This window comes from Cryptomeria japonica, chromosome 10, assembly GCF_030272615.1.
Source record: "Cryptomeria japonica chromosome 10, Sugi_1.0, whole genome shotgun sequence".
NCBI lineage: Eukaryota > Viridiplantae > Streptophyta > Pinopsida > Cupressales > Cupressaceae > Cryptomeria > Cryptomeria japonica.
The window spans coordinates 366,066,376-366,138,464 of record NC_081414.1 but is presented as its reverse complement, the minus strand read 5'-3'; the positions used below and the strand labels follow the sequence as shown (position 1 = coordinate 366,138,464).

Sequence of the window (72,089 nt, the reverse complement as noted above, 5' to 3'; positions counted from 1 at the left end):
TTGGTATTAGAGCTTTGTGCCTTGGAGGAAGCCTAACAACTTGAGGGAGATCCTGAATCCAAAATCCATGGAGATGTGTTTAAGGCAGCAACTTGAAGTTTCTCTTGAAGATTTTGAAGCTGAAAAAGTTAAGAACATAAAGCTCGAAGATGAACTTAGATCTACAAAATAATTCATTATCACTCTGCAAGAAAAGATATCTAATGCTCAAGCCAAAAGAAAGGAACTATGGGAATAATTACAAGATGATGAAGAAAAGGATACTCTGAAGAACCTATGCCAGAAGTTGAGTCAAGAAAATAAAGTTATGAAGAATGAAACACAAGCCCTAACTATGAGGATGGAAAAAGAAATTGAAGACATAAAGAAAAAGGAGGAAGAACTTGCTAGATTATTGAAGGATAGATGTGTTGAGAACAAAATTAGTGCAATTCCAAAATAATGAACAAGAATTTGAAAGACAGATGACAATCCTAAGAGATGATCTGACTATTGCAAATGAGTATAAGGACAAATTCAAGGCTAATTCAGCACAGCTTAATGAATTATTGGAGAGCCAAAGGTAGAATAAAGACTCTAGAGGACTTGGATTTGAACAAGGTCAAGCTCTAGTACTGCAAATCAAGATCAGACATCCGGTATGCATAATGATCAAAACAACTGGAACCAAATGACACCGATAAGACAATTCAATGCTCACAAATTTAATGGTAGATGTTTTGTTTGTAATAAATTTGGTCATATAGCTAGACAATGTAGAAGTAGAGAAAACCAAAATTACAACTCTGTCCCCGGTCAATGTTCCAAATGCAATAAGTATGGTCATAAGACAAAATATTGCAGAATGAATGTAAAATGTCATGCATGTGGAAAGTTTGGACATGTGGCTAATCAATGCAAGTCAAGCAATTATTCTGAATATAGCAAAGCAATTCAAATGAACAATGTTAAATGCTATGCATGCAACAAGATTGGACACATAGCCAAGTTTTATAGAAGCAAAAATCCACTGGTTAGCAATGATGGATCAAATGATAAAGGAAAGAAAATGATCAATGAGATTAGACATTGATCATACCAAGAGATGGGTCAGGAAGTCAGATGGTCAATCGGGAGATGAAACTGCTTCGGTTACTCAACTGATAGAGCAGAATGTTCCTACACCAGCAGGAAGCTCGTCCAGCAACTGAGGCAGATGCCTTAAGGGTAGGCAAATTTCTTGAAAATCCTACATATTCCCTGAGAAAGAGATCTGGAAGGAAGTTTCAATCATCTGAGAAGTTTATCCGGCATATATATGTTGAATCGAGATCCGGTATGTCTCACCAGAAGGCATTTATGTCGATGGTGGATTAGGGTTTTTCGAAGGACAAAAGGAAGAATTCACTTTAGTATGTTCACCTTGCATTCAGAGCGATATAGAGAAAGTCAAAGGCGATTCAGAGCAATCAGAAGCAACCATCAGCGATTTCAACTGCATTCAAAGGAGATATCTAGGGTTTGTCATTAACAACTATTTCTAGGTATTTTTCGCAATTCAATCATTCAAAATGGAGGTTGGTTCTTCTTATGTCCCTAATTTCATTGCAAATCCCACTATAGTAGAGGTTAAGGACTGTCTGAGACCAATATTCAAAAGATGCCCTCATATTGCAACTCTGGATGATTCGGTCGACGCTTTTTCGAGGGTTCCCGAAGGCATTGTTTATGTTGAGGATGTTAAAGCTTACATCCACTACAATCTAGAGGACTTGAGAATGGCTGAGAACAAATAAATATACATATTTGAACTGTTGAACGACTTTGGAATCATCAAGCCCGAATTCAAACATATTGCAAACCTAGGGTTAACCAGAATCTTGGATACTCCTGAGTTTGAGGATGAAATAATCTGATACATGCTGAGCAGAGTTCATGGTGAATTTATTTGGTTGGATAGATCCCACAAGATCACCAAGGAAGCAATCAAGGCCATCACTTGCTTACCTCAGATAGGTCAAAAACTAGAGAAGAAGATGTCAAATGATCAAATCAACAAGCTCACAGGTGCAACCTCTGATAATCAGTCAATGAGATTCAATACCATTATTGACAAGGATGTCAAATTCGTCAGCATGATTATAGATTACAAGGTAACCCAATCTAACTGACTTAACTTAGTTTCTAGCTCTTGCATTTTTGTTGCTTATCAAATGTTGAAGAAGGATGAAAAGTATGATCTATGTGAATGGATGAAAGAGGAGTTGATTATGAACTTAGGCAAGATCAAGGGAGAAAAGAAAGGAGTTTTTTGGTATGGAAATCTGATAGTGTGCCTAATTCTTTTCTTCTTGAATGAGATACTGGGTTGGGCAAAAGGCAATGGGCCTTTGATATACCAGTAGGCAGGCAGATTAAGGGTGGTATCACCAGTTTGGGGAGCCAAAGAGATGACAATGTTTGGGGATACTTAAAATCATTTTAGAAAGCCATGAAGTCATGAGAAGGAACTCCAAAGCACATAGTTGAGAAATACTCAACTGAAATCTGTTTCATGGTGAAAAAGGATGAAACTCTTATGGAAGTTGTGATACCCTAAAAGATATGGATTGAGGAAATGGGTTATGAGGTATATGAAAGAATTTTGGATGCATATGCTAAGATGATTATAGATGCACCAACAAATGAATCTGAAAAATCATTTGGAATTGCAAAGCAAAAAGAACTTGAAGTTAAAACAGAATTTAATCAGAAGAAGAGAGAGAGGGACAGTAGAGAAAAGTAAGTCAATTTGTTGAAAAGTTCTCAAAAGATATTCAGACTATAATTGAAGCCTCATCAACCAAAGAAGTCAAGAAGAGGAAACAACCTGAAGCTCTCATTGCACCAATTACTTCATATAATCAGACTGAGGATGAAATTCCTCTATCTTTCAAGAGGGTGCAGAGAAAGAAGGTAGAAGATCCAAAGGAGAAAGCTAAGAAGGCAAGGAAGCAACTAGCAAGGAAGGTAACCTTTAAGATACCGGCAAGTCAGCCAGCTAAAAGGAAACCTACTCAGAAGAAAAGGCCAATGAAAGAAACTCCTACATCATCCAGCAAGAATAAAGAGAAGGAAGACATAGATGAAGCTATTGAAACCGGTAATGTAACTATCATTCCACCTATGTCTTGTGCTGAGTTAATAGATGAGATAACAAAGGTTGGTATGTTAAATAACATTCAACATTATTATGAACATTTGGATGATGATGAGCAAAAAGAAATTGAGGAAGCAGTTTTGTTACACTTAGAAATATATAAGAAGGCTTTATTAGAGATTGCAAAGCAAATACCGACACATTTATATAATAATATAAATGCTAGAAGATTATTTGCTTTAGAGGAAGACCGACACATAAAGATTCAAGCATTATTAACTAATTGTGGTTCAATTACCCTGGAGGAGATGGATAGGTGTCTTGAAACTAATAATAGATCAATTTTCAAAAACGGGCACAAGACAGTTAGCCTTATGGCAGGTAGAGTCAAAGAAATAATCAGTGAAACCAACGAGGCCTGGGTTAAATTCTTTATTGACAACCCCGATTTCTTTACATCACCAAAAGCTAATCCTAAGTCTGACACTTCAAACATCCCGGTCGATGGCAAAGGAAAAGGTGTAATGGATAGCCCATCCACAATTTTGAAAGATGCCAAGGAATTAAATGCAGAATCTCCAACAGAAGAAAATGTACAAGATAAAGAGGAGTTACAGACAGAAAAAGCTAGTGTACACAATGAACAGATTATAGATGTTGAGGGCAATAGCTATTTGGATCAAAATAAACAAGTTGTGGATACAACAAATTTGGAACCGATAGTAACAGATGTTGCACCAAGTGGCAAAGACACTGGTGCAAAAGAAGATGATATTGGAGAAAATAAACCGAAGGAGAAGGATAAAGAGAAAAATGTGGAAGGAGAAAAGGAAAATGTACTTCAAACTAAGATAAGTGTTTTTGCACAATCATCAGAGAAAAAGGGAGAGGAATCTAGTAGAGAACCGATAGCCAGAACTACATTGTTGGCAATTACCACTGCAAATGCTAAGCAGAAGAGCATAATAGAGATGAGTTCAACCGAACTCATGATGATTGCAGCTCAAAAATTGATCAAGGAAGGGACTGAGGAAAAGAAAACAATTGATCATTCCATTCCAATTTTGCACCAGTTAGTCCCAGAATGCCAAATTGATAAGGGATCAAGCCCATCTGACAAGCTCAAAATGTTGACAAAGCATATTTCAAAGGAATTTCAATCACTGTAGTAGATTTTTAACTGGCATGCTCTAGACCGATTATCTCAGGCCAAGAGGGCCACTTTTGATCAATTGATTGAATCGGATAAAGTATAGATAGAAAACATATTAAAAATGATATATGATGCTTTGAGGCAATGTACAAATATTTACCGGGTATGTTGCAACTCAAGTTTACTCACAACAGGTATAGACAAAAGCATTAAAGATGTTCAAAATACAATTGCAGGCATTGTAAATAACTTTGATGGAGTAAATTCTTTAACCACATCTGTAGATGGTCAAATTTTGTTATTTGAAGTCCAAATTTCAGCTCTTGCAAGAGATAAGGATAAAATCATACGGAGAGCTAAGGAGCTCAGAGGGTTAGTGACTCCCTGGTTCGACACACTATATGTACATAAGGAGTGTATAGATATGATGGGAAAGCCCACATCGACAAAACTCAAGGAACAAGAATCTCATGCATATGCCCTATGGACTTGTGTCAATTTCATGAACATTCAAATCTAGTTGGGACACATACTTGGAGTTTTTGAAGAATGCTTACCCGAAAATCTTCAAGCTCATTGAACTCCGGTAAGTATTTTGGGAGACATTGCCCTGTACAGAATTTTATTAATTTATTCATTCTTTGTACCAATTTTCGGTATTGATGCCATAGGGGGAGTGATGTATGTGAAAAATAGAAGGAGAAATATGTATGGATCAGATTTTAGATGGTATATATAGCTTAGGGGGAGCAAAATCACATTCCAGGATCGACAGGGCAGATAGAAAATATTTTTCACATGAGTGTTGCCATCAATGCCAAAGGGGGAGATTGTTAGCAATTGACACTCATTTTGTTTCTTATGTTGTCATTGATAGAAACATTTACAACATATTTTGGTTCACTGACATCTGGCTGACACTTCACCGACATCAAGGATTTCAAATTTAATTGGCAAACTAGGTACCAGTATGGGCAGCCGACATCACTTGAAGACTCGACAAAGGGTAGTATCCAGCAAATCATTTTATAATTCATATATATTTGTAATGAGCCAACATGTATTATCATTTGTATGTAAGCCAACATATGGCATAAATGTTTGTAAGGGTATATAAGTTAGTCTACTAGGTCATTTAAGATATAACATTGGTGATAAGATCTGAAATGCGAAGTTTATGTATGTGAGATCATTTGTATGTGAAAGCAATATTCTGTAATGATTTATAGACGATTTTTAAGGTACTCATAGGGTGTATGTTATTCTAGCAAGGGTTTAGGGTTTAAGAACATGAATAGTCATATCCTTCACCGAAACTCAATCAAGCATAGCAAATGCATTATATGAGTTTAGTTTTGCAGCTTTTGTATAAAAAATTGATTGTAGTCAGTGAGACTCTTGGTGATGAGCAATGTGCTCTAGGCAGTGTGCCTTCCTGCATGTGCAGGCCCCCATTATATATAATATCTCTTCATATGACCAGTGAATTGATATTGTGGGTCACAAATCCCACTATGTTTTTCCTCATTGAGGTTTTCCACATATAAATTCTTTGTGTTATGGTGTTCATTTATGTGGCTGCATTATTTGTTTCAGTTATATGTATTTATATTTACCGGTTGTTGAATGAATGCTTTGATAAGGCTAAAATCTTATATTCTAATAGAACACGGATTCACCCCCCCTCTCAGTGTTCTTGGATTCCAACAACCCTTTCAAGGGTAAAACCAATGGAGCAACGCCAGGCCTTTGAATAGTGTGAACCCCATAGCTACAAGCAACTCAAAAATGATACTTCCAATGCAAAATAACCTCGCCCAAGAGCAGGATTGGTGTCAACCATGTAATCAGCCACACAACCAAGGCACATACCAAAATGGAGGGTTTGTACAAACCTTAGTGGTGTAGGATAAGTTGACCACTTCTGGCCAACAATATGACTTGAATCAGCCTAGTGTTGGCACTCAAGCTTACTTACAAGGGGATTCTACCTTTGTCAATTGGCAGGAGGCAGAATTTTGTGGTTTGAACCGAATAAATGGTGAGTCTATGCTGCAATATACAAGGTCAAAGAAGAGAGCCATGAAGGCTACCTCGGCTTCAACATCAGCCCAAGCTCCAACGCCCAATGTAGTTGCCCATGATACAAGCCAGAATACCTTGCAAGGGAGAAAGAGGCGAGAAGAGGCCCAAGTCGTCCAAAGAGAAAAATTAGACCTTGTAGCCTTAAAGGGGCCTCTGAAATCAGCTGGTGTTCTTTTCAACATAGTTGATCAGATGAAGAAGGCCAACCTCAACATCACTATGTGGGAGGCCCTTTCCATTCCATCTCAAAGGGATTTGCTTAAAGAGGCACTGAAGGACGTCGACTAGTCAAGTGATGAGGCAACAATCAGTAGAAAGGCAGTCTCCACTAGTTTGGTGCAACCCAAGGAGGAAGAAGATTCAAGCAATATTACCAACCCTCCCCCTTTCTATCTCTCCTTAATCATAGGAGATAACTTAGTTCACAAGTGCATGATAGATTCAGGAGCTAGTATCTCAATCATTCCTAAGAAGGTATCTCATCTTCTTGGCATAGAATATGAACCTATGACTAAAGGGGTGGTCCAATTGGATGGCACTTCTATTAAGACAGTTGGGGTTGTCAAAAAATTGAAGTTAACCTTGCATGCATGCCCTGGTTGCACTATCTTGCAAGACGTATCAATCATCGACCTCCCTGCCTTCTTTGCCATCTGTTTGTCTAGAGACTTCACCTCCAAGATAGGTGGGTACCTGTCCTTTTATTGGTCCCACATGATATTTCAAACAAGGCATGGTACCAAGGTTACCATAAGGGAAGATCCCATTTCCCAAAACCACATTGAGCCCTATAGCCCCAGCCCTATAAACATGAATTGCACTTTTCATGAAGAGGGGGAGGAGTGTATTGTCCATGAACTTGCTACTCTTTTGCAAGAGGTCTCTTATTGTTTGTTGGATGAATGGGTCAATGCTTTTCAATTCGATCCATTAGCTGAGACTGAAGAGACTAGGCTTGGCACCTATTGTATCCATGAAGAGGATACTCCTATCCCCAACCTCATCAAGACACAAGGAGACTCAGAGGGGTTATGGAACATGTTTTTTGATGGTTCAAGAAATAATAACGGTGATGGTGTTGGTGTGATGCTTGTTTCTCCTAAGAAAGAGAAATATTTCTTCTCTTTTACGCTTCAATTTGGTTGCACCAACAATGTCAATAAGTATGAAGCTTTAATCCAAGGTCTCCAAATTTCACAAAGAAGAAAGATCAAATATTTGCAAGTATTTGAAGATAGTGAGTTGGTTGTTAATCACATCCAAGCTCAAAGTATAACAAAAAACAACCTACTCAAATCATACAAACACGGGGTTTGGGATTTGATTGAAGGATTTGAGGCCTTCAATATCTAGAGCATTCTTAGAAGTCAGAACAAGCATGTTGATAGGCTTGCAATGGTTGGTGCTCAATTTGACATACCAACGCATGTTGCAAGTGAGAAGGAGAAAAATATTTGGCTTGTTGTGAGGCCTACTGTCCTACACAATCAGGTGAATTGGCAAGTGTTCGAAAGCGATCAATAGATCATCAACTTCTTGCAAAATGAAGTAGAATTTTCTACTAAAAATTAGTCTAAGTTGCAAGACCAGTATGGAGATCAAATCATGTAGCTCAGCTCCAACAAGTTGCCTAAAGGTCTAGTTACCTTGGAAGGCATTTTTCAACTCAGATGATCAGTTGAAGAAAAAGATGAACCTGGCTGCAAAGAGGGGGGATTACAAGCCAATTGTTGTCAGACAAGGTAGGTCCCTAAACTTGGGCAAGGTGTGTTCCTCAATTGAACAAGAGGCCTTTGTTAAGCTTTTCCAAAAATATGATGACATAGTTGCTTGGACCTATGAGAACTTGAAGGGTTTTGACCCTAGCTTAGCCCAGCATACCACATAGCTAAACCTGGATGCAAAGCCAGTTAGATAAAATCAAAGGCCAATAAACCCCAAGATTGAGCCACTAATGAGGAAGGAGTTGACCAAGCTCATAGAAGCTAATATCATCTTCCCTATCAAGCACTCCTCCTAGGTGGCCAACCTCATCCCTATAAGGAAGAAGAATGGGGAAATCAGACTATGTGTTGACTTTGGGGATCTCAATAGAGCCTCCCTCAAGGATCACTATCCCCTTCCCTCTATGGAGAAGATTCTCCAAAAGGTTAGTGGTGTTGGCATTATGTGAACCGGCATGAAGACATAATGATATTGTATGTTGTCATTGATGTCAATATGAGACATAATGTGAACCGGCACATGTGATAAGTAAAGAGAGAGGAACCGACATATGCGTGAACCGGTTTATATGCCAAAGTGAAGCGGCATATTTGTTCAAAGATGAACCGGCATGTAGTTATGGGAATTGGCACATGGAAGCATTGTATGACTACCGGTTGGTAGGCAGCTTCCACTTCGGGGTTTCTGGTTGGAGTACCTCAAGTTTGTGTGACTCAATCGATGATCCTTGTGTGATGACTTAGCAGTATGATGGAGGACAGATCATGTTGCCACGTAAGCTCTGTGCACGTGAAGGATCTTGCATGAAGATGACTATTCCTATCTACCTCGGGAGTGTGCGAAGTCTGTCAAACGATGATAACACGTGATGGGTTATCATCCGCCATGAAAATGGTGGATAATGGATGATGGAGAATGTCTTGAGATCGATTCAAGACTGGTGCATTTAATGCAATATGATTCAACGGTCAGGATCGAACCGTTTTGAATTGCTCAACATGACAGGTTTAGGGTTTAGGGTTTTTGCTACCGACCTGTATGTTTCCTATAAGGTCGATGTTGGGTTTCTGTCTGAGGTTGTTGGCAAAAGTTGTGAATGTGTATCCAAGGAGAGTGATAAGTGATTCTTGCCAGACCAAAGGAGAGAAGAGATACCTGCAAAGTGAATGTGCAGAAGGAAAAGAGGAGCCTAAATGGATCTGCATTAGCATTAAGTGTTGTTAACAAACCATTGTAATACCTGTTGATCTCTAACCACTTCAATAGTTGTAAAATCCCCTAACAGGGTAGCATTAACTGGCTTTATTCAAAATCCCTTAAATTGAGTGGTCTTAACCGACTTATTTCAAATCCCTTAACTGGGTAACTCGAGGCTAATGAGTTCTGAGAAGCTAGAGAAGCTTAGGAGATCCTTTCAGCTATTGAGTTCTTAAAATCCTCTAACAAGGTGACCCTACCGAGTTTAACCCTTAACCGGGTGATCCTTAACAGGATTGGTTCCTACCATAACCTATTGTAATGTCCTTAACCAGATAAGGCTCCTAACAGAGAGGACTTCTAAAGAGTTCAAAAAGCAGCTTGTGGGTATTCATCCCCACCGTGGTTTTTCCCAGTTGGGTTTCCACATGAAAAAAATTGTGTGTCATGTGAAATGCTTTTGTCTTGTGATGCTTTGTTTTATCTGTTAAGCACATGAAGGTTCTATGTTTTATGCATGTCTATAAAACATATTGAACTCACCATTGTGAAGATCTAATGGTTAATTTTTCTTGTTTATGCATGAGAATATAATGATATTGTGGTATTGAGCTAAGAGGAAAGCTTATTGAGTGACTGGTTCATGATTGATTGAGCTATACTGGATGTTACCGGTTGCACTCTGTTTTACCGGTATCCCTGTTTATCAGTCATTTGGAGTATTTGCTGTCAAACCGGTTTTGGACTAATATTTGTGTTTGTACTGATTCACCCCCCCCTCTCAGTACTGGTTTGGTACTAGTGGTTCATCATTGAGTTATCAGTTGGTATCAGAGCTCTCCAGGTCCTCTGTGTTGTAAGCTTAACTGCTTGAGGAAAAGATCCTAGTCAAATGATGAAGAGGGAAGGTCCAAAGTTTAATAGGGAAATTTTTGGTATATGGAAAGACAAGATGAAGATATTCATCAAAAGCATGGGTGTTCAACACTGGAGTTATATTGAAAATGTATATGTTGTTCCTACTGGTACTCTCACCGATGACCAAAAGAGAGAGATACAAGAAAATGGGCAAGTCATGGAAGCCCTCATCAGTAGCCTATCTGACATTGAATTCATTGATGTCCAGGACAAGGCAAATCCCAAAGAGGTATGGGATGCTCTTGAAAATATCTATGGTGGTGATGAGCACGTAAAATAGGCCAAGGAAGAGAACTTGAGAGGAAAGTTTGAAGACATGCAGATGGTTGAAGGAGAGACCATTCAACAGTATGGAATAAGAATCAAAACAGTTGTTGGAGAAATAAAGAGTGCAGGTGGCAAAATAGAAGATTCCACTGTGGTAAGTAAAGTCTTGAGATCCCTGTTGCTGATCTATGCAATAAGGGTTACTGCTATTCAAGAGCTAAGATCAATAGACAAGTCTAAGGCGTCCTTGGACTCCATCATAGCCAAGTTGACAGCCTATGAGCTGAACAGTTTTGATGGTAGTGTTCAAAAGAAAGAATCAACTTTTAAAGCTTCTGCTATACCATCCAGAAAAGGAAAAGAGACTAGCACTAGTGGGGAACCTAATCAGAATAGAGAAATGAAGGATGAAGAGTTTCTGATGGAATTTGAAGCTCTTCTTGCCAGGAGATTTCCAAAAGGAACCGATAAATATAAAGGTAAGCTTCCTTTGAAATGTTTCTCCTATAACCAGATAGGACATATTGCTATGAACTGTCCTAATAGTGATAACAAGGATAAACCGAAAAGGTTCAAGAAATTCAAAGGAGGAAACCGGAGAAATTGTTTTATGGCAGTTGATGAAGGTGTCACAGATGAGGAATCATAAGATGAAGAGAATGAAGACGTTGTGTTTGTTGCTATAAAGGAAGATGTGGCAGACAAGAAGGCTCTTGTCTCTCGGTTTGATGATTCCAATGAGTGGATCATTGACAGTGGTTGTTCTCACCATATGACTGGTGACCGGAGCAAGTTTCTATCCTTAGAGGAGTATGATGGTGGTGTGGTTTGCTTTGGCAATGATGCACCTTGCATGGTCAAAGGCAGAGGGTCCATCTCTTTGAATGGAAAGAGTAGTGCTGACAATGTGTACTAGGTTGATGGTCTCAGACACAACCTTCTAAGTGTTGCCCAGCTAAATGACAGTGGTCTCACTCTGCAATTCAAGAATGGAATCTACAGAATCAAAGGTAAAGATGGTAAATTGGTAGCCACTGACATGCAGACTAAAGTTAACCTATTTCATCTGAATGCAAATATAAGTACATGTCTTATGGCTAAGAATGATGATAGCTGGATATGGCATAGGAGATTCTGCCATGTGAACTTTGACAATATTGTGAAGGCTAGTAAGATCAAGGCAGTTAGAGGGTTGTCGGTGTTGAGCAAACTGAATAATACCCTGTGTAGAGAATTCCAATTGGGGAAAATGTCTTCCTCAACCTTTAAAGGTAAATCTTTCACTGCTGACAACTTGCTTGATCTTGTGCATACTGATTTATGTGGTCCTATGAAAACTAGAAGTGTGCAGGGTGATAGGTGTAGACACCTAAAATTGTCATGTCTAATTAAATAAATATTTTATTTATTTAATTATCTAAGCTTAATTCTTCTATTAATTAAATAAATCTTTATTTATTTAATTAATTCATTTATCCTCTTCTAGCCTTATTTCTCATTTAAATAAATACATTTATTTATTTAAATTATCCTTTTCCTAAATTAAATAAATATTTTATTTATTTAATTATCCCACTTCTTCTATTAATTAAATAAATCTTTATTTATTTAATTAATTCATTAACCTTTTCTACCCATGACACATGTCATTCATCTCTTAATTCATACACTAACTACCCCTTTCATTATTTTATTATTTCTTTTACCTACCCTCTAATCATAACCGACCTCCTTTTACACCTCTCAATCTTATCCCTCCATTTCATATAGTGTCTTCTATATAAGGAGATGCTTACTTCATTATCAAACCCTAATGAGACATTCGAATGAATCTTATACACTTGACTACACTACGATCCTACTTGCAACCACATTTTCGTTCTTTGTTGAGCTCTTGTGCACATAAAATCTAAGAGCAAATATATCAAGCAAGATCAATGGAGATAGGAAGAATGGAGATCCAAACCCTATTGGACATGTGATGGTATAATCTTTGTGATTTCGTTTGATTTGCATTGTCTTAGGTAATCTTCATATGTTATGGTGGATCTTTGTTGTTGTTAGGCTAGGGTTTTGTGGTTGAATTCATTTAGCCTTTCAATATTGTTATTATTGTTATCCATTTTCACCATATACAATAGGTACTTCATGATTCTCACTGATGACTACTCAAGAATGATGTGGGTCACATTCTTGAAAGACGAGTCTGAAGCTTTTGGGAAATTCAAAGCTTTCAGAGCATTAGTGGAGAAGGAAAGCGGTGTAAGGATCAAATGTCTCAGAACTGATCAAGGAGGGGAATTCACTTCAAGTGAATTCAACAAGTATTGTGAAGAATTTGGCATCAAGAGATAGTTGTCTGCCCCCCAGACTCCACAACAGAATGGCCTAGCAGAGAGGAATAACTAGATCGTGGTTGAAGCAACTAGAACCATGTTGATCCAAGGAAAGGTTGCTCACACCTTTTGGAGAGAAGCGGTGAGCACATCAGTCTACACTATGAACCGGGTACTCATCAAAAAGGGTAAGGACAAAACTCTTTATGAGTATTGGACCGGTAAGACACCTGTGGTTAACTACTTTAAGGTATTTGGTAGCAAATGTTACATCAAGAGGAGTGAACATCAAGGCAAATTTGAAGCTAAATGTGATGAAGGAATATTTCTAGGATATTCCACCAAGAGTAAAGCTTTCAAGTGCTACAACAATAGGACTCAAAAAATTATGGAAAGCATCAATGAAAGAGTTGATGAATCCTCTGAGAAGACTGAGAAAACTGGCAGTGAGCAAGTTGTAAATGAACCGGTTGCAACCTTCTAGGAACCGGTTGTCAGTCAATCTAGTACCAGTAACAGTGTTCCTAAACCGGTGAATGTTGATACTGATGAAGATGAGGATGAAGAAGAAAAGCAAGAAGAACCAGTTAAGACCATTCCTCGGTATGTCAAGTTGAATCATGATCCCAAGCAGATCATAGGTGATAAGGATGCAGGAATCCTTACTAGAAGAAAGATTAGAGAAAACTCATGTATGATCTCTGAATTTGAGCCTAAGTCATTCAAAGAGGCTCATAAAGATGAAGACTAGATCAAGGCAATGGAAGAAGAACTTGACCAAATAGAGAAAAATGGTACATGGTCCTTGGTACCTAGACCAAAGCATAAAAATGTCATTGGCACCAAATGGGTGTTCAGAAATAAGTTGAATGAGGATGGCACAGTGATTAGGAATAAAGCCAGACTAGTATGCAAAGGATATGCTCAAGAAGAAGGTGAAGACTATGGGGAAACCTTTGCTTCTGTGGCCAGATTGGAAGGAGTTCATATGCTTCTTGCATATGCAACTTTTAAGAGGTTCAAGGTATATCAAATGGATGTAAAATCTGCATTCCTAAATGGTGTACTTGAAGAGGAGGTGTATATTGAGCAACCAGATGGGTTTACCCTATCTGAAGACAGTGACATGGTATGTAGGCTACATAAAGCATTATATGGTCTAAAGCAAGCACCTAGGGCATGGTATGAGCACCTACATTCCCATCTTGTGAAGATTGGATTTGAGAGAACAAGTGAAGATAACAATATCTACTTGAAGTCTGAAGGAGATCAGATTCTGATCTATGAAGTTTTTGTTGATGACATCATCTTTGGTGGAGATGACAAAATGAGTCATGAGTTTGTTGATGAGATGAAGAAAGAGTCTGAGATGTCACTCATAGGGGAGATTAAGTTCTTCATTGGACTGCAGATTCAGTAGATGAAAGATGGAATCTTCATCACTCAGTCCAAATATGTCAAAGAGGTGTTGAAGACTTTTGGCATGGAAGATAGCAAATCGGTTGGTACACCAATGGTGACCGGTTGCAAATTGACAAAGGAGGATGATTCTGCACTAGTTGATGAGAAGGAATACCAGTCAATGATTGGTAAGTTGCATTATGTAGTGCATAGTAGACCGGATATTGCACATGCAGTTGGCATCACTGCAAGGTTCCAGAAGAGTCCAAGAGAATCTCACTTGAGTGCAGTCAAGCGGATTCTTAGGTATCTGAAGGGAACAATTGACTATGGATTGTGGTACCCATATAGCAATAATTTCAATCTGAAAGTATTCACAGATGTTGATTGGGCTGGTAATGTGGATGACCGAAAGAGCACAATCGGTGGTGCATTCTTTCTCAGTGGTAGACTAGTCTCATGGATGAGTAAAAAGTAGAGTTGTATCTCTCAGTCTACAACGGAAGCAGAGTATGTTGCAGCTTTCATGAACTGCACTTAGACAATCTGGATGAAGCATGTACTGGAAGGCTTCAAGATCCCTATATCTGAACTGGTAAGTATATTTTGTGATAACACAAGTGCTATCAATATATAAAAGAATCCGGTTTTACATTCTAGAACCAAGCATTTTGAGCTTAAGTATCATTTCTTGAGGGAAAAGGTTCAGAATAAAGAGATTGCACTGGAGCATGTATCCAGTAAGGAGCAGTTAGCAGACATATTCACCAAGCCTCTCCCAAAGACAACATTTGTGCATTTGAGAGGTAAATTAGGGGTATTGCCCCTTCAGGAGGTGAACTAAAAGTGATTGTTCCACATCAGTCAGGTACTGAAAAGACAAATCTTTTGTTGATTGGTGTGTTTATGGATGCTACTCCTCAGGGGGAGCAGCATGATGAAATAGTAATGTTTGTACCTCCACTTTGGCATTGTTGTCAAAGGGGGAGAAGGAGTGAAATGAAAAGATATCTGCAGCAAATGGGGAGAATATGTGAATCAGAGAAGATATCTTTTGTATATTGCCATCAATGCCAAAGGGGGAGATTGTTGGCATTATGTGAACCGACATGAAGACATAATGATATTGTATGTTGTCATTGATGTCAATATGAGACATAGTGTGAACCGGCACATGTGATAAGTAAAGAGAGAGGAACCGACATATGTGTGAACCGGTTTATATGCCAAAGTGAAGCAGCATATTTGTCCAAAGATGAACCGGCATGTAGTTATGGGAATTGACACATGGAAGCACTGTATGACTACCGGTTGGTAGGAAGCTTCCACTTCGGGGTTTCCGATTGGAGTACCTCAAGTCTATGTGACTCAATCAGTGATCCTTGTGTGATGAGTTAGCAGTATGATGGAGGACATATCATGTTGCCACGTAAGCTCTGTGCATGTGAAGGATCTTGCATGAAGATGACTATTCCTATCTACCTCGGGAATGTGCAAAGTCTGTCAAATGGTGATAACGCGTGTTGGGTTATCAGCCGCCATGAAAATGGTGGATAATGGATGATGGAGAATGTCTTGAGATCGATTCAAGACTGGTGTATTTAATGTAGTATGATTCAATGATCAGGATCGAACCGTTTTGAATTGCTCAACATGACAGGTTTAGGGTTTAAGGTTTTTACTACCGACCTGTATGTTTCCTATAAGGTCGATGTTGGGTTTCTGTCTGAGGTTGTTGGCAAAAGTTGTGAATATGTATCCAAGGAGAGTGATACGTGATTCTTGCCAGACCAAAGGAGAGAAGAGATACCTGCAAAGTGAATGTGCAGAAGGAAAAGAGGAGCCTAAATGGATCTGCATTAGCATTAACTGTTGTTAACAGATCATTGTAATACCTGTTGATCTCTAACCACTTCAATAGTTGTAAAATCCCCTAACAAGGTAGCCTTAACTGGCTTGATTCAAAATCCCTTAAATCGGGTGGTCTTAACCGACTTGTTTCAAATCCTTTAACCGGGTAACTCGAGGCTAATGAGTTCTGAGAAGCTAGAGAAGCTTAGGAGATCCTTTTAGCTATTGAGTTCTTAAAACCCTCTAACAAGGTGACCCTACCGGGTTTAACCCTTAACCGGGTATCCCTTAACCGGGTGATCCTTAACAGGATCGGTTCCTACCAGAACCTATTGTAATGTCCTTAACTGGATAAGGCTCGTAATAGAGCGAACTTCTAAAGAGTTCAAAAAGAAGCTTGTGGGTATTCATCCCCATCGTGGTTTTTCCCAGTTGGGTTTCCATGTGAAAAAAATTGTGTGTCATGTGAAATGCTTTTGTCTTGTGATGCTTTGTTTTATCTGTTAAGCACATGAAGGTTCTATGTTTTATGCCTGTCTATAAAACATATTGAACTCATTGTTGTGAAGATCTGATGGTTAAGTTTTCTTGTTTATGCATGAGAATATAATGATATTGTGGTATTGAGCTAAGAGGAAAGCTTATTGAGTGATCAGTTCATGACTGATTGAGCTATACTGGATGTTACCAATTGCACTCTGTTTTACCGGTATCCCTGTTTATCAGTCATTTGGAGTATTTGTTGTCAAATCGGTTTTGGACTAATATTTGTGTTTGTACTGATTCACCCCCCCCCCTCTCAGTACCGGTTTGGTACTAGTGGTTCATCATTGAGTTATCAAGTGGCTCGAAAATATTTTCATTCTTGGATGGGTATTCAGGCTACAATCAGATCTTGGTCCAAGAATTAGACCAATACAAGATTGCATTTACTACTAAGTGGGGTACCTATGCTTATTGAAAAATGCCCTTTGGGCTAACCAATTCAGATGTCACATTTCAAAGAGAAATGGAAATGGCTTTCAAAAGGGTATTAGAAAAGTTTGTGCTTGTATACCTTGATGACATAACTATTTATTCAAAGCATGCAGCTGACCATCTTAGTTATCTTGAGCAGGTGTTCATGAAATGCAAGGAGTGTGGTGTGTCCTTGAACACTAGCAAGTGTGTATTTGCTACAGATCAAGGAAGATTGCAAAGAAACATCGTATCCAAGGAGGGCTTGACCATTGATCCAGAGCGAGTGGAGGATATTCTTTCTCTTCCACTCCCTAGTCACAAGAAATGATTGCAAAGTTTCCTTGATAGGATCAAATTTGTGAGGAGGTTCATCCCCAACCTTGCCACCATGGTAAAACCCCTCACTTCCATGTTGAAAAAAAAATTGGTTTTCAGTTGGACCAAGGAGGGAAGGGCTGGTTTCAAATAATTCAAACAAGCAATTGATCGGACCCCTACCCTTGTCAATCCTAATTATGAAAGGGATTTTATCCTCTATACCTTCAGAGGAGAATCCAACATCTGAGTTGTCCTAACATAGTTGAACGATGATAATTTGGAGCAACCTATTGCTTTCTTTAGTGAGGGGCTAACGGACTATGAGCTTAAGTATAGATATGTTGAGAAGCAAGTCCTCGCTATTGTAAGGGCATTACAAAAGTTTAGACACGTTTTGTCTAACAATAGGAACCAACTCTTAGTGCCACATGCAAGTGTCAAAGATTTCCTTCTAAACAAGGATATCAGTGAGAAGAGGACTGGGTGGATAACCAAGGTCATGGAGTATGACATCAACATCAAGATCACCAAGCTTGTAAGTGGCAAGGGCCTATGTGAACACCTTGTCTAATCTTCTGAGACTACTTCAGAGGTCTCCCTTGTGTTACAAGAGGATCAACCAACTGGCAACAACAACCAATTCAGCTGGGTAAGTGACATGACCACCTTCTTAATGGAAGGTAGATAACCCCAAGGTTTGGACATGACCAAAAGAAGGCATTTCAGGTTGGAGTCCATTCCCTATGTCTTAGTGAATGACACTGTTTTTCGAAGAGACTCTAATGGAGTCTTACTAAGATGTATCAAGCAAAACCAAGTCAGCAGATTGTTAGAGGAATTTCATGATGGCTCTTCAGGGGGCAACTTCTCTGCAAGGACTATGGCTATCAAAATAATGAGGGCTGGTTATTACTGGCCATCCTTATTCAGTGACTCACATAGATGGGTGAATAATTGCAAGAAATGTGCTCTCTTATCTAGAAACCAAAGACTAGTTTCTCTACCTCTTCACCCCATCCAAGCAGATCAACCATTCGCACAATGGGGTTTAGAATTCACTGGCATGATAAATCCAACTTCTAGTGTTGGCCACAAGTGAATCTTGATCGTAACAGATTACTTCACTAGGTGGATTGAGGCAGTCACATTGAGGGATGCCATAGAGGACTTAGTGTTGGAATTGCTTGATGGAATTGTGACAAGATTCGGTGTCCCCTCCATCATCATATCAGACAATGTCAAGGCATTTGTTGGAACCCAAATCAGTTCTTGGGCAGTTAAGCATGTTTTATACTTGAAGACTTCATCCAACTATTACCCTCAGGATAATGGCTTAGTTGAATCTTCCAACAAGAACCTCATCATGATAATTAAAAGGATGATTGAAGACAATCAAAGGGCATGGAATACTAAGTTGAGGACAACCTTATGGGTTGACAGGATCACACCCAAGAGGGCGGTCGGTAACTCCCTTTTCATGCTAATATATGGAAGGAAGAAAGACTCCCAACTTCCCTAGAGTTACCCTCTCTTGAACTAGCACATCAGTTGGAATTAATAGAGAATGATGCCATGACAGTAAGGCTGGCTGAGCTGATGGAGCTAGAGGAGTTTAGAAGTTAGGTTATCCATACACTTGAGACTCAAGAAGAGCAGATCAATAATTTTTTTGACAAAAAGGTGACTAATAGGGTCTTTAAAGAGGGAGATCTAGTTCTCAAGTGGGATGTAGAAAAAGCCAAAGCTGGTCGACACTCCAAATTTGATGCTATCTGGAGTGGTCCATATGTCATCACTAGTTGCAAGGAGGCCAATGCATTTCATCTCTCCAAACTTGATGGAAAATTTCTTCCAATCCCAGTGAATGGGATTCATCTCAAGCCCTACTGTAAATATTAGACTAGAAGTTGTTTTGCTTTCTTAAGTGCTTCTGCACCTACCGCATTCTCCTTAAGAGGGTGTGCGTTCTAGTTTCTAGTTTTCCTCCAAGTGATGGTGCACACATGTTTTGGGTCTTTCAATGACTAAGTGCCCAATGGATGCTCAACGCTTCTAGACTTAATGTTGAGCATGCAAACATCCCATAGAAATCGCCAAAAATGTTGTCATTTTATGACACCCTTGGTCCATCAGTAAGAATTGATCAGAGATATGATCCATGGACCAACATTGCCCCAGTTGACCAAGGAGAAAGGTAGAAGAATTATGAAGTGTGAGGTGTTGTCTTTCCCGGCGGAAGTTCCACCCTTAGCCTTTTCTTCCTTCCCCGGAACTCCAGAACCCCAAGGTTCCGAAGTTCCCTCTTCATTTTATTCCCTTCCTCGAAACTCTAAAACCCCGAGGTTCTGAAGTTCCTTCCCTTTGTTGCCTCTCCTTTCTTTTCTTGGAACTCCAGAATCCAGAGGTTCTGAAGTTCCTCCCTTTCTTTCCCCTCATCTTCTATTCCCCGGAACCCCAAGGTTTCAAAGTTCCTTTCTCTTCCTCTTCCCTTCCCCAGAACTCTGGAACCTCAAGGTTCCAAAGTACCATTGCTAAGTCTCACCTTTTCCTTACCTCCTTCTCAGTTCCTCAAAACTCTGGAACCCCGAGGTTCCAAAGTTCCCTCCTAGCCTTTCTTCAATTCTTTCTCCAAAACTCTAGAACCCTAAGGTTTTGAAGTTCTCTTCCTTTGCTTCCCTTCTTCTTTCCCAAAAATCCTAAACCCCATGGTTCTGAAGTTCCTTCCTTATCCCCTTTTTCAGTTCCCCAAAACTCTAGAACCCCGAGGTTCTGAAGTTCTCTGCTGCTCTGATTTCTCCTTCTTAGAACCCCGAGGTTCCGAAGTTATTTCCTTGTCTTCCCCACTTCGAGAACCCGATTTTTTTAAGTCCTCAGACTTCTTTCTGACTGGAAACACTTCCAGATGGCATGATCAACACTCAAAGATTTAAATTATCTGATGAATTTTGTGACTTGTGCACCTTCTTTTCTGGAGCCACGGGGGTGCATTTAATGTTTTTGGTAGGATTTCCATCAAGAGAGGTACATGGCCATGCTTGTTGTAGTGACTTGTGTCATGTCTGCATGCTCTGACTTTGGAAGTTCAATCAATCCACCCTTCTCAGGGTTGCCTTTTTGAGGGTATGGATAGGTTCCTTGCATGTACAAAAGTCAAGTGCATGCACTTCCCTGCACTCTAGACTGACATTTCCCTACACACAGGGGTCATGATCACTCTTGTAACCAATTTTCTATATAAAGGCTATTAAGCCTCATTGTAAAGGGTTCTTTCCCTGATAGCTTGAGATATGTTATGCTCTTTCACTTCTCTTATATTTATCTTGCATTTATGCATATATAAGTTTGGCCATTGGCCTTATAATGAATTGATATAACCATTATGGCCTTCCTTAAACTTATGTATGTTGTGTATGTTTCCTTACCTTCATCATAGGTGTATGTTTTGTGGCTCTTCTCTCATATATGTTGTGTTAATTTATTTATGAGTGTGACTTGTGGAAAACCTTCTCCCCTCTTGACATTCAGCGAATTCTAACCTCCATACATGCATTGGGGTCACTCATACAACTGAAGTTTGTGCATCTCCTGGGTATTTTAGTTTATTATTTGTTTCATTTCGGGTAGGGAAAGAAACAATCTCTTATTGGTGCATCACCTCTTTTTATTTTAAGCATTTCTCTCTTCTCTTTTCCTCTGCAAGTTGTCAGGATAGGCTTAGGAGTAAGTTTTGAAGTGTTGAGGTTGTTCAACACCTGCACCTAGATTGAGAAGGAAGTCGGCCTTCTCTAGAGATTCAACCCTCTTGCACAAGGTCCCACACTTCAAGGTTGTTTCCATGTTTCACAAGGTTACTGAGTTGATAGCTCAGCAAGGGTGCAAGCTTTTGTGAGAATAGTTACCATGGGTGGTTAGGTTAAGGTTAGGTTAATGGATAAATATTTTATCCAAGGGGTAACAAAATAAGCAAAGGTTAAAGGGTTAGATTGGTCAAAGCCTTTAAGGCTTGAGGGGATTTGAGGGTTACAAAGGATGGTTAGGCTAAGGGATAAGCCTTTAACCAAGGAGTGGGGGAATTTGCAAGGGTTAAATATAGGTTAGGTTGTTCAAAGACCCATGTGGGTTAGCTTGTGGATGGGAGAAGGCTTTTAATGCTTTGTAAGAGCCTTACATATTTTTGGGAAGCGACTTTTCCCTAATCCCTTGGTTTAGCAATGTGCAAACACTTAGAGGGTTATTAAGGTAATAATAGGGGTTTAGACATGATTAGGAGAAGGGTTAGTGTGCAACTTGCATTTTCTAGAAAGTGTAAGTGGGTGAGGGATTTAGGATTTTAAAAAAATATTTATTTGTTTAAATGTGAAAGATTAGCTTTAAATAAATGTTAATTTATTTGAATGCAAGAGGTTGGTTAATTAAACAAATATGTTTTGTTTATTTAATTAATTGTCAGAATATGGTTTAAGTGAATTGAATCAAATAAATTGAACAATTTATTTATTTAATAGGAGAAGAGGGTTAAGATGAATTAATTAAATATAAATTTAATTAATAATTTAAAAAGGAGAAAGGATTACTTAAATGTGAATTTAATATATAGTTGGATTAATGATGATATAACAAATATAAAATTTATTTAACTAGGTGGATAGAAATAGGTGTCTACAATTTGTAATTTTTATCTTCTTCAAGAATGCTACCTTTGAAGTAAAACTTTATTGATTTTTTTCCTTCTACTGGAGAAAACCATGACTTTCATTTTGTTGATGTTAACTTGCATTCCCACCATGCTACAAAAATGCTCAAGAGAAAATATATGCTCTTGCAAACCAAGGGCAGATTTAGCAATCAAAATGAGATCATCGACATAAAGGAGCAACCTTATTGTAAATTCACCCAGCTGAGTACCCTCACCATTTTGTATGTTTAACCACTATTCAAGCTTATCAATATATAAGACAAAAAAGGTAGGAGATAGAGGACACCCTTGTTTGACTCCAATATTGCTCCTAAAGCTATTTGAAATTCTTGATGAATTTTTTATTTTGACTTTAACATCCTCATATAGTCTCTGCCCTGAGATGCTTGGGAATCCCAAGTTCTTCCATTATGTGCCAAATCTTATCTCTAGGGACCATGTCAAAAGTGTTTTTGAAATCAACAAAGCAAAAAAATACTTCTTCCTTTTTCTCCCAAACTTTTTCAATGATGTGTCTCAAAGTAATACTATAGTCAATTGTGGAACATTTAGGTTTGAAACCAACTTGACCTTTTGCATGTTTAGGATTTGATTCAGCATGTTTGTTGATTCTATTTTCTATCATGTTGCCAAATAATTTTGAAAACAAGGGATTAATCATTATCATTCTATAATTGGAAGGGTTATTTACATCACCACTTTCAAAAAGAGGTATAGCTAGACTAATTGTCCAATCTTTAGGGAACCCTTAAAGGATGATGTCATTGAAGATTTTCATAATGTGAGGTGCAAAGGTTTTCATGCCCCACTTGAGATACTCTTCTTGAAGCTCAACCAAGTCCTTAGCTTTACTGTAGACACTTATATTAATTATTTTAATTAATTAATTTAATTTCCTCGCATAATTAATTTATTAATTATGCCATTCCTATTCCTTCTTAATATTAATTAAATATAATTAATGTTGTCACTATAGTCTATTTATTGATTTATTTAATAAATCAATCTCCCTTTATTCTTCTAAAATCAATTCTCTCCAAATTCCTACAAATCACCTTTTTGCTAAACCCATCATTAACCTAATGAATTCTTCTAGAAGCCCCCTAATCTCACTTATCATTATTCTTCTAATTTTTAATTCCCTCCACTCATTCTCTCTCCTAGTCAAATCCTCCTACAAATCTCATTTGTCCTAATCCCACCTAATCATTCTTCTAATCCCTCCCCTAATGAGTTGCTAGTGGCTAATCCTCGTGATTATCTACAGTCAACTCCTTGTCTCTTCCATCCAACCACCTTCCTTAAATGCCCTTTTCCTAGGTGAATGTGAGATTTTCAAAATATCACATTCCTCTAGACATCTCTTCCTCCAAGGAATTTTTAATTCCTCATCCCCATCTCTCAAGGAATATTTTATTCCTTTCTCTTCACTAGGTACATTGGGAAGTCTTCCCAATGAGCCTCGAGGAGTGTGGAGACAAGAAAGGCCTTTATGGCATATCTCTTGGTCTCTACACTTGTCTTGTCATCTCCTCTTGGGCCATGTGTGGAATCACATGAAATTTTGAGCCTTCTTCTTAGATCAATCGTAGCCCTCCATTTCTTCTCCTCTTCTCCTATAAATTGAGGACTCCATTCCCTTATTTCACATCTTCAAGTTAGCTAAGTTTATGATATCCAATTGAGTCTAAGAAATCATCCATAGCATCCAAACTCTACTCAAATTTCCATTTATCCATCACTTAGTCAAAATTCCTCATCCATTCCATTTCATCATCTTGTGCACATTCTTGGAGAGCCATCCACATTCAACAAGGGAGTCAATCCAATCAAGTTGAGGGGCACATCTGTGGCTTTATCAAAGGCTCAATCTGAAGGAGAAGGTATAGATTTTCAAGGTATAATATTTCCATACTAAGCATCTAATCCTGCCTTGCACATTTTTCCCTTCATTTTGGCATGCCCGGTGGGACCTAGGTTCCTAAAATTTAACCTTTTTTGGAGATTTTGTGAGCTTTTTTGTCGCAGGTATCAGAATAGTGCAAGTAGTTGCAAATCAGCGTGAGCACTACGGGTTCAGTGCAAGCGGCAAGAGTTTTAGTGCGTGCACACATGCTTTAGCGTGAGTGTTCAGAATTTCAAATTTTAACCTGCCTTTTCTGCAGGATCCTAGAACAACGTGACCGCCACTAAAATAAAGTGTCCGACAACAACATTTTCATACTTGCTTTCAGATTAATATTTTTGGTGTATTTTTTGTTTTATTACTTAATTAGTAGCAAAAACACTAAAAAAGAGAAAAAATCCAAGAAAAAGAATTTTTTTTTTTTAGTTAAGCGTAATTTCACAATATTTTTGTTCTAAATTTCCGGTTCAGCGTGGGCACTTTAGTGGTTTGGCGCTCATTTTCAAATTTTGAAATTTCTGGGTTTCTGTCTATTTTTTTTTTTTTTTGCTAACCTATTTCAGCACGTACACTTGCATTTTAGCACCTCCGACTTTACATCAGCGCGACTGCAGGTATATTTTGTTATTTTTACTTTTTCCTACAGTTCCTGTTGTTTTTAATTTTTTGCCCCTTTAGCACATACACAAGCGCTTCAACGCGGGTGTCTGCAGAACAATGCGAGCATTGTTTCTGCAAACCTTTGTCTAATAATCAAAATTTTGAAGTTTTTGCAGGTTTTTCGATCAGTCCAAGACCTCGCCCTAGACTACTAGCAGTTGTTTTGCAGCTCCCTTGCAAAAGAATGTATTGATTAAACTACTAATCATTTTGTTTTTGTTGGCATTATAGTAAGAAAGATTGTTGATACTCAATAAGGATATTGAGAAGGTTGTTGAAGATTATTCATATAACTGAAGAAGGATGATAACTATCTTTATAACATTATTTTATCATTGATGTCAAGAAATTGATTATCTGATTCAGTATGATGTTGCCATATCTTGAGAAGATTGACTAGAAGAGAATTAAGATGTCGGTAAAAGACACAGAAAGAATGTGATGAATAAAGGGAGGAATAAGTTATTCAATGGGCAACTATTACCGAGTTAGACAATGATGAGATCATTATGTTGAGATTGTTTTGATATCCTACATATGTTGTTGATTGTAAGGTTAATACTATACTATGCAACTGAGCAAGGAACCTAGTCGGTAAACCCTAAGGAACCTAGTCAGTAAACCCTAAGATTATCGATATTGGTTAATGAAGGAGAAATGTCTACCGAGCAAAGTTTAGTATTTACCGAGTTACAACCGAGTTATGATAGTGCGCATGGGATGGATAAAAGCATTATTTAATGAAGGCGAAATGTCTACTGAGCAAAGTTTAGTATTTACCGAGTTACAACCGAGTTATGATAGTGCGCATGGGATGGATAAAAGCATTATTTAATGAAGGACAATGATTAGCTGGAAATGTATAAATGATTGGTATGTTGTGTATGAAGTTTTTTAAAGATCTATGGCAAAGGAATATCGGCAGAAAGATCTACAACGCAGATTGAACCACAATAACCTTATGCAAGTTCCAAGATGGGAATGCAAGTCCCAAGGTAAGGTAAAACATTTTCAAATCGAAAGGATACATTGAACCTAGTCAAGTTTGAAGATTTGATGGCTAAGATTGATCATGGGAAATGTGATCAAGGAGATTTAGTGGTTAGCAATTGTTTATAAACAATTAATTGTTGATAAACAATGTATGCGGGCAAGTGTATGCACAGGGGATGCTACATAGTGATTACCGAGCATAGAAGCTTGAAGACCTGTTTGAATAATAGAGTAGAAAGCCCAGCAGAGGGACAAGATAAGTCCTATGACTAGATTGTTTTGAGCAAATAAGAATCTGCTTTAGCATTTCAGATGTGAAGTTGTAGATAGATTTTATTATTGTTATTTTGTAAGTGACAGAAAATCTCTTAACCGAGTGGACTCAACAGTCTTATATGTAAACCCTCTAGCAAGGTAACATTCTAAGTGAGTGTTTGAAATCCTTTAACAAGGTCACTTCTAACAAAGTGAAGATCCTAACAGATATGAGGGAAATCCCTTAACCGGGTCACATCTAGCAATGTGTTTGTAATCTTTAACAGGATTTGCTTTAACCGAACATACTCTAGAAGAGTATATTTATTAGTGGGTCTGAAATCCCACAGTGGTTTTTCCCTATTTGGGTTTCCACGTTAAATCTAGTGTTATGAGTTTTGTTATGATTATGTGTTCTTAAGTTTGCATGTTTAATAGTTTTTGGTTAAGTTGCTGAAGTATAAGTTACCGAGGTTGAATCTGTTAATTTTATGGAAGTTTAAGTTTGTATGATTCACCCCCCCCCCCTCTCATCTTGTTAGCTATTGGCATCTGTAGTTTACATTAAGTATCAGTACTAACAATTTTGTAGGTTGCCAAGGAGATACAAACAAATCTCATGTCTTTATTTTTTATCTTAGACACCTAGATTTAATTAGGAGGGTAAAAGAATTAAAGTGCTTGATTTTGTTTGGGTAAAGTGTGAAAGTAGGAGAGTATGCTCTTGTCTATCTAGACAATCAGAAATCTTGACTTTTGACACTTTTCTAGTTTGTTGAGTGCTTTCCTTTAGTGGGCCTACCCTCCCAATTTGCTTAGGAATTGGTGAGAGGGGAATGACCCAAGTGAGTACAATCAGACCTGGGCATTTTGACTCACTATAATAAATAGGCCTCTTGAGATGAAAGTTTTGGAGGACAGAGCTATTTGAGAGTTCACTCTCATATTAGGCATTTTGTAGGGCCTTTAGGTCTCAATCACATTTGTGTGACTACATCTTTCTTGGTACTTTGTAGGGCTATAGGCCTTAATCGCGCTTGCGCGACTACAAGGAGTAGTCTTTGAACGAAAATCCTTATTAATAACTCTAGGATTAGAGGCCACCTGATTCACCTCCGAAAGGTGGATAATTTTGGTGCAAGGGAGATAATAACTCCCCAAGAGACTTGTCATATCATGCCCCCATTAGCGTTTGGAGTTGGCTAATATGGCGTTGGGAGTCCATTGTGTGAGACCCAACGACTGTATTCTGATTAGCTATCGGTTGTGTACCAGAGTCAGCAAGCAAAATTTTTCCTCCTCAACAAATTCCTTAGGGTAGCTTGATATGCTTGATATGCTTTTTTTAATTAATGCCCAATGTGTTTGCTTTGTCTTCTTTCCAAGAGTACAATTAGTTAACATACTAGTCATTATTATCAAATTCAAGTATAGTCCACATCATATTCAAAGTCGTGTCCTAGTCACACAAAAATTTTGAACCAACATCAATCGAGTCCAAGTCATAACAAACTCAAGTCTTCCAAACAAGTCCCTAACTACGTCAGAACTCTGTCCATCTCATGTTTCATAAGCCCAAGTCGTATAAGCATCCCAAGAAGTGAATCCACCAACCAATCAAGAAGAAGAATCTCACACAAGCACAACTTATTAGATGTCAGAAGTTTTGGTACACCAATCATAAACTCTTGCTTAAACATAGGACCTTTTTGTACCATTACCATGATTACATGCATGGTCATAGCAATGATTTTGATGCTAGTGATGAATTAAGAGTCTGTGCCCTTCATCAAGGTTTTGGTTTGTCTTTTAACACTAACTATCATCAGAATCAGGGTGGTCACATCCCTTCATACAACTTGACATCCGAACCAATCATCTATTGAGTCAATGTTCATGCCAAGGATGGCCTAGTCATCAAATTTCTTCTAATCACCACTATCACCTCTCTTTGATCAATCATCCTCAATCTTTTCTAAGGACTTAACACATCAATTGATCACACAATCAATCATCTTTAATTAAATCAATCCTCAATCATCAATTCAATCCTCAATCAACCATCTTCAATCAATCATCCTTTAATCCAATTAACCTTATGTTAAGGTTTTATGTCTTGTGAAGTTTTATTTAGACCTCATCCTTAATCAATCATTTGGCTTTGTGCTTGAAGAAGAATCCTCTCCGAGGAACTTTTCCCCATCCCTTGAGTTGATCAAGACTCTTATCTCATGTCTTTACTTTGCTTAGGATGATTAGTCAATCCTTAGTAGAAGAAAGACTTTGAGCATTATCCTAAGGTCTAAATTTTACCCAACTTGGTCATTACCTTGCTTGTGGTTTCATCAATGTCTCCCACCTAAAATCCTCATCCAAGGACTAAGGTGCAATCTCAATGAAACCCATGTCCTAATCCAAGGACTTTACCAATCAATCAAATCCAATTTCATCAAAATCCAAATTAAATCCAAAATCCAAGATCCTTGCTAAGTCCATTCATCAAATTTCTTCTTCCTCTAATCAATCCTTCTAAGGCTACTCTTGTATGGTCACAACTCAATCTCAAAAGAAAAAGATGGTTGAACAACAATATGGCATGTCAGACATTAGTGTCCTATATCAAGATCCTACACAGGATCTCACACAAAGTGTGCAAGCCAACATCCAAAATAAACCACAAGAAGACCCTAATATGGTTGATCAAGATGAACTCTCTCCGGAAGTGCGAACATTATTAGAAGACTTATTATCAAGAAATGTTGGAGAAATTTATTTGACATAATTCTAGTGCTCTTCTAAAGACTCTTCCAGAAAATGGAGCTCAACTCCCCCCCGATTTTGATAGATCCATTCTCGGTTAACAACCATAAGGAGACCTTTCTCCTACTCATATCATCACACCTGTTCTTCAACCTCAATCAATTGCACCCCCACCCATCATTCAACCCCAATAAATGGCACCCGTGGCATCTGTCCCCGTGGTCTTTGTTTCGCCTTCTTCCTTCTTAGCATCTATGCCAATATCAAATCCAATCTTGTCTATTATCCAATATGCTTCTATGCCATCTTCTTCTACCTGACCATACGTTTCTATACCACAATCCTCCATTCCTCTCAACAATGTCACTAACTTCATTTGAGCTTCACTTCCTCCCGTCACAACAATTTGCGGGTCGCAACCAACTATCACTCAAGTCCCCGTGACATCGGTCATCACATATCACATCCCCGTTTCCTCATAATATCAATACATTAGTGATGGTGGTCCACCTTCAATGACTCATCCAATTCTAAGGGCAAACACAATTCATCATGTCCAAAATCCACAACAAACCTCATTAAAGAAATCTAGGACATGAAAAACATTATCAAAGACATGAAGGAAGGGACTAATAAGAGGAAACCTTACTTGTTTGAGTAATTTTGGCCTTGTCCTTATGATCCGTCTATATCAGTTGCACCATAGCCACCAGGGTTTTAGATGCCTAAGTTCACGAAGTATGAGGGCAAAGGGGACCCCCGAGACCATGTTCGTGAGTTTCACATCTTATGTCAAGAAGTCTCCTATAGTGGCTTGTACCTCTGAAAGCTCTTCCCTAAGAGTCTCACGGGAGATACTCTTGCATGGTTCTCGTCCTTACCTCGAGGCTATATCACCTCCTTCTCAGACTTAGCAAAAAAGTTTGTGGCTCACTATGCCTACAACATTTCCAATGATGTTTCCATGATGGACCTTTGTAACACGAAACAAAGGCCTGGAGAGACTTTCGCTAACTTCTTGCAAAGATGGCGACATCTTATCAAGAAATTCTAGTGGGACATGCCAGAACAACACCAAATTAAATTATTTCAAAAGAATCCAGTGCCCAAACTATCAAGACCTTTGACATCTCAATGTATCAAATCTTTCCAAAAATTGACTAACAAGGGCCTAGCTCTTGAACGGGTCTCGTTAGAGGAAGGAACCTTAAAGCATTACCAAAAATCAAGTTAAAATTATTCCTCTTACCATAATGATAAACCAAAATTTTGGTCCAAAAACAAGAACGTAGTCAATGATGGTGTGACTAATGCAAAACAAGTCCAGACCGTGGCCATCCCTCCAAATCCCACCACCACCAATCGCCAATTCAATAATAAAAACAATCAAAATCAATCTCAAAAACCCCCTAACAATGTCTCAGTCCAAGGGCGACCACCCTGATCCAATAACAAGACTCCAAGAGATTTTATTCCTCTTGTCGAGCCCATTGAAGTTAAGTTTCAAATGCTTGTCCAAGCAAGCGCAGTTGTCTTCCCGATAACTCACCCGTTCGACCCCAATCAACCCACACCTAGGTGGTATAATCAAAATGAGTATTGTGAGTATCATTGTATCAAGGGGCATGATACATGAAAGTGTATGAAGCTTAAAATCTACATACAAGATCTCATTGATAGAGGTGATAGTGAGGTAGCAACTTCAAAACTTGGTAACAACAATGACAAACTCAAAATGTACCGGGAACCCTTCCCAAAACATGATAAAGGTAAATGCTCATCATCTAATGCTGTGAACTATGATTGAACCAATCATATAACGGGAGTTGACTTTTTAGTGGGTCGCATTGATCCTACAGACAACCATGTCAATGTCATAACTATCCAAGGAGCTAACCCTCCACCTTCCCAAAGAAAATCTAACCCTGCTAAGATAGTCATTCAAGGTGATACACCTTCCACTTCCCACTCTCAAAATAACTGCAACATAGCCACCTGTCGAGGCAGAGTCACTATCCAAGGATCCCCTCCCCCACCAAACCCTCCCCCCATGTCTTCCACCCATTGATATGACCTCCTTGACCATCTTGGGAAGACCCCTGCATAGATCTCCATCCTAGAACTTCTCAAGACTTCCCCTTTCCATAAGGAGATTTTGGAACAAGCCCTCCTTGAGTCCTGCATTCCCAATAATATCAATGCTTCCCAATTTCAAGCTCTCATTGGAAACCTTGTCGCCCAGCAACACCTTGTGTTCACTTCCAATAAAGCTCCTACAGATGAAGACCATAATAAAACTTTGCACATTGAAGCCCTTATCCCAAAGCACAAGGTCAAACGTATCTTGATAGACGGTGGATCCAGACTCAATCTATGTACATATAAGCTAATAAAATAATTGGGGCTTTCTGAGGACCTGGTAGATACATCAGGAAGAATCACAATAAAAGCATATGATGATGCAGAAAGAGTTTCTATAGGCATGATCACCTTGCCTCTTCAAGTGGGCCCTATTACAATTAAGACTCCTTGCCAAGTCCTAGATCTTGATCTCCCTTACAATATTCTCCTCGGTTGCCCATGAAATAATTCCTTGCAAGTCATCCCTTCCACTTATCATCAATGCATAAAATTCCCCTTCAATGGAAGAGAGATCACTATCAAAGGTGATCCACAACCCTTTCAATATTGAAATCTCTTATAGGGAAAGCATCCATATCAATTCCCATTAAATAGACCCTCTCCAACTCCTCCATCTGACACATCAAACGTCGCCTCCACCTCATCCAAAGCATAGCCCGAAATCAAGATCCTAGATAATGGTTGCAGAGAATACAAACTTGAGGATGTCATATTAATAAGCAATCTCCCCGTGTCTCCTAAGTCATTCGGCAAACAAAAAGAAATACAAAAAGATCAAAAACTTGTTATACAATGCAAAGATACCACCTTTCGGCAATGGGGTCCACTTGATGAGGAGAACCTTGAGATAGATGTGTCTTCATGGTTGTACCGGGAAGAAGATGAAGACCCAACAAAAATACCTAAAAAAATATATTCAAAAGCATCAGCTATAGTAGAAAAGATGGGTTACAAAGGACATGGCATGAGACTAGAGGAGAAAGGAATAAAAGCACCAATAAATCCTATCTCATACAAGTATAATAGGGGCTTGGGGTAAACCCCAGTGCCTAAGATCACTATAACTGGTGTCCCTTAAAGTCCTTCTTTGGATGTCGAAGACTCTGATGAAGAGGATTTCCATGAAATGTCTTTTGAACATGAAGATGACATCTTCTTTGACACTCACATCAACACCATCACTCCCATAACCCCTCCCATTCCGCATGAGCTACATCTTGTCCATCCCAAACTTATAGACCGGGACCAACGAGACAAACCCATCTTAGACGTCTGCGTCAATGATAACAATCTCATAACTCTCCTTACTATGCGTAATTTGGAAGACTGCAATAGAGTGCACGAGATTCAACTGCATGAAAAAGGATACTTTGGTAGTCAGGTCAATGCCTTAGTCACAAAAAAGATAATAAAAAGAAAAACCATGATTCCCTTAGTGAAAACCTCTCTAAGGCACCTTTGGATGTGAAAAAAGGAAAAACAAAGGGTGTATCTGAAAGTGAAAACCTGGATTAGGCACTTGAGGATGAGGGACTTGACCTCCCTACCATTGTTCCTCCTCAACAAGACATGTCAAATTTGCTAATAGAGGAAACATACAGTATCAATATGGGCACCGAAGACACTCCAAAGGACATGCTCATTGCCAAGTCCCTCACAGATCAAGAAAGATAGGACTTCATCAATTTCCTCACATAAATAAAGATCAGTTTCTCCTGGTCATATGCTAACATGCTAGGTCTAGATCCTGACTTGGTGGTCCATAATCTTGTTGTTCATCCAGATGCAAAACCCGTAAAGTGGAAGTTACACAAGATGGATCCACATATTGCACTCTTGGTCAAAGCAGAACTTCAAAAGATGTTGGATGCAGAATTCATCAAACCAATAGACTACTCTGAATGGGTATCCAACATTGTACCTATCGGCAAACCTATTGGGGGCATCCGCATCTATACTGATTTCTGAGATCTAAACAAGGCTTGCCCTAAGGATGATTTCCCGCTCCCCAACATAGACATGATTGTAGACCTCACAACGGGACATGAGATGCTATCACTTATGGACATATTTTTTAGATATAATCAAATCAGGATCGCGGAGGAAGATCAACACAACATTGCATTCACAACACCATGGAGGACTTTCTATTACCGGGTCATGCCTTTTGGTCTCAAAAATATTGGAGCTACATATCAACGTGCAATGACAATAAATTTTCATGACCTCTTGCACAAAATCATGGAGGACTATGTGGACGATCTTCTAGGAAAATAAAAGACAAGACATGAGCACATCTCTATCTTAAGGTGGATCTTTGAAAGATTGGAAAAATACAAACTGTGCCTCAATCCTAAGAAGTGTGTCTTTGGTGTCACATCGGGAAAATCGCTAGGTTTAATAATTTCCCGCAGAGGCATCAAGGTTGATCTTGCAAAGGTGAAAGCTATCATGGAAATGCCTCCCCCAAAGACCCTTAGATAGTTGTGCAGCCTCCAAGGGAAACTCCAATCTATTAGGCACTTCATCTCACAGCTTGTAGATAAATGTCATCCATTTGCACACCTATTGCACAAAGACACAAAATTCAAATGGGATTGCCTATGTTAAAAGGCTTTTGAAAAACTCAAAGAATATCTGGCATCACCTCCAGTTCTTATGCCTCCTTCTCCTGGAAAGCCTCTCCCTTTGTACATATCTGCTACTACAGTGGCATTGGGGGCATTATTGGCACAGATAGATGACTAGGGAAAGGATCATGCTATATACTACATCAGTCGAACACTCATAGGGTATGAGCTCAATTATACCCCCATTGAGAGAGCATGCTTAGCACTCATCTTTAGTACACAAAAACTCTGGAACTACATGCTCAACAACAGAACAAAACTGATTGCTAAGATTGACCATCTTAAATATCTCTTGTCAAAAGATGCCCTCACTAACAGAACTGCTAAATGGGTCATGTTGTTAAGAAAGTTTGACATCGACTATGTGGACAGAAAAGCAATCAAAGTATAGGTAATCATAGACCAACTAGTTGACTCTCCGCTTCCAGGCGACCATCCGATCCTTACAAAATTGCCAGATGAATTCATAATGACTGTCACCGCATCCTCCACATGGCAGTTGTACTTTGATGGCTCTTGCACCCAAAATGGATTGGGGGCAGGAATATTGTTGATCACACCTCAAGGAGATTGCATCCCAAAATCATATAAGATAGCCTTTGCATGTACCAACAACATCGCAGAATATGAGGCACTGATTACTGGACTATGCTTGGCTATCCAATGGAAGATATTGGAATTACATGTCTATGGTGATTCTCAACTTGTCATAAAACAAGTCAATGATGAATATCAAACAAAATATAACAATCTTCTTCCCTATCATAGTATAGTTGAAGATCTTAAGCAACATTTCACAATAATCAAGTTTGATCAAATTCCATGAACAGACAACAGAGTTGCAGATGCAATGGCCACCATTGGCTCCCTCCTTCAGATGCCGACACATAGTCAAAAGTGTGAGTTCTTGGTCGAGCAATTATTCATACCGGCATACGATTTACCAAAATTTGAAGTAGTGTGCGTACTTGTTGGTCCCGAATCCCCCTGGTATCAAGAGACCTTCACGTAATTAAGAGCAACACCATTCCCCCACACCTTACAAAAACCGAACAACAAACCTTCATTCGCCGATGTGCTCATTACACTATCCTTGGAGACACCTTGTTCAAAAGGCATTTTGATGGTTCCCTCCTAAGGTGTTTAGACAAACAAGAGGCTAAATGGGCACTACATGAAGTGCACAAAGGCATCTGTGGGGCACACTCAAGTGGGCTCACTTTGGCTAAAAAGCTCTTGTGGATGGGATATTACTAGCCTAAAATAGAAGTAGATGCATATAATTATATGAAGAAATGTATCCCTTGCCAGAAACATGACGACAAGATCCATGCGCCATCACAAGAATTGCAGTCGTTCATTACACCCTGGCCCTTCTCACAGTGGGGGCTTGATCTCATTGGGAAAATCCACCCTACATCCTCCAATGGTCATAAATTCATTATCACCACCATTGAATATTTCACCAAGTGGGTGGAGGTCATTCCTCTTACCTTCACCACTGGTAAGAAGATCTCCAAATTCATTCTGAACTACTTGATCTATTGATATGGAATCCCCAGAGTTATCATTACAAATAACGACAAACAATTCAAAAATCAGGATGTTAAAGAGCTTTGCCGAAAATTCGACATCCAACACCACTTGTCCACTCCATATTACCCACAAGGTAACGGTCAAGCTGAGGCTTCTGACAAAACCTTAATCAAAATCCTCAAAAAGACAGTCAATGAAGCTAGCCGGGATTGGCACCTCCAAGTCCACCCTACTCTGTGGGTTTACCACACCTCCATCCGCACACCCACAGGCATCACTCCATATTTCCTTGTCTTTGGCTCTAAAGTCATCCTCCCTCTTGAGATCGAGATCCCCTCCTTAAGGGTGTCACTGCAGGATATCCTCCCAGACGAGGAATACAGGGTTGCTAGACTACAAGAGCTAGAATTCATGGATGGAAGGCGTCTCAAGGCCTTAAACCATCTCTAGGTATATCAGAATCGCCTACGCTTGAGTTACCACAAGAAGGTCAGAACCCAGGATTTTGAAATCGGTGACCTCATCCTCATGGAAAATCAGAGAAACCTTCAAGAAAGAGAGAAGAAAGGAAAGTTTGAGCCTAATTTGCTTGGACCATATGTGATCACAACAAAGTATGGATCGGGGACATATAAGTTGGCTACTCCTAAAGGAAATCCTTTGGATGATCTAATGAACATCAACACCTAAAGAGATTCTATGCCTAGTCCTCAAAAGGTCATCAATTGTCAAAAAATAATATAAAATTAGAAAAATCAAGAAAAATACAACAAAAAAAAAAGAGAAAATGATCCTGAAAAAAGATAGTCACTCTGGTGAAAACCTGGTAAATAGGTGCCTTGTGACACAAAAAAAGAGAGTAAAAAAGTAAAGAAAAATCAATCCGTTCATTAGTGAAAACCACTTTGTGGCGCTATGGGCAAGTACCTTGGTGAAAACCTGCATGCAAGCACTGAGGTAATTAATCTAGATCCACCGTCTATTAGGTCAGCGCTCCATCGCATCATATCCATCATTCTCACTATCCAATTCACCCACCATGACGTTCCTCCACTTTCGCTAGAATAATCACTCGTATGATGATGAGTCTTCGCCTAAATCATGAATACAGATTGTCCCATCAAACTAAGCTTTTGTCTCCCGTTTCCTGAGCTTATGCCTCTATGTGAGCTTCATCAAGTCTTGAGGTCAGTCCTGAGTCCACAAGTTAGCCTTTAGGGTCATCTGGTCAATTGCCTAGTCCAAATCCACCCACCCTATCCTTTTCCCTAGGGATGAACCCTTCCCTCACCTGCCAAATTAATCCTTCATCCCAATCCTATTCTTGGCAAGAGACATCAGTCGGTCATGTATGGGTGACTTGTTTGATTTTTTGGATTTTCATTTTGACTTGCATCTTTTGTCTTACGACCGCATCTATCTATAACTGCCCAAATCTTCCATATCCGGGTATGTTTACAATAGGTGCATACTGGGGCATATTTTCATGGCATAGTGTGTTTTGGATCTCTCTTGTATGAACCGATGACTTGGTACTAGTGTTTATCAACACTTACCTTCTTGTGTACAAGAGGTATCATTGTGTTTGAGGGTTTCCTTGCACGTACCCACAATTTTGTATCAGTGTTCCTCAACACTTGCATAGTTGTGTGTAAGGAATTCCCATTTGATTGTGAGTCAATCCACACCTTGGGTTTCTCATGGCATTTGGGTTCCTATAATATGTGTTGTGGGTTACCTAGGGCAATATTAAACTAGGTTGGCTCTCCACATCTTTTGTGCACAACTCTCCCTATCATTCCATAAATTCCTAATTCTATCCATCTAATAGCCCCATGGAGTCTTCAATTCCCCCCCTCCCCTATTCTTCTATTTCTATCTAATATCATTGTATTATTACAGGCATATCCACAAAAACATTATGCATTTAGAATGCATCACTCATTGCATTATCCACTTAGGTGGCATCATTCATTTCATTATTCATCAAGATTATATTACCTATTCATTTAGGTTACATTATCCATTCATTTCACAACACTATTCACTTATATTATCATTTTCACAAGCATTAACCACCTAGATTGCATTTAGATTGCATTGCATCCTACACCCATATTGTATATGCCATTTACGTTACATTATCCATTCATATTAGATGGCATTATTCATTTATATTACAATCATTTGCTTAGATTACATTCATCATCCATCTTGCATTGCATCACATTTATCATTCATTCCTCATTTAGATTGCATTTATTACTCATTTAGACTAATTTATCATTAATCATTTGCATCCACATCTATTATTACATTGCATATTCATCATACATTAAACATCCTCATATACAACATATATGCGCATCAAAACATCTCAGAAACATGTGCACCCACATTATCACTTTTCCTACATCCATAAACATGGCAGTAACGCATCATAAGTATAAATATATAGGCACCCATCCTGCATCACAAATAGGTCAGCACAATACATCCATATATATATATATATATATATATATATATGAGCTCAAAAAGATGAATATGGCTGTCATAATACAATGATCACCCTGAAGGGTCAAAATATAACACATAAGCTAAAATGGAGGTATCTCTCTCCACCTATCTCCCTAACCCCCTCCTCAACACCTCCTCCCTCGAATCCTCCTGCTCCCCCTGCTCTAGGTGGCCTAAAACCCACTGATCCAACCATCTACTGACTCTGTGTGGGCCGCTATCTCTATGTCCTATGAGATCATACACTCTCAGTGTACGAGGCTTCTCGCTACTCTACATGTACCACTTTGATGTATAACCCCCTATAGTAGGCCACCTCCCGACCTACCCTCTTCAGCCTCTCTCTCTACTGTATCATATCAGAATACAACTGTCCAAACCCTGCAGGGACCAACATATGACGTGCCACATCCCTCTCCCCTCACATGCATGTAGCATTTGCCTCTTCCCTTTGTACTCGGCCCTGCAACTCCTCTAGTTCATCAACCTGTTGGCGGAGAACGTCTTATAAGGCGCAAATAGCGGCCCTTGACCGTGCCTCCTCTAACATTCGCTCAGAATCCTCCGTGTCCCCTCTCAAAGCATCTACCTCTGTCCTCATTGTATGGAGGCTCTTTGTCAAGTCTAATATCTCCCACCAAAACCGCTCCACCTCTGCCTCCAGACTCTGCCTCATAGCTCTCTATTTGTAGCTCATCCTTGAGTGAGTGTAGTCTTTCTCGAGTTCATCTCTTTGTTGTTAGAGTCTGTCAAAATAAGACCGTGACACTATACCCTGTACCTGTGTCTTTGACCCTGCACCCTGTACCTGTGCCTCTGGAATGTCCATAGGTACAACCTCGTCCCCCACCATCTGCTCCCTCAGTTGCCTCCCCTGCTGATGGTTCTCTTGTCTATCCCTATCCTGCCTCAGGCTCTCTCCTCCATACTACCCTAACCCTCCTCTGTTGTCTTCTAGCACCCTCCCTGTTGCAACCACAACCCTCTCACCAGGTCCATCATCCTCTTTGCAAACTACCTCATCTACTACCAGTTGCAGCTCATCATCCTCCAAAACAATAGGAATGGTAAGGCACACTGGAAAATGTCCCTCCTACTAGCTCATGTATCCTCCAATGGTCCATGGATCCTCTCTTTCCCCGAGCCGCTCATCCTAAACTGAATATGGTGCCATCTAGAAACCGGTCCCGCCCTTCAATGGACTCACTGTCGGGCCCCAAAACCTAACCTCTCATATTGTCTAAGGATAAAATAGTATGTCTCCCACTATGTCCTAGACCACGTCGAACTGTCTTGCTACTCTGTAAGGGGCGTAATACTCCATAATATATACGGACCTACCAAACAACCATATCTCCACTCCGGCCCAGTGTAGCTGCCAGTCTGCCCTCCATATCTCACTGTCCAAACATGGTCGCCATGTGAACTGCAAAAGCTCGTAAAAAATGCAGCGCCAAAACCATAACAATTCTATCCATGTATAATGTAACATGCCCCTATACCTATCTATATATGGTTGTTGATCCTGCGTATCCTATACACCTAGTGGCCATGTAACTGCAATATGCTCCCAAGCCCAGATATGAAGAAGTGTAACTCCTGCAGATAAGTTGACATACTCCCTATACACCACAAAATGCATATCATGGTACAACTGAGCCAACATCATGGCTCCCCAAGCATACTCCACACAATCATGAATCATATAATAAATGCACCTGCTCCATCCAACTAGAAACCCATGTCCTCCAAGATCAGGTATAATCCATCCACTCAAAAATCCGCAAATCACAAGTACTAGATGAGGAATATGCTGGATACCCATCGCCCTACCCAAATGCATCCTTCTCTTATCCAGCATCGGCAAGGCCTCATACTCACAAACCTCTCGGAGGTAAAAATCTGTCGCATCTAATCGGTACTCCAGGATGACATCGCGAATGGGGATCTTCAAGATCCTCCATACATCTGGTAGAGTCACTTTCGCCTCACCAGTAGGTAGATGAAAGGTGTTATACCTACTATCCCATCTCTCCACTAAATTTGTCATCATCGCAGTGTGGGCTTGAATCCTCAGCCACGTACCGATGAAATGCAACCCCACAACAGCTAGGATCTCTAACTCATATGACCGCAACTATCGATATAGTCTCATAGTCGTCAGTCAGTTCTCCCTTGACACCAATGGTCCCAAATTTGTCTGCATCCAACAATCCAATTCATCATCTCATATCCTTAAGCCTTATCCCATCCCCTGATGCACCTATGCCTTCCCCCCAAGCCAAAATTCTAAACCTTTTTCCCCATCCCTTTCTTCCCTAGCGCACGCACTGATTTACTTAGCACTCATGCCAAACCCGTGGCACTTGTGTCACTCTACAAGCACATGTGCTAACAGACCTCCACATGGGACCCTAGACTGAACTAGCATGAGCTCACACATTGCGCTACATTTTTATCCCTCCTCAACCTAATCCTAATCTACCCTAGAGCGAGCGCCCGCTCTGCAATGCCCCTTTTCCCTCCCTAACCTAACCCTAACTTTCCCTAGTGCGACTGCCTGCACCACGCTACCCTTTCCCAACCCTAAACCTAACCCTACTATCCCACTGTGAGCTCTTGCACCAAATGTGAGTGCTCTGCTAGACCCCCCTGCTTTCCCCTTTCAGTCGCGAGCGCTACTCGCTAACACTTGTGCTACCCTAGAGGTGCATACGTTGAAATGATGATCAACGCGTCCTCCTCACTAGACCTTTTACCCTAATCTAAGCCCTAATTCTAACCTAAATCTATAAAATCACAGAGGAGGATAGTTGTACATATTGGTGGTCCATATCCCTCGGGTCTCTCGTACCGTCGGATCCTCTCGGCATGGTTCTCGCGTGTGGGAATGCAATCCATCTCTTCTTCTAAGCTCTAGGTTTCTCCAATGCTTGTGTGTAACAATGTCCCTTCATTGGGCTCTTTGTGGCTTATATGGACCCCCTTGTGGGCCCATTCCCTTCATGTTCTCCCTCCTTCTATCTCCTCTTCTATTTTCTCAATCCCCTCTATCTTTATTTCTCGTTCATTTGTCATCCCTTCTTCTTTCTTCTTCTTTTCAAGAATTTTCCATCAATTTTCTAAAAAATTCCGAAAAAAATGTCGAGGGGGCATACACCACCCGCATTTTACGCTGGGGCATCTTTTTTCTTCAATCTTTTACCCATTGCCAAATTTGTCGCTGCATAAAAGAGGGCCAAAATGTAGACTCTTAAATTAATTATTTTAATTAATTTATTTAATTTTCTCGCATAATTAATTTATTAATTGTGCCATTCCTATTCCTTCTTAATATTAATTAAATATAATTAATATTGTCACTATAGTCTATTGATTGATTTATTTAATAAATCAATCTACCTTTATTCTTCTAAAATCTCTAAAATCAATTCTCTCCAAATTCCTCCTTTTAATTAATTAATCCAAGTGATTCCTACAAATCACCTTTTTGCTAAACCCATCATTAACCTAATGAATTCTTCTAGAAGCCCCCCTAATCTCACTTATCATTATTCTTCTAATTTTTAATTTCATCCACTCATTCTCTCTCCTAGTCAAATCCTCCTACAAATCCCATTTGTCCTAATCCCACCTAATCATTCTTCTAATCCCTCCCCTAATGAGTTGCTAGTGGCTAATCCTCATGATTATCCACAAAGTCAACTCCTTGTCTCTTCCATCCAACCACCTTCCTTAAATGCCCTTTTCCTAGGTGAATGTGAGATTTTCATTCCTCTAGACATCTCTTCCTCCAAGGAATTTTTAATTCCTCTTTATTCCTCCAATCCCTATGACTATCCTTTTTGAGGAATTTTTAATTCCTCATCCCCATCTCTCAAGGAATGTTTTATTCATTTCTCTTCCCTAGGTACATTGGGAAGTCTTCCCAATGATCCTTGAGGAGTGTAGAGACAAGAAAGGCCTTTATGGCATATCTCTTGGTCTCCACACTTGTCTTGTCATCTCCTCTTGGGCCATGTGTGGGCTCACATGAAATCTTGACCCTTCATCTTAGATCAATCCTAGCCCTCCATTTATTCTCCTCTTCTCCTCTAAATTGAGGACTCCATTCCCTTATTTCACATCTCCAAGTTAGCTAAGTTTATGCTATCCAATTGAGTCTAAGAAATCCTCCATAGCATCCAAACTCTACACAAATTTCCATTTATCCATCACTTAGTCAAAATTCCTCATCCATTCCATTTCATCATCTTGTGCACAATCTTGGAGAGCCATCCACATTCAACAAGAGAGACAATCCAATCAAGTCAAGGAGGGGCACATCTTTGGCTTTATCAAAGGCTCAATCCGAAGGAGAAGGTATAGATTTGCAAGGTATAAATAGTTGTTTTGTATTTTTATGTGGTTTGTTTGATGTTTTTATGTGTTTGAATGCTTTATTTGCATACTAACCATCTAATCCTACTTGCACATTTTCCCCCTCTTCATTCACCAATACCCAACTTCTTAATACCCATCTAGATCTCTTGCACGGTCAAAATATTTGTAGAAATGTTGACCAAGGGTGGGTGGCCCACCTCAAAATATTGCTCGTAAAGATGCCTTGCATAGTACAATGTCATACAAACATGAAAAGATCTTTGCAACACCTTATTTTGTTTTATAAATCACCTTTACCTTATCACTTCAAAGCATACAATTTCAGTTTTAGCAAAACTTCCTTTTGTTATTTCTTCAAAAATCTTATATAAAAATTGAACTTCCAATTATATTGTATTTTTTCTTCTTATCAATCAAATAAATGAATAAATAATTGTAAGAATCTTTACAAACCATCAATTGACATAGGAGGGTTCCCTTATACAACCAAACCTTCAAACACAGACACTAGACTAGGCTTGAACATTGTCGCTTTATCAGAGAGCTTGGAGCGTGAACGTTGGGCTTGAACATTGTTGCTTTATTACTAGAGCTTGGAGCGGGAACGTTGGAGCTTTATGCCAGCTATGTCATATGCACCCGGTAAAGAGGCTCCACCCATTGATTGTACCATGACAGTTATATCGCTGTTGAGAGCTCTAAGATAATACAAGACAACATGATTTGGAAATGGCTTCACTAGAGAAGGAATTCTATTTCATGTCTTATGGAATATGAATTTGAAATCTCCCATGAGCTCATGCGGTGCCCTCTTGATCGTAGTGAACTGCTCCCTAAAGGTGATCACTTTTGTCTTCGAAATGGTTGCACAACCTCTCCCCCAATTCATCCCAATTGTGAATGGAGCTAGATGACAACCCTCTATACCACTGTAAAGCTTTGCCTTTTAATAATGTGGCTAAGAGTCTAACACCAACATCATCTTGAGTGATATTATGGACGAAGCAGATGTTTGCAATGTCCTGAATGTGCTCAATGGGGGTAGTAGATATTCACCAATGAAGTATGGTATACTCTTCAACGCAGCCACTAGTATATCATTCCATTGAGTCAAAATAAGGGGACTCCCCCCATTGAAGGTAACAAAAACATGATTTCTTGCCATGTGAAACAATAGTCTATTGATATGAGTGGTGGGAGCCCTTGACAGTAATGGTCTTCTAAATGGAGGGGTAGAATGAGACCTGGGAGATGGAGTGTTTACAACCCTGACTTCCCTAATTGGTGATAATGAAGATCTACCTCTTTGCCTTCTAGAGCCTGAAGATGAGAGTTCTTCGAACTGGAAACTACCTCTGGAAGACGCCCTTGTATGAATTCTAGGCATGAAATCTGAAGCTACAACAAGTCATGAGCAAGTAGTGGACCTATTGAGCAGAGACTTCAGAACCTCAGGGTTCTAGAACTAAGCACTTCAGAACCTAGGGGTTTCGGGCCTCTGGAGTAGAGAACTTCAAAACCTGGGGGTTTCGGACTTTTGGAGTTGCGAACTTGCGATGACTTGGGAACCTGGGGGTTCCAGGGTCCCAGAGTTAGGAACTAGTCACGAACAAAAACTGAGCTTGTTGAGTAGAGTCACCAAGTGCTTGAGAAGTAACTGCCTCTAAAGGCTGAGACACTAAGAACATCACTGAATCCTTACAATGTATGTCAAAATTGTGTCCCACTGGGCGTGCCAAAAACTGTTATCACAAAAGCTTGCACCCTTGTTGAGATATCAACTCAACAACCTTGTGAAACATGGAAACAATCTCGAAGTGTGGGACCTTGCGCAAGGGGGTTGAATCTCTGGAGAAGGCTGACTTCCTTCTCAATCTAGGTGCAGGTGTTGAGCCAACTCAACACTTCAAAATTTACTCCTAAGCCTATCCTAACAACTTGCAGAGGAAAAGAGAAAAGAGAAATACTTAAAATAAAAAGAGGTGATGCACCAAGAAGAGATTGTTTCTTTCCCTACCTGAAATGACACAAAGAATCAATTGAAATACCCAGGAGATGCACAAACTTCAGTTGTATGAGTGACCCCAATAAATGTATGGAGGTTAGAATTCATTGAATGTCAAGAGGGGAGAATGTTTCCCACAAGTCACACTTAGAAATAAATTAACACAACATATATGAGAGAAGAGCCACAAAACATACACCTATGATGAAGGTAATGAAACATACACATCATACATAAGTTGAAGGAAAACAAGAATGGTGATCTAAATTCATTATAAGGCCAATGGCCAAACTTACAGTTGCATAAATGCAAGATAAATACAAGAGAAGTGAAAGAGCATAGAATAGCTCAAGCCAACAGGGAGAGAACCCTTTGCAATTAGGCTTAACAACCTTTATATAGAAAATTGGTTACAAGAGTGATCATGACCCCTGTGTGTGTAGGGAAATGTCAGTCTGGGAGTACAGGGAAGTGCATGCACTTGACTTCTGTACATGCAAGCAACCTAGACATACCCTCAAAAGGCAACCCTGAGAAGGGTGGATTGAATGACCTTCCAAAGTCAGAGCATGCAGACATGACATAAGTAACCACAACAAGCATGGCCCTGTACCTCTCTGGATGGAAATCCTACCAAAAACATTAAATGCACACCTGTGGCTCCACAAAAGAAGGTGCACAAGTCACAAAAGTCATCGGAGCATTTAAAGCTTTGAGTGTTGATCACGCCATCCAAAAGTGTTGCTAGCCGGAAAGAAGTCTGAGGACTTCGAAAACCCGGGTTCCCGAAGTGGGGAAGACAAGGAAAGAACATCGAAACGGAAAGAACTTCAGAACCTTGGGGTTTCGGGAAGGAGAAAGGAGAGTAGCAGGGAAATTTAGAACCTCGAGGTTCCAGAGTTCCGAGGAACTAAAAAAGGGGTTAAGGAAGGAACTTCGGAACCTTGAGGTTTCAGAGTTCCAGGAAAGAAGAAGGGAAGCAAAGGAAGAGAGCTTCAGAACCGTGGGGTTTCAGAGTTCTAGAGAAAGAAAGGATAGTCAAGAATAACAATGTAAAAGGTTGTGGAATTTGGTTTTTGCACTTGCCAATTACTTTTCTTGAAATTTTCTAAAGCCTTTTTAAGGAATTTATTTTGTGCATATCTTGCCCTATGTGCCACTTTTTTCCTTCCATCTAAAAATTTGTGAATGGTGATGAGTGGGACACCATGAATTATTAAAATCATGATCATCCCTTTCTTCCCCCATGCCATTCCTCTCATTTATTGGTTCTCCCCAACCATCCTTCTCCTTTTCTTTTCAATACAATTATTTTAATATGTTATTTTGTTTACTTTGTTGGTCTTTGACTACATGGGATGTGAAAATAAGTTTCATGCTTATGATTTTTGATACAGAGGACATGAAAGGAAAATATACATAGTTGTTAATACTCTATCTTAAATACCTATTGCATATTCCATTTTCACATGTTCCACTAATTGGAAGGTTTCCATACGAGCAAACATGTTAAGAAAAAGTTGTGAAACTTTTTTTTGAGAGTGAAAAGAAACGAGAGAATTAAAGAAATATAGAAAAAAAAAGGATAATGTGATCATTTAGTTAAAACATTGAGACTAATGAATAATATTTATGAAAACTCTTTTAAAAGGGAGGAATGTTTGTATTATCAACTAATAATTAAAGGAAGCCTTTGTGAAAGGGTGTGATGGTTTAGAAACCATCTATTGAAAATTATATAAAATAGTTATGTGGGATTTGGAAAGGGCATGGAGATCACTCAAAGAAGAAGAAGTTCATTTAGTGTGCAATGGGCATTGCAGAAGGGTGCACATAGAGTGTGCCCAACTCAAGATATAGAGTACACTTGAGATTGTCATGGCCAAGGTTGTGATATGTAAACATGGTGTGTGGAAGTGCATTGTGTGTTTTTTCATTGGTTCTCTAAAGCACACCATAGTTGAAGGCCAAGACCACTGAAATCTTCCTAGGGTGAGAGTGGCCTTTCCAAGTGGTGATTCAAATAAGTGTTGAACTTATTATTATTCAAAGATTTTATTATTATAAATAAATGAGTTGGATTTGATTTAATAAATTGACATCCAACACTATGAATGCAATGAAAAAGGATAAACAACACTTTACATGGGTCAATGAGTTTGACTCAAAAACTACACAGTTGAACCCTGATAGCAATATCATAGTTTGACTTGTTGTGAAAAATACCTGCTACTTATCAATTGATGAGCTAAAGGGGCTCTATAATGAGTGGTTCATAAGGCACAACACTTGCTGAAGGTTTTGCAAATGGGGTTGCAAGCTAAGTGGGTTTAACCTTGGAGGGAACTCTGTGGTTAAGCGCACTTGAGCTGGAGTAGTACTGGGATGGGTGACCTCCCGAGAAGTCCCAGTGATTCACCCCTGTGAGCATAACAGAGATGCACAGAGTGCTAAGTGGACCATTCATTCTCATGAGAGATGGGTTCTTGTGAATCACTACTCATGAAACATGGGTCAATGAGTTTGACTCAAAAAATACACAGTTGAACCCTGATAGCAATATCATAGTTTGACTTGCTGTGGAAAATACCTCATACTTATCAATTGATGAGCTAAAGGGGCTCTATAATGATTGGTTAATAAGTGGTGCATGAGAACCTACCTATGAAGACATCAACCAAGAATAAGATGATTTTCTATTATCTAGAAGGAATGTAATAACACCCTATGGGTCCTTTTTTGTAATTCAATGTCCTAGGAGTATGACAAGTTGTCCATGTTTGGGTCAAATTGTCATCTAGGGTATGGTAGAACAAATTGAGTCAATAAGGGTCACAATGGTCTAAATTGAGGGATCAAGTGACCACAAGTCTATTTGAGTCATTTTTGATGTGTTAGAGTCAAATGTAATCATTTTGGGGGACTATGAAGGTCTAGAGTCTAAGTTGGTCAAATTATGCAAACCGGTTCCGGTTGCAAGCAAATGAGTCAAAATTGATGTTTCAGTGGCTCTAAACCATGAAATCCTATTTCATTTGTGTTAAGATGGTGTGAGAACACCCCTACAAGGATCATTGTGTTAAATTGGTCAAGTGGTCCATTCAAACCCTAAAGCCTAGTAGTAGCCCACTCATGTATTCAAGGGTGTGGGTAGTCACACAAGAACCTGAGAAGTGTTAGTTGTTTGTAAGTGGTCATAGTGGAGCCTTGGGGTTTTCCAAGGTGTTGTTTGGTGTCATTGAACCATTGCTTTATTAGGTGTTGTGTAAGAATCTTTGGAATTAGGGATTACCGGTTGAGTCTATGAGCCTTAGAGGTTGGTTGGTTTAAGATTACCCTCCTTCCAGTCTGTTTCCCTCTTGATCAATAAGGCACAACACTTGCTGAAGGTTTTGCAAATGGAGGTCACAAGCTAGCTGGGTTTAACCTTGGAGGGAACTCTGTGGTTAAGCGTGCTTGAGCTGGAGCAGTACTGGGATGGGTGACCTCCTGAGAAGTCCCAGTGGTTCACCCTTGTGCACATCACCTAGATGAAATGAGTGCTAAGTGGACCATTCATTCTCATGAGAGACGGGTTCTTGCGAACCACTACTCGTGAAACATGGGTCAATGAGTTTGACTCAAAATCTACACAGATGAACCCTGATAGCAATATCATTGATCTTAATGTGCTTAAGTTTTCAACAAGTTTATATTGATAAATAATCATTTTGTTCATTTATAGCTAAATTATAGATATACTTTCTAATATTTAAAACTAAATAATTCTAATAAATCACTCGCTAGATAGAACAAACTTTGATATATTAAATCTATTCAATTTTATACTCAGAGAAAAGTAACATTATAGAATATGTTTGCTATTAATATATTAGATTAAATTGTGAAGGATGACACATATTTAGTGGCTAATAGCCTCATTCCATGTATGGATAAAGTCTTCTTGGGGCCTAAATCTTAAATGAAGAATATTTTGAAAGCATATCATGGTGCACTTATGACAAGACACTTACGATTTACAAGACTTGCAGACAAATACGAGAAACAAAATTAGAAGAGCCTTAAGAAAGATGTACTCAAACAAACAAGGGAATGCACAATTTGCCAAGAAATAAGAGTAGTATGTCTTTCTTGCAATTTTGCTACAACCTCTATATATTTTCAATATAAATAGGTAAGTATATCCATAGATACAAATGGCATTCTCTCAGATATTCTAAATCAAAATCCAAATGAAAACAACTGACACACAGTCACTATCAAACATTGGCATAAACCTAATTACAATCAAGTCTAACAAAGTATTACTGGATTTGCTAACAAATACTATCCCATCTAGAAATTTGCAGAAGAATCTTCACCATATTTTCTAGTTCATCTAGAACACTTTAAATTACTCATCTCTAGGAACATGTTCTAATTGACTATCAAATGTATTTGAAACACTCAAAAATGTTTGTGGTTAGGCAAATATCTTAGTTGGCGATCAAACCTCCTTAGAACACCATAGATTGCTTGTGTGTAGGAAAATATGCTAATATTAAATAATACTTGTAAATTGAGACGTACTAGACTATTCATAAGTATACCACCTTTGTGAATTGAGGCACTTGATTTTCCGCAAAAATAAGTACCAACCAATTGAAACACAAACCAATTATGAATTAAAACCTTTTCCACAATCTATAGTTCTTGGTGGAATGACACACACTCAATTATCCATAAACACACATGCAAGTCTATGAATAGAGACATATCAACTATCGATACATACAAATCACTTCAACTATCCATACATACAGATCACTTCAACTATCCACAAATCATAAAATTACCAAGATCATGTTTGCTTAATGAAGGAGCACACAAAACATAAAACTTGCAAGCTCCCCCTTTCTCTATGAAGGGCCACACAAAACACTAGTGCTTCTCATGCAAGATATCATGTCTAAGTGAGAAGCTAGCTCAAGATGATAATATTCCTTCAAGCTTCAATGCCTTAAATCTCCAATAAATTGAACTTTATCCATTTTATATCTCATGAGATTCTTTGATAGTACAAGCATGCGAGTTTCTAATATCGTTGTCAACATAATGTGAGCGGCTCAAAGAATACAAATATTTAGTGACATAAGAACACCATATCAAAATTGAAGGTGTGAATTTCTACCAACAATGTACCTTTTACAATGTCATACAAACATAAAAAGATCTTTGCAACACCTTATTTTGTTTTATAAAGCACCTTTACCTTATCACTTCAAAGCATACCATTTCAATTTTAGCAAAACTTCCTTTTGTTATTTCTTCAAAAATCTTATATAAAAATTTAACTTCCAATTATGTTGTATTTTTTCTTCTTATCAATCAAATAAATGAATAAATAATTGTAAAATTCTTTACAAACCATCAATTGACATAGGAGGTTTCCCTTATACAACCAAAACTTCAAACACAAACAGTAGAATACGCTTGAACGTTGTTGCTTTATTACCACCAGAGCTTGGAGCGGGAACGTTGGGCTTGAACGTTGTTGCTTTATTACCAGAGCTTGGAGCTTTATGCCAGCTAGGCTAGCCGTTGGGAGATTCATACAATAACCTTACATGAAGGATTCATACAATAATCTTATATACAAAGAGCTAAAATTAGAGGCAATTGGGGGATTGATACAGTCGTAATCTATACGGCCATTGGAAGATTCATACAATAATCTTTATGGCCTCAAAGTGAAGGAGAAAGAAGGGGCAAATAAAACCAGGGCAAGAGAGGGAACTGGCAGTGGGACTGGAATTTGTGTGTAATCTTTTTATTGGAGTGTTGCATCATTCCAAAAATTTATCAGAAGGTGCTTACAGCTGATGGATTGCACCATCAAACGATATCTTTCTTTGAAAGATTTAGAAACTAAGGTGGGTAAGAAGTTTGTTAGTTCTCTCCTCTCACTCAATTTGCTAAACATTGTAGGCTTTTCTTTTTTCCATCCCCTGTCTCTCTTTTGTTTGAATAAAATGTTTGTTGTTTTGAATTACAGTCCTAGATGAAGATCCAAATCTGCAATGAACTTTTTCTTTCGTAGAGGCATTGTTCCTATAAAGGGCTTCACAGTGAGCTGGTTGTGATTAATCAGGTATCTTTATCAGAAGGTGCTTATAGCTGATGGATTGCACCATCAAATGATTTTATCTCTTTGAAAGATTTAGAAACTAAGGTGTGTTAGAAGTTTGTTAGTTCTCTCCTCTCTCTCAATTTGCTAAACATTTTCCTTTCATGTAGTAAAAAGGGTTTTAAGTAAACTGTTTTCAGCCATAATATTGTAGTTTTTCCTTTTTCCCATCCCCTGTCTATCTTTTGTTTGAATAAAATGTTTATTGTTTTGATTTACAGTCCCAGCTGAAGATCCAAATATGCAATGAGCTTATTCATTTGTAGAGGCATTGTTCCTATAAAGGGTTTGAGAGTGAGCTGTTCGTGATTAATCAGGTATGTTTCACAAGTCGAGACTTCTTCATTTTGAGAATTTTGACTATTGTGTATGACACGTTATTCTTATGTACTTTATAAGTTTAAATAATTCTTTCCTCTGTTAAATAAGCCAGCGTTTACTAGTTTGATTTTATATTTATACCACTCTATTAAATAAGCCTGTCAAAATAGGGTCACTCTATTCCATTGAATGCCCTACTATGAAGTAAAATCTTATTATATTATAGGTAGGCCTTTAAAGAACTCAAGGGTTTACATAATTAAATTACCATTAAATTTGTTTTTATTATTTGAATTGTATCTGATCCAAATGAGCCTAGTTGTTTTGTGCTTCACTTATCCATCCATGACAGTGCTTTAATTTTTCGACTTGTCTCTCCCTTACGCCATTTTTCTTTTTCTAGCCATGCCAAGGGTTTCTTCTTTTCTACCATATTGACCTTTCTAACTGCACATGACGATGGTGATATGGTCCATCTTCTATGCTTCTTGTGAGCTTCTTTAAAAGAGTTAATTATGATTATATTATAGTCCATAAAGAGAAGAGATATTTCAGTGGGAACTCCAAAGTTAACAAGTCTAAAGAGATTGGCTATGGAGGGAGGAAGTGGCCCTGCTAACCCATAATCATACATCTCAAGATTTGTAAGATTGGCAAGAGAGGTAATAACTTCACCCCACTCGCTGGATGCTTCCTTTGGAGAGATATGTCCACTATACTGAGAAAGTGGTACTTCAGTATGGTTAGATTTTGTAGCCAACTTGCAAACTTTGGGCTTTTCAATCTTGTTGGATGATTGGAGTTTACAATTAGGTAGCATAGATGCAGCAAATTTTCTAGATTCCTTAGAATGTTGTATGGCTTTCTTTAGCAACTCTCATCGGTTGCATTTTGCTTCTAGTTCCTACAATACTATGGTTATTGGTATTGAGACTTGCTATGCCTTTGATGCTTTAGGTTTAGATGGGGCGCAAACCTTACGAGCATGCAGTTACCCTGTTTTTTTTAAATGAATACTGGATATATAACTTATTAAAAGATAATGTTTTGAAAAGCCAGTGAAAATTGCCATACTTCTAAAAATATGTCTGTCGTGTGTCCACTGTCCAGACAGATGAAGTAGAAAATAAAACAATGCAGTGCCTGGAAAGAACTTAAAATCTGCTCTCAAATTAAGACAATTTTTGGCTCCTAAAAATAATGATAATTGTTATATTTTGCACTGCTCAGTAGGCAGCATCAATCACTTAATTAAAGTTTGATTTATCCTAATTGTTGTGCCATACCTCCATCTGAGCAATTCCAAAAAATCAAACACTTTCTCTTTGTGAGGACGGTGTTCTCTGTTAACTCCATCTTCATTTTCAGTACATCAAACTTTCTTTTTGGTCGGGGCTTTCTCAAAATGTCTGCAATTTTCTCATTTCAAGGAATATATTAAGAAAACCACTCTCTTTGAACTTGGTTTTTGAAAAAGTGATAACGAATATTGATATGCTTGGAGTGATTATGAAACATTTTGGATTTTTAGAGAGTTTAATGCAACATTGGTAGTCTCAAGTTCATTCACCATTGAAGCTTCTACACTCCTTGCTTTTTTTTCTCTGCACACTGTGAAGCATAGTCACTAATGTTTTGCCACTTGAAATACTTGATACGTCTCAAATCATTATTACTTTGCTGAGAAGAATTTGTATCTTAGTGCTTTTCTTTCTTATTTTTTTTAGGTCCTTTGTTGCATTTTTTTTTCTTCCCAATGAGGTCTTGGTTTTAACTGTCTTCTGTTTTGATTGAAGTAGCTTTAAGTTTAAATTTTAATTTTTGAATTAAAATATATTCCAAACCTTCTCAAAGTGGGAAGCCTTTCCCAAGTACAAACATCTTGAAGATACGGTTCCTGGGATGAAGGGAATCCATTTAAAGCTATGGGTACAAACTCTTAATTTTCTACCTTAACCCCAATTGCTACAAGTTCATTAGGAAGTTAGCTGCTATGTCTCTGTCACTCATATGTGTGGTACTGAGTTTGTTCTTTAACATTTGATACGAGAGGTTTACACTGTGATGAAGAGGGGTCAATGTATTATACATCTCATTTGCTGGTTATTTTTTCAACGATGTGAGGGACCAAATGATTCTTAACAGAATCAAAGATGATACACTTTGTTTTGGCCATCTTCTTGTTATGCTCAACTAATTGAACATGATCAGTTGGAGGTGTCAACATGGTTTCCATATAGACACAAAGATCAACTTCTTCCAATAGATTTTGCAACCTGCACTTCCAAGTGCTAGAATTTGACGCACCCTTTACTTCCAAGTGCTAGAATTTGAAGCACCCTTTAGGCAGTTACATTATCTGAGATGAAGACTAGTTGTGTTTGCTATTGTTAGAACATTCTGAAACTGAACAAATCAGTTGAAATTAAATCAGACCAGCATTCTATCATAGATGTAGATCAACACTATAATCATTGAAGCAACTAGGCCATCACACCATACTACCTTTCACAGGGCTATGATACTTCAATCACTGAAGTGAGGGTACTGATTCACTGACCTGGAGGATTTTAGTAATAGTGCTTTGATAACATGCTAAAATTCAGCACACAGTATGCAACTTATCTAACTTAACCTTTGATCAAACTTCCAACTGAAGATAATATCAGAGTATTGCAGCGGAAGTTGAATTGTGAGATAGATCTTCAAAAAGTAAAAAGGTGTAATGTTCAAAGCCATTTTGGGAATCATATTGAACAATATCTCCATGATCATTGGTTGAGGTCAAGCAATCTTGGAAAATGTGGACTATGCTCCACCAAACTAGGGTTAGCAGAAATTAATAAGCAAATTGCAGCCTTAAATGATTAAACCTAGGCTTTAATAAATGGAGGGGCCGACCCAAAAATATAATGTTATTCAAGGAGGGCCAACCAGTATTAAGATTAAAATAACAACTAATTACAAGAGCTGACCAAAGAAAAAACATACTAAAGAGCTGACCAAGGAGTATAGTAATTAAGGGCCAATCTAGATATCCACAAGGTAGTGTGGAATTAGGAGGGGACTCGTCCCTTGAAAATGAGATGTTATCTATGAAGAGAAGTGACCTTTCAGTTGAAAATAAAGATATAAAGGAAGAAACATTTCATTGTGGAAAAGGCATGAATGAAGAAAGAAATTGAGATCTGATTTGGGTAAAAGAAAGGCAGTTTTGATATGCAAAAAGGGAATAATGAATTAAAGATCAGATCACTGATTTTTAGATATAAATTGCATTCAGTTTTAAAGCAGCCATTTATATTTAGCAGAGTACTTGGTATGCAATATGATTGTGCCTGTTATTTAATCTCATATATGAATCATTGATTTATTTATTTGATTAACTTGACAATCCACTAAGGAGTTAGAACTAATAATCATTCATCACATTTACTAGAGCAATCTTATTAGAAACGGGCAAGGAAACACAACAGGGATGCAGGAGTATGGAACGTACTCATTAAGTGGATGCCCATTGAGTTGGTTACTTGTGGACCCCCATTGGGTTGGTTACTTGTGGACCCCCATTTGGTTGGTTTCTTATGCACTAAAGGGGTTGGATTGAGTTAGTTGCTTGTTTGATGCTCTTGGGCTTAATTGTGGAGGATAGCCACCCAACATTCTATGCTGTTTCCCCCTCATGTTTCTTATAGGGTTGAAGCTATATTGTACATGTTTACAGTGGGAAACTACATTAACATTGATTTAATGTTAATTAATTTTTTTTTAGGTTTCTGGTTCGGGTTCGAGAGCAGGTTCAACAATGCAAACCCGGTTCGTGGGTTTGGACAATTTTTTTTTTGCCTTTTGGGTTCATGGGTTGGCTTCGTATATATATATATGCAAAAATTTAAAGAAATATACAAAATTACAAATCTAAATACATTTAATAGTATGCTACTTCATCATTGATCAATGCCAAATGCCAATTCAATTGATAGTTCAGAATTTCAATGATACAGAAGTTCAGTTTTTTGCTTTAAAAAGGCAAAAAAAATTTAATTTTTTAATGTTAAAAGTCACTTTGATGTGACTTAACCCAGCTGGTTGCCTGGGTTCACCCGGGTTCGCGCCTGGGTTCGCCTGGGTCCGGCCTGGGTTCACCCCAGTGGCCCTGGGTTCCCTGGGGTGAACCCTGGCCAGACCAGGCACAGACCCAGCACGAACCCGGTCCGTGTTAGGGGCCTAAGATCCATGAACCCAGCAACTTAGATTATTTTTCTAGATTCAACTACTATTACGTAATTTCAGGACCAAATACTCTTGTGAATAAATTGTATTATTTTTATTATTATTTTTGGGCAAATTTCAGGTATATCCCAAAGGGAACATTACATATGCCCTGTTCTGCTCCATACTCATTGCTTATTGTGTTTGACTGAGGGTTGTCTTAGTTCTAGCAGCTTAGTTGTGGCTGCAATTGTAGGCATTGTAATTGACTTCAAATAATTTCTTCTATACGTTATGCAAACAGCACTTAATGTGTATCTCTTGCCGTGGCTGTTGTTGTAGTTTTGTAAACTCTATTCAGCTCTATGCTGTTGTTATTTGTAAATTCTATTGTGTAGTTGCTATTATTTATGAATATTTCTCAACTTAAATCCAATGAAAAGACATACACTACAAAAACATAATCATAAGGATCAATGTCTAGTTTTTCTTGTGCATCCTCCAACTTCTCACCTGTCATACTATGCTTGTTTCCTTGAGATGACTGTCTAGTCATTCAGTGAACAGAATCTGGAAAGTTTGAAAAAGTCCAGGGAATTCAACTTTTCCAATTACTCTAGTTTAGATGAATATTTCTCAGCGTAAATCCAATGAAAAGACATACACTACAAAAACATAATCATAAGGATCAATGTCTAGTTTTCTTGTGCATCCTCCAACTTCTCACCTGTCATACTACTATGCTTGTATCCTTGAGATGACTGTCTAGTGAACAGAACCTGGAAAGTTTTAAAAATTCTAGGGAATTCAACTTTTCCAATTACTCAAGTTTAGATGAATAATTCTCTTCAATTTTCCAATATCGGAAGGGATAAACCCTACAAATAAATTCCCACTATGATAAAGCAAAGTAACTGAAGTTTGACCCTGGAATTCACACTACTTACATGTAGTAGTTGTGTATCCTTCAGCTTGAGCCAGATTTTGGCTAACGCTCTGGCATTGCTTTACTCCCACTTGGTTGTTGATTCTCCATTAAGAAGTTTAAACCTAGTCTCATTATTCTGCTACCAAGAGCAGCATGTTCATCTTAACTTTCCACAAATGAAGGTTTTCTCCATCAAACTTCTCCACCGTCTTGTCTTGTTCAACTATTTGGCTAGTCATTTTTGAAAAATCTGAATCTACAGTCAATGGCATGGCCCTCACATTCTGTCTTTATTATAATTTAGGCTCTAAAACATATTCAAAATATGGCCATGCATAAACCAGTGACAGAGGAATACAAACAGAGAATAGAGAAACAAATTAACAAATAAAAGTTCTGATTTTTATTTAAAAGATTTGCTGCTCATACAACAGAGATATACAGAAATAGACTTCTCTAATCACACCACGAATTCATGCTTTGTTGACTGAAACAACAGTGAACAAATTAGGGTTCATCGATTGAAAAGGGACTGAACAAATTATCACTAATTTAACACCTATTAACTGACTATTTACGCAATCTAAACTACAGCTGTTTTTTCTAACAAATGCTTCAAATATTTTTTTCGCTGCTTCATATATTGGATATCGAAGGTCTTCTTTGTGGTCATCATATTGTGTAATTCAAACGTGTAAATCAGTTTTGAATCAAGTAAAGATAACCATGTTGTTACGTAGCCATTGCAAAGGTTAGAATTTGACCTATAAGAGGCCTATTACAGTCTAGAGAGCATTTGAGATGTTCATCCAGGAAATATGTTTGTTTGAGAGCATGTTCTATAGGTGTAAGATGTAGTTAGAATTTTAGATGGAACAGATGCGAAACTCATAAACCTTAAACTTTAAAAAAATAAGATGGGACAGATGCAAAACTCACGCGTACTTGCAAAGTCAAAATGGCTTGCAAGTTACTCATGCAAGAAATCAACACTGAATTATTCAGAAAAACTCAAGTGTGCAACTCATCATAAATTCACTGTTTAAATGCTTCTTCATGGTTCTCCATCATGCAAAGGCCCCTATAGATCCTCTTCCATGCTTCTACACATGGATGGGAACCTTTTTGCATAGACAGTGTGCTTGTGGGGAAGTAGTTGTGGTAATGGCATAGGTTTGACGAGTATACCCATATTGCGACTGGATAATATCAATTAGGCATTTGCAAAGTATGCTGCTACGTGGAATGTGCAAATTATAACTAAATGGACTTTTGTTGAAAAAATAGTCACATAGAAATTAGCAAAGGCATCAAAGAAGACCTTCAGTACCAATACGGTATCACAAAAAGGCCTTCAGTATCCAATACATCTTCACTTACTTTTATATTAGATGCTTTCATACCTTCATTAATTGGTGGTCAAATAATATCAATTATCTTACTCTCTCTCAATAATTGTTGTCAACTATTTTTATTTTTCAAGTTAAGAGAAACTTCATAACCAATACGGTATCACAAAAAGGCATTCAGTACCAATACGGTATCACAAAAAGGCCTTCAGTATCCAATACATCTTCACTTACTTTTATATTAGATGCTTTCATACCTTCATTAATTGGTGGTCAAATAATATCAATTATCTTACTCTCTCTCAATAATTGTTATCAACTATTTTTATTTTTCAAGTTAAGAGAAACTTCATAATATTTTAAAATGAATTTTATTTTTGGAGAATCTATATAAGAAGGTATGTTAGAATTTTCTTCTATTTAATTGGAGTTAAGTGAAATTTTCAATGTGCATGATTTATGATTTATTTATATTATATGAAGTGAAAATTTACTTTTTTTTAAAGTTTTATGACAAAAATTATGTTCATCTTCTACAACATGAAATGCACAATAATAAGAATTTTTAGAGTTTTATTAGAGTTAAGTGAAATTTTGAATGCATGATTTTATTTAGATTATATAAATAAATATTCAGTCTTTGGAAGTTTTCCATCTCTTAAACCTACATTTGTCTTACACAACATTTAAAGGAAACTAAGTTTGCACAAGTGAGAAATTGTAGACGTTTATTCGAGTTTTGAAAATTGGTACAATATGTAGAATTCTGCTTGAGTTGTATGAAGTAAAATTTAAACTTGAGAAGATTTCCATCTCTGAAATTACATTTGTTTTGCATCACAGTGACAATTTAAAAGAAGGTTTGGACAAGTGAGAACTTGAACAGGAGAATTCATTGGAGGATTTGTGCACAACAACGAGAAATTGAACATGAAGACTTCAAAGAAGGGATCACCTTATAGTATTATTTAATAGTGGAATGGAAGTATAAAATATGTAACATTTAATTTAATTTGATTATTTATATTTATTGTAAATGTTCGTCAACAATTATAATTAATAAAGATAAACCATTTTTTTGAGGAGGGGTAGAAATATCCCTCCACAAACTCTCAAAGATGGCCATGGACATCTTTGAGAGTTTCTTGTCTCTCTACTTTTATTATTATTATTATTATTATTATTTTTAAATTGGTCAAAAATATGATTGTTGTAATTTATTTAAATGATAATAAGTTTTATGTTAACGAAACACGTGCTAAAAATTAATGAAAATAAATTGGTAATTTTCAATTAAAATTATTATGCCATTAAATACCCAACAAATTTGACATTAATTTGAATTTAATAATTATTTCATATATGTTTTTTAATAATATATATATTTTTAATTTCTAAATATTAATTAAATTAATTAGCTTATAGCCAATTAAATAATTATAAAATTTTATAATTGTTAAAGCTCTCATGGATGGTAATTTATTCCTTTGAAGTAATATTATGAAGTTAGTTTTGAGAAATACACGTTACTATGATTATGTTGTATATGCAAACTTTATTGACATATATTATAGGTTAGAAATAGAAATAGAAATAGAAATATTATATTCTTTCAATTTTTGTAAGTTAATCTTTTTAAATTGTCTATTTTATTATAAATTTAGAGTTTATTTATTGTATTAAAATTTTACAAAATGTTTTTAGTTTGGTTTAATAGTGCTTGTGTGTAACATGTGGTGAATTGCATGGTGTGATGAATGATCTTGTGCACTTTAAGGGTGTTCCAAGGTTGTATGGTGTTGCATCAAGTGTGAATCAAACTTTTATGTGTGCTTAGAGTGCTTGGGTGCATTAATATTAGTATTATATATGTCATTACCTCATATATATTGATTGATTTGTATGAAACATAAGTTTCTATAATTCATTTATGGTTGAATGTTATGCATGTCATTGAGTTGTGTGCATTACACTCCATGATGGGTAAATAGGACTAATTTTCATTAAGTAATATGTTGTGCTAATGTGACTTTAGTTGTGTGCATAACACTCTTTGGCATGACAGAATCCTTGTTTAAATGGTGTTTATGTTATGATTGCATTACATATGTGAAATGAATTTGTATAGCATATATTGTGTGCTCATATGCATTAGACACATGATTGATTTGTATGTCATGTATATGAGGATTATTCGTATTAATGTTATTTTGTGTGCCTAATATGTGTATGCTCGTTATGTCTATACTCAATGATGTGTACATAAAGCTACTTATTTATTAAAGTTATATAGTGAACTAATGAGAATTAGGCTTTGACAACTATGCAATTGACTTGTACACATTCTTATTTATAAACATTTATGTTATGATTACGTCAATTGCAAATTCAATATGTATGGTGCATTTTGTGTGCATTAAGATTGAATGGTATTTATATCATTGAGTTGTATGTAATACATTTCTATTTCATATGCACTATACAAATTCAATTTGCACATGTAATGTAATTATAACATAAATTTTATATTAACAACAATATGTATATAAGTCAATTGCATAAATGCCAATTCATATTAAGGTTGTATTGTGTGACCAATGTGTGTATGCACATAATGCTTGTGTTTGTGTTGCATCAAGTGTGCAATAAAGCTACTTTTTATTAAAGTTGTGTGGTGGCCTAATGTGAATTAGGCTTTGATATTTGTGCAAATGATTTGCATACATATTCTTATTTATATAAAATTTATGTTATGATTACATCACACATGTAAATTGAATATGTATGGTGTATGTTGTGTGCTTGTGTGCATTAGGATTGGATGGTATTTATATCATTGAGTTGTATGTGATAGATTTGTATTATTTACATGTAATGTAATCATAACATAAATTTTATATAAGCAACAATTTGTATTCATGTCAATCGCATAAATGCAAATTCATATTAAGGTTGTATTGTATGAGCAATATGTTTATGTGCATAATGCTTTTATGTTTGTATTGCATCAAGTGTGTAAATAGAGCTACTTTTTATTAAAGTTGTATGGTGTTCTAATGTGAATTAGGCTTCGACATTTTTATAATTGAGTTGCATACATATTCTTATTCACATAATATTTATGTTATGTCTACATTACATGTGTAAATTGAATATGTATGGTGTGTGTTGTGTGCATTAGGATTGAATGCTATTTTTATCATTGAGTTGTGTGTGATAGATTTGTATTTCATATCACCATATAAATTTAGTTTACACATGTGATGTAATCATAACATAAATTGTATATAAACAACAATATGTGTACACGTCAATTACATAAATGCTAATTCATTGTTAAGGTTGTATTGTGTGACCAAGGTGTATATGTGCAAAATGCTTTTATGTTTGTGTTGCATAGTGTGTAAATAAAGCTACATTTTATTAATGTTGTATAGTGACCTAATGTGAATTAGGCTTTGACATATATGCAATTGAATTGCATATATATTCTTATTTATTTAAAATTTATGTTATAATTACATCATGTGTAAATTGAATATGTATGGTGTATGTTGAGTCGTATAATAATAGATTTGTACTTCGTATACACCATACAAATTTAATTTACACGTGATGTAATCATACCATAAATTTTATATAAACAATATGTATACGTGTCAACTGCATAAATGCCAATTTATATTAAGGTTGTATCGTGTGACCAATGTGTATATGTGCATAATGCTTTTACGTTATCAGATGAATAAATAAGGTTACTTTTTAAAAGTTGTATGATTATCTAATGTGATTTAGGCTTTGACATTTATTCGATTGACTTGCATACATATTGCTATTTATATGAAATTTATGTTAAAATTACATCACGCGTAAATTGAATATGTATGGTGTATGTTGTGGGTAAGTGCACCAAGATGGTGAACAAAAAGGGGGGTATAAGAGGGCATTTTTTTTCTTCTTCTGAAAATAGGTAAACTTGAACTTCAAAAAGATATTTGAAGGTCATGCACTCAAACTAGGAGTTGAGAAAAGAATAAGAATTGTAGTTCTCTAAATCTAGTTTCTAAACTACTAAACTTGAACCTTTCACGCATGAAAAATTGTTCTTGATTTTTTTAGAAAAATATAACAGTTGTTTTCGTGCGTTGCACCAAATATATAGTTAGATTTAGTATTTTGCAAAACCCTTTGGTAGGATGATAGGTAAGAGTGAGATCTAGAAGTGTATTTTTTGTAATTTTTTGTTGAGTTTTTTTTTTTTATGATTTTTTGAAGTGACCGCATCCTGAAAATTTGGTACCTATTCGTGCATTGGGCATAACTTGCATCAAAATAAATAAAAATTGTAATTTTTTTTTTGAAGTGTATATAATCTAGTGTAGAACAACAATATGTAATTTATTTTGAATTCGGTCAAGTATATTAAAAGTTATTACAAAAAATGGTAGACATGTCTATGAGGACTGTCAAGGCATTGATAAAGAAAATTAAAGTTTACTATGCTAATGTTGTCCAAAAATAAAAAAATTTATATGGTCAGAAAACTGAAAAGATGTGTGAGATTATGGTGATAATTTTAGAGGTACCCACTTGATCATTTGTAAATCTGATGATGATGAAGTCGAAAAATCATGTTGGAGGATGAAAAAACGTGTAAAGGGACAAAAATGGGGGAAAATGAGCTTGCAAGCCTTAGGGTTGTTTTCCAACCCTCTTACCAAGCCAAAACCTGCACGGGTTTTGAAAAACAAAAATACTATTTGTAGTTCTGAATAACTCGTATGGGTTATGTAAAACTAAAAACATTTTTTTGTGTTTCACAAAATCCGTATGGGTTATGAAGACATAATGATGTATGTAAACTTGGCATTTACTACACATGTTAGACATACCTATATAATGTGTTTATGTATGTATACATGCATGTATCTCTTCTTTTCCTCTCTCTCTCATCTTCCTTCCCCCATCACTATCTTTGTCTATTCTGAGCCCTAATTATCCTCCTTGAGTTCTATCTCATCTCTCTCCCCCTCACACTTCTCTTTTTTTCGATTCTCTCACCCTTCTCTCTCTCTCTCTCTCTCTCTCTCTCTCTCTCTCTCTCTCTCTCTCTCTCTCACACACACACACACACACACACATATGCATTGACATTTATGTAATTGACTTGTATACATATTGTTGCTTGTATTAAATTTATGTTATGATTATATTACATGTGTAGATTAAATTTTTATGATGTATACAAAATACAAATCAATCACATGCAACTCAATGATATAAACACCATTCAATCCTAATGCACACAAGACACATCATACAACATACAAATTAAAATTGCATATGTGATGTAATCATAACATGAATTTTATATAAATAATATACAAGTCACTTGCATAAATGACAAAGCCTAATTCACATTAGGTCACCATACAACTTTAATAAAAAATAGCTTTATGTACACACCACATAGAGTATAAACATTATGAGCATATACACATTGGATATGCATAATAACTCTAATATGAGTTATCCTCATATACATGACATACAAATCAATCACATATAACTCAATGATATAAATACTTTTTAATCCTAATGCACATGGGCATACAATATAAACCATACAAATTCAAATCACAAATAAGATGCAACCATAACATAAATTCCATTTAAACAAGGATGTAGCATTCCAAAAAGTGTTATGTACACAACTTAATGGCATAGATAACAATATCACCATAACAATTAAATACCATTCAATCCTAAGGTGCACAAGCACATGACATGCATCATACAAATTTTATTTACACATGTAATGTAATCATAACTTAAATTTTATATGAACAATAAAATGTATACAAGTCAATTGCATAAATTTTCAAGTTGACATGTGGAAACACTTGTGGCAAAGTGTAAGGGCTATAAAAAGGGGGATTATGACATATTGATCAAAATGGAAAGGTGTGGGGTGGCTCCATGGGAAAGAGCAATTTTCACACGTGTGAGCACCCCTTGGTCAAAGGTGAGGTGGATAGGTGAGATGACTTGGGTAGGTGTGTAGTATTTAAAAATAGAATAAATACTAATAGGGATTAGGCTTTGGGTTAATTAGTTTAATGAGGGGGTTAAAAAGTGGGTTTGTAGGAATCACAAAATTAGCTTAATGAATTATGAATTAATTTAGCTAATTGGGATTACGAATAGAATTGGAACATTCCCTAAGGTAGAGTTTGATTTATTAAAATAAATCAAACTTTAGGAGAAACGGAAAGGGGTCATTAATTAAATATGATTTAATTAATTTAGGGGTAATAATTGGATAATATGATTAATTAAATTAATCATGTGATAAAGGGATAATTAATTTAATTAATTATGTGTCTATAGTATGGTGTGTGCCCAATGTTTATATGCGAATGATGCTTTTAAATAGCTTTTGCATTGTGTGAATGAAACTTGTATGGCATGCTTAGGGTGCTTGTATGCATTGTTGTTAGTGTCTTTTATGTCATTAATTCATATCCATGTGATTAAATCATATGCAATGCTAGTTAATCTAGTTCATATTGTGGTTAGGTGTTATGTATGTGATTGAGTTTTGTGTAATGCTCTCATGGTGATTACAAAGGGTTATTTTTTATTAAATTTGTATGGTGTCCTTGGTATGCTAATCTAAATTAGCCTTTGACATATATGCACATTTTTGTTTATATGGAATTGATGTTATGATTACATTACACGTGAGAATTGAATTTGTATGGCGTACCTTTGTGTGCATTGTAATTCCCCACCAAGGAACCCTTGAGGATATGAGCTAAAAATACATAATAATGCATGCAATTTATTTTTTTGAAACATTTAATTTTAAGATATGCATCTCATAGAAGAATAATAGCCCAAACCTCAAACTTACAACTTTCGACATGCGACAATGCACAAGTGAAAGATTTAAATTAAGAAAAATCTATTGAGCTTAGGGAAAGGTCTCCAAACGCATGATACAAGGTACTCAAGGTGATCTTAGACTGACATAGATCCTCCAAGAAGTTACAAGAGTCAACTCAACAAACTAGACCTTCTAGGTCCTAGCTGTCATGATGGGCTTCGATATGCATCAACACACAAGCGAACACCATTGGCACCACTCAAACTTAATCAAAACATAGCAAGGACACCTCAAAGGTTCTCGAGATCTCTTAAGTCCTGAAAGGAATCTTTGATGATGTCAAACTAATCATCTAGGACTTTGAAAATCATGTCAAACAACCTAACAAACAAGGATGCCCACAAGGATCTAGAACACCCTATTAGGAATCTTGTACACCAGAAGAATACTAGAATGGTGCACTTTAGTTTTTTGGGTCCACATTAGTTCAAAATCTATACATTATTCCTCTTTGTGTTTTTCCCTTATTTACCAATTTTATGTGTTGTAGTCCTCCAGACGTGTTGGTGTTTACAAAAGTGAACGAACTGGATACACAAAACAGTCCCCTAAACACCATGACACATTGGTGTGATCAAAACATGAAAATGATAAAAAGGTGTGGAGATGAAATGCCAAACACCATCTCCAGCCACTAGGTGACACCTTTACATAAGGGAGATGATGGGGAGGACCCTAGTCACCTTCAATCCACCCTAAACTCCCCAAACAAAACCCTCAAATATGCTTATACCTCTTTGCAAGGCTTTATAAGTCTCTTTGGATATTAACTCTAATCCACTCTAAACTTCACGAAATCGAGCAAGACTACTTGACAAAATTGTGAGGGGACTAAACCACCCTCCTAGACTACATAAGACACCTCTAGATTCATTTTTAACCCAAATTGAAGTGTTTTTAAACATATTGCCAATTATCAACATTGAACATAAGGAATGCAACATAAACAATCATGTCTAATACCAACATCAACACATGTAAGTACTCTAATCTATTTCCATATCATTAAATTACATCAATCTCTATAAGGAGAGTTAAAATATACAATTACATAATTATTACAATGCCTTGATATCATTATACAAAGTTTAAAATTTCTTGAAAGGAAGAATATGAAAGCACAAGAAAAAGAGGAATAGTGAGCACTCGAAGATGATCTTCAAAGCCTAGAACTCCAATCCCCAATGGTGGTTTGCAACACCACTTGACAATGTGGAACCTTTAGGTCCACCCCACTATGCTCGAAGATAGTCACACTTCACAAAGACTCAAACAAATAAGACACACACGGATAGATAGGCTTGCACACATGCCAAACATTGAGCATACATGTCATACATGAATAATACTCACTATACATAAATCATACATATCATACATGATCATAGAGAAATTATGTCAAGGTAGAAAGGCGTCCAACATTAATAAACTACTACCAAATGGGAGAGAAAAACATAAAGAGAAACACTCAAATGAGAAGGCACCATATCAAGGAACAATACCAATTTTTAGTGAAGCATAATATCAAGAAGCAATCATTGAAATGAGAAAGAAATCATCATCTCTCGAGTACTAATCAACTACTAGGAATTAGATGCTAGATGATACCAGAGTGCCAAGTATATGGAGTTTCATCATGTATGCTTAAAGGGATGGCACCATATGTAACTAGGGATCCTCTCATGTAGACAAGGTTGTGTTCTCATACACAATCTAATGCTACATGAGTTGACTTGTCTCTTTAGGACAAGAACTAGCGCTCCATGTGTGGACATGTCTTCTCAAGACATCGTTTAACTAGAGCACTAAAGGCATGCAAGGGGCACCAATTATCTTATTAACATTTTTACTCAAGATTTTATTACCACTTGATTAAGAGACTCCCCATGCCTTGATTGTGAACGTGCCACTTTGGGTCAGGGACACGTTGGGAGCCACTCTCTAGACCCAATCTAGTACCTAATACTAAGGCTCATCTCACTTTACATGAATGAGGTATCAATTCAAAATCAACAACAAAGAAATATCATGTGATCTTCCAATCCAAAAATCAATGCACAATTGCCTAATATATCATCACTATTCATATTTTATGCTCACATGCTCAATCGATCATATCCATGTGATAATGGATCTGCTTCGATCCAACTAAGGAATATTGTATACATTTTTTAATATGCCACATAAGAATATCACATTAACAATATCAAATTCCATTTTTCATCATATCATAGAAATCCCAATAACCAAGGAATAGTTCATATTCACCATTAATTCCAGGTTTGGCGTAGTTGTTGAAGTTGATGAAATTTGATGATGTTTTGGAGTTTTCTGAAATTCTGTGTTTTTTGTTGTTCATTTCTAATCAGCATGGATTGGTGGATGTTTGAAACCAACTGAATGAATTAGGGAAGTCTCTTACCTTTCATTTGAATCAAGTTTGAAGTTTTGTAACAATTGAGTTGTAGGGATCCATCCAATTCCAAACAAACTGGTCACAAACCCTACCAACACCTAGGTTTCACTGTAAAGATGCCCTTAATTTGACATTTTCACCGGAGGACCAAACAACCTGTTGGAAAATGTTAGAAGGGCCATTGTATCATAAGATTTTGGTGTTGGTTTGTAGGAAGGCTCCAAGACCAGAGAGATTGAATTGACCCTAAGCGGGCATCTTTATGTGACCACCTGAACTGTAGAAGTGGAAATCACTTGCAAAAGATAAAGAAGATGGGATCAAGTCTTGATATTCAATTTACACAAGTGATGTAATCATAATATAAATTTTATATACGAATATATATGCAATTCAATTGCATATATGCCAAAGCCTAATTCACATTAGGTCACTATACAACTTTAATAAAATGTAGCATTATTTACACACTATGCAACACAAACATAAAAGCATTATGCACATATACACCTTAACAATAAATTAGCATTTATGTAATTGACATGTATGCATATTGTTGTTTATATAAAATTTATGATATGCTTACATCACGTGTAAATTGAACTTATATGGTGATATGAAATACAAATCTATCACATACAACTCAATGATAAAAATACCATTCAATCCTACTACATACAAACACACAACGCACACCATACATATTCAATTTACACATGTAATGTAATCATAACATAAATATTATGTAAATAAGAATATGTATGCAAGTCAATTGCATAAATGTCAAAGCCTAATTCACATTAGATCACCATACAACTTTACATCACGTGTAAATTGAATTTGTACGATGTATACAAAGTACAATTCTATCATGTACAACTCAACATACACCATACATATTTAATTTACACAAGTGATGTAATCATAACATTAATTTTATATACGAATATATATATGCAATTCAATTGCATATATGCCAAAGCCTAATTCACATTAGGTCACTATACAACTTTAATAAAATGTAGCTCTATTTACACACTATGCAACACAAACATAAAAGCATTATGCATATATACACCTTGGTCACACAATACAACCTTAACAATAAATTAGCATTTATGTAATTGACGTGTATACATATTGTTGTTTATATTAAATTTATGTTATGATTACATCATGTGTAAATTGAACTTATATGGTGATATGAAATACAAATCTATTACATACAACTCAATGATAAAAATACCATTCAATCCTAATGCACACAAACACACAACACACACCATACATATTCAATTTACACATGTAATGTAATCATAACATAAATATTATGTAAATAAGAATATGTAAGCAAGTCAATTGCATAAATGTCAAAGTCTAATTCACATTAGATCACCATACAACTTTAATAAAATGTAGCTCTATTTACACACAATGCAATACAAACATAAAAGCATTATGCACATAAACACATTGGTCATGCAATAAAACCTTAATATGAATTTGCATTTATGTGATTGAAGTGCATACAAATTGTTGTTTATATAAAATTTATGTTATGTTTACATCACATGTAATTGAATTTTTGTATTGTGCATATGAAATACAAATCTATCACTTACAACTCAATGGTATAAATACCATTCAATCCTAATGCACACAAGCACATAACATACACCATACATATTCAATTTACATGTGTGATGTAATCATAACATAAAATTTATATAAATCAGAATATGTATGCAAGTCATTTGCATAAATATCAAAGCCTAATTCACATTAGGTCACCACACAACTTTAATAAAAAGTAGCTTTATTGCACACTTGATGCAACACAAACACAAAAGCATTATGTGCATACACATATTGGTCACACAATACAACCTTAATATGAATTGGCATTTATGCAATTGACTTGTATACATATTGTTGTTAATATGAAATTTATGTTATAATTTCATTACATGTGTAGATTGAATTCATATAGTGCATATGAAATACAATCTATCACATACAACTCAATGATATAAATACCATTCAATCTTAATGCACACAACATACACCGTACACATTCAATTTACACATGATGTAATCATAACATAAATGTTTATAAATAATATGTGTACAAGTCAATTGCATAGTTGTCAAATCCTATTTCTCATTAGTTCACTATATACCTTTAACAAATAGGTAGCCTTATGTGCACATCATTGAGCGTAGACATAATGAGCATACACATATTACACACACAAAATAACATTAATATGAATAATCGTCATATACAACATGACATACAAATCAATCATGTGTCTAATGCATATGAGCACACAATATACACTATACAAATTCATTTCACAAATGTAATGCAATCATAACATAAATGCCATTTAAACAAGGATTTTGTCATGCCAAAGAGTGTTATGAACACAACTAAAGTCACATTAGCACAACATATTGCTTCAATGAAAATTAGTCCTATTTACCCGTCATGGAGTGATATGCACACAACTCAATGACATGCATAACATTCAACCATAACACAAGTTAATGACATACATACTACTAATATTAATGCACCCAAGCACTCTAAGCACACATAAGTTTGATTCACACTTGATGCAACACCGTACATGTATGTCATGCAACCTTGGAACACCCTTTAAGTGCACAAGATCATTCATCACACCATTCAATTCACCACATGCTACGCATAAGCACTAATCAACTCAAATAAAAAACATGTTATAAAATTTAAATACAATAAATAAACTCTAAATTTATAATAAAATAGACAATATATGTCAAAAAGTTTACATATACAACATAATTATACTAACACATATTTCTCAAAACTTAATTCATAATATTGCTTCAAAGGAATAAACTACCATCCATGAGAGCTTTGACAATTATAAAATTTTATAATTATTTAATTGTCTATAAGCTAATTAACTTAATATATATATATATATATATATATATATATATATATATGAAATAATTATTAAATTCAATTAATTTCAAATTTGTTGGTAGCATAATAATTTAAATTGGAAATTACCAATTTATTTTCATTAATTTTTAGTAGGTGTTTCGTTAACTTAAAACTTATTATCATTTAAACAAATTACAACAATCATATTTTTGATCAATTTAAAAAAAAACAAAAAAACAAGATAATAAAAGTAGAGAGACAAGAAACTCTCAAAGATGTCCATGGCCATCTTTGAGAGTTTTTGGAAGGATATTTCTACCCCTCCTCAAAAAAATGGTATATCTTTATTAATTATAACTGTTGAAGAATGTTTACAATAAATATAAATAATCAAATCAAATTAAATGTTACATATTTTATACTTCCATTCTACTATTAAATAATACTATAAGGTGATCCCTTCTTTGAAGTCTTCATGTTCAATTTCTAGCTGTTGTGCACAAATCCTCCAATGAATTCTCCTGTTCAAGTTCTCACTTGTCCAAACCTTCTTTTAAATTGTCACTGTCATGCAAAACAAATGCAACTTCAGAGATGGAAATCTTCTCAAGTTTAAATTTTACTTCATACAACTCAAGCAAAATTCTACATATTGTACCAATTTTCAAAACCTGAATAAACCTCTACTTTCTCACTTGTGCAAACTTGGTTTTCTTTAAATTTTGTATAAAACAAATGTAGGTTTAAGAGATGGAAAACTTTCAGAGAGTGAATTTTTATTTATATAATCTAAATATAAATAAAATCATGCATTCAAAATTTCACCTAACTCCAATAAAACTCTAAAATTTCTTATTATTGTGCATTTGAATGTTGTAGAAGATGAACATAATTTTTGTCATAAAAATTAAAAAAAATAAAAATTCACTTCATATAATCTAAATAAATCGTGCACATTGAAAATTTCACTTAACTCTAATTAAATAGAAGAAAATTCTAACATGCCTCTTTATACAGATTCGCCAAAAATAAAATTCATTTTAAAATATTATGAAGTTTCTCTTAACTTGAAAAATTAAAATTGTTGATGCCTTCTTTAATAGTTTTAATAGTAGTTGTGGTAATGGCATAGGTTTAACGAGTATACCCATATTGCGACTGGATAATATCAATTAGGCATTTGCAGAGTATGCTGCTATGTGGAATGTGCAAATTATAACTAAATAGACTTTTGTTGAAAAAGTAGTCACATAGAAATTAGCAAAGGCATCAAAGAAGACCTTCAGTACCCAATACATCTTCAAATATATTTCACTTACTTTTATATTAGATGCCTTCATACCTTCATTAATTGGTGGTCAAATAATATCAATTATCTTACTCTCTCAACTACTTCCCCACAAATATCAAGCACACTGTCTGCAATTTGTATTTTCATTAACTGTATGTTGTAATGTGCTACTCAAAATGGGAGGTGCAGAAGCATGGAAGTGCGGCCAAGATTTCAAACAGAAATTGTGAATTTATGATGAGTTGCACACTTGAGTTTTTCTGAATAATTCAGTGTTGATTTCTTGCATGAGTAACTTGCAAGCCATTTTGACTTTGCAAGTACGCGTGAGTTTTGCATCTGTCCCATCTTTTTTTTTTAAGTTTAACGTTTATGAGTTTCGCATCTGTTCCATCTAAAATTCCAACTACATCTTACACCTATAGAACATGCTCTCAAACAAACATATTTCCTAGATGAACATCTCAAATACTCTCTAGACTGTAATAAGCCTCTTATAGGTCAAATTCTAACCTCTGCAATGGCTACGTAACAATATGGTTATCTTTACATGATTCAAAACTGATTTACAAGTTTGAATTACACAATATGATGACCACAATACAGTGTCACAAAGAAGACCTTCGATATCCAATATTTGAAGCATTTGTAAGAAAAACTAGCTGTAGTCTAGATTGCGTAGAGAGTCAGTTAATAGGTGTTAAATTAGTGATAATTTGTTCAGTCCCTTTTCAATCGATGAACCCTAATTTGTTCACTGTTGTTTCAGTCAACAAAGCATGAATTCATGGTGTGATTAGAGAAGTTTATTTCTGTATATCTCTGTTATATTTGCAGCAAATCTCTGTTTTATTTGTTAATTTGTTTCTCTATTCTCTGTTTGCATTCCCTGTCACCGGTTTATGCATGGCCATATTTTGAATATGTTTTTAGAGCCTAGTTTATAGTAAAGACAGACTGTGAGGGCCATGCCATTGACTGTGGATTCAGATTTTTCAGAAATGACTAGCCAAATAGTTGAACAAGGCAAGACGGTGGAGAAGTTTGAAGGAGAAAACCTTCATTTGCAGAAAGTTAAGATGAACATGCTGCTCTTGGTAGCAGACCTATGGAATATTGCTAATGAGACTAGGCTTAAACCTCCTAATGGATAATCAACAACCAAGTGGGAGTAAAGCAATGCCAGAGCGTTGGCCACAATCTGGCTCAAGCTGAAGGATACACAACTACTACATGTAAGTAGTGTGAATTCCAGGGTCAGACTTCAGTTACTTTGGTTTATCATAGTGGGAATTTATTTGCAGCGTTTATCCCTTCCAATATTGGAAAGTTGAAGAGGGTTATTCATCTAAACTTGGGTAATTGGAAAAGTTGAATTCCCTAGACTTTTTAAAACTTTCCAGATTATGTTCACTGAATGACTAGACACTCATCTCAAGGATACAAGCAAGTGATCCTTATGATTATGTTTTTGTAGTATATGTCTTTTCATTGGATTTAAGCTGAGAAGTATTCATCTAAACTTGAGTAATTGGAAAAGTTGAATTCCCTGGACTTTTAAAAACTTTCCAGATTCTGTTCACTGAATGACTAGACAGTCATCTCAAGGAAACAAGCATAGTATGACAGGTGAGAAGTTGGAGGATGCACGAAAAATTAGACATTGATCCTTATGATTATGTTTTTGTAGTGTATGTCTTTTCA

The 72,089-nt window shown here is 36.8% G+C and overlaps 2 long non-coding RNA genes across 2 annotated transcripts in view; one reads left to right on the top strand and one right to left on the bottom strand.

Moving 5' to 3' along the window:
* Positions 1-49,269: 49,269 nt before the first annotated feature.
* LOC131079985 (uncharacterized) lies at positions 49,270-57,873 on the top strand. Its single transcript, XR_009114108.2, has 4 exons — positions 49,270-49,727; positions 49,850-50,026; positions 50,203-50,298; positions 57,635-57,873. It is a non-coding gene; the product is annotated as an uncharacterized LOC131079985 (long non-coding RNA).
* An 11,546-nt stretch (positions 57,874-69,419) lies between these two features.
* The window catches only part of LOC131079973 (uncharacterized), a 9,389-nt gene continuing 6,719 nt past the window's right edge, over positions 69,420-72,089 (bottom strand). Inside the window, exon 4 of the long non-coding RNA XR_009114098.2 lies at positions 69,420-69,658. This is a non-coding gene — a long non-coding RNA (uncharacterized LOC131079973). The remainder of the gene's footprint in view (positions 69,659-72,089) is intronic.